Source organism: Miscanthus floridulus, chromosome 7 (assembly GCF_019320115.1).
Source record: "Miscanthus floridulus cultivar M001 chromosome 7, ASM1932011v1, whole genome shotgun sequence".
NCBI classification, from domain to species: Eukaryota; Viridiplantae; Streptophyta; class Magnoliopsida; order Poales; family Poaceae; genus Miscanthus; species Miscanthus floridulus.
In genome coordinates, this window is record NC_089586.1 from 133,412,767 (window position 1) to 133,482,483 (window position 69,717).

Consider the following 69,717-nt stretch of genomic DNA (forward strand, 5'->3'; position numbering starts at 1 on the left):
TCGTTGTGCAGCTGAGGCATTTTTAGGCGTGAAGATTGGATTGAAACAGAACTTACTGATCTCGGATGCGCGCCATGGATTGGGCGAGGAAGTTTGTTTGGTAGTCAGATAGCTCACTGATCCTGTTGTCGGTGTGCGCCGTGGTTTTTGAAATGGTTAGTTCAGGGGACGAACGAGACCGAGTCCGTGGGTCCTAGTGTCATGGATTCTTTGGCCTTGGCACAGCCTAGGCAGCCGAGGTAGTTAGTTTAGTTAGTTTTCACGCGAGTTCGGAGTCGCGGTCCCTGGATTTTTGGAGCGCAGTCGGAAGCCAAGCCATTATGCGAGTTCAGAGTCACGATCCCTAGATTTTTGGAGTGCAGTGGGAAGTGAAGCCGTTACACGAGTTTGGAGTCACGGTCCCAAGCCGTAGCTGAATATCGTAGATTCTGTCGATGTGAGTTCGGAGTCACAGTCCCAAGCTGTAGCCGGATATCGTAGATCCTGTCAACGCAAGTTTAGAGTCATGGTCCCAAGCCATAGCCGGATATCGTAGATCCTGTCAACGTGAGTTTGGAGTCGCGGTCCCAAGCCATAGCCGGATATCGTAGTTCCTATCGACACGAGTTCGAAGTTGCGGTCCCAAGGTTTTTGGCGTTTAAGCCCCCAAGCCTTGTCGAGCCTTCGTGGGGTTAATGTGAGTTGTTTTGCGTTACCCCATCCGGTTCCTCACAACCGGAGGGGCTGAGTTTCATCGCTTGTCCCGATCGCTCGGGCTCGAAGACTAGCTCGGTGAGTTCGCTAACAGGTGTGATCGAGCAGAATCTGGGTCCATCGTTTGTGACGGGGTCGACATAGCCCTCTTGTGACATTACACTACTCCTTTACCTACAACCCGGCAGTTGACTAGGTCATTCTGGAGAGCGACCCGGGTGGCCAAATGGCCTCCCCTCGATGGAGATTCTATGGGTCTAGCGAGAGGTTCAGGATCGAACGAGAAGGTTGAGATGACTCGGTTTGCCGGACCAGGCAAAGGCCGCATGGTGCTCATCTATGGTTTTCTCCCCTGGCTCTGTTGTTTGCTCATGTTGAATGAGGCAACCGCCGCTTCATGATGCAACACGGAGCGTTCTGGTGCATTTCGCTGCACGTGCGATGCTTAGTTCATGAGCCCCCGGTAGATTCAGGGCCCGAATCGTCCGGGAGGCGCGGGCGTATGGAATGAGATGCGCATACGGATATATGAAATGATTTATAAGGAAATAGAGGGGTTCGGTACTGCTCACCTTGATGGCTAAAGCGACGGGGTTCAGAGGGCTTTAGTCGGAAATGTCCGATCGGGACCTACGTTCGTCAATCGTGGGTGAGTCCTTGTATGAACAGTTTTTGTATTAATGAGCACATGCTCACCTTGATGGCCTGGGTGACGGGGTTTTGGAAAGCTTTGATCAGAAATGTCCGACCGGAACCTTGACGACCTGAGTGATGGGGTTTGGAGAGCTTCAGTCAGAAATGTTCGACCGGGACCTGTGTTCGTCGCTCATGACGGAGTCGACATGGCCTACAGGGGGTGCCCCTTCGCTTCCTTTTCTATCATTCGGTGTCTATCGCTACCTATCATTTGGGTTCTTCTAGGTCTGGCCTAGGGAAGGGAGCTGCCTATGTGTGGTGGTGCTTCGGTTCCTGTGCCCGTCATGTGGTAGTGGTTGATCGTGTGGTAGTAGTGGGCCATGGCCAGGCCACGTCCCTTCTGATCAGGAGCCGTTCCGTCGGGCAGAGCACATCTCATCGGTCAGGGCACGTCTTATCTGCATTAAATGGAAAAGAGAGAAATTCTCGCTCCGTCATTCCAGCTTCCCTGATCGGTGCATCCTTCCCTAACCGCTGTTCCCTTTTCCTTAAGTAGGAGGGGGGAGAGGGTTTTTGTTCCGTTCTTTTGCCTGTTCTTCATCTACCGCCGCCTTCTCTCTTCCTTTTTGCCATGAGCGTTTCTGAGAGCCACGGAGGTTTCTAGGGAAGGAAGGGGAGAGAGCGAGGGAGAAGAGAGGAAGTCACTGAAATGTCAGACTAGAGGTCGTCCACCGTGAAGGCGTCGATGCTGGAGGCTTTCGTCACGAAGGGGTTTCTGCTGCCGTGGGAGGTGGCGCACTGGAGGGTCCCCGGGAGGGATGAGTTCCCGCAACCTCATCCCGATGAGGTGGTTTCTTTTCTTACCTTCCATGAGCATGGATTAGGATACCCCGCGCACTGGTTCCTGCGCGGGCTCCTCAACGAGTGGGGTCTGGAGCTGCAGCACCTCAATCCGACAGGGGTGCTACACATTGCTGGTTTCATCACCGTCTATGAGGCTTTCCTTGGGATGGAGCCGCATGTGGATCTCTTCCGCCTCTTCTTCTCCGGGAGAGCTATGACGGTGGGGAATTTGACCGAGACCACACCGGTGGGAGGGTTCGCCCTGCAGAAGAAGCCGAGCATGGGAGGTGACGAGGTGTGTGTCCCACGTACTCCCCATGCGACTCCAACCGGGGATGGCATGGGGAGTGGTTTTACATCCAGAATCCGGCGAAGGCGCCGTTTCTGGCGTTCACCGGTGGGAGGTCGGTGAAGCAGAAAAGTTGGTCATGGGGTTGCACTCGCACAGAGAGGCACAAGGTGGAGGTCATCGAGGAGGAGCTATGGAAGCTCATAAGGCTCGGCCTCGACAAGGTGCGGGTGTTCCACACCCTCTTCCGCCACCGGGTTGCGCCGTTGGAGGAGAGGATGCGGCCGATGTGGAGTACGGTGGCTGGTCGGACTCGAACCGTGTGTCATCAGAGGACGTGCCGGACGATGAGGTCTAGAGTCACCTTGGCCAGGTGCTACAGCTGAGGCCCAGGGATACGGTTGCAGGGAAACCCATACCGTTTAATGCCTCTGTCGTGTCTAACCTGGTATGATCCTTTATTTTGTTCGTGTTTCTTCCTCTGCTTTTGCTGTTTCTTGATCCCGAGGCATCCATTCCGTAGGGGCTTGAAAGATACAAGTCCCGGCCGTGCCTTCCTAAGGGACCAGAGGGAAGGGCCCAGCAAGCCGCCTAGAAGGAGGCGATAGACGCCCAGAAGAAGAAGAGAACCAGGGAGGTTCGACAGAAGGAAGAGAAGAAGAAGGAGGTCACCCAGCGCATGAGGGCTGGGGAACATAGGAGCGATGTCAAGTCAGAACTCACATCGGATGATCCTACGGACTTGGATGACATGGTCTTCTCCGATGAGGAGGAGAGTCAGGAGGTCGTCGTGACCTCGGTGGAGCATCGCGACCCTGCGACGGCGTCCGCTGGTGAGGAGCAGGAGGCCGCACGGTGTACGGAGGTTCCTACGTCGAGGAAACATCCTGCGAGTGCGTATGTCATCGGCGAATGGGTGGTGAAGCGGATGCAGTCACCGTGGCCCTCGGTGGCGTTGCCAGTTCCGTCGTCGCCTATGGCGGACGCAGCCGAGCGAGCCGGGCGGTCCGAGGAGCAGACTGGCACTCGTGTGCCAATGGGACTGGTGCCAACACCTGGCTCGTAGCCAGAGGAGGCCCTGCCTATCGTGGGTGCGGTCGAGCAGTCTGGGCGGTTTGAGGAGTAGACTAGCACCCGAGCGACGTGTGACTTATGGTTAGAGGATGCTCTGTCCACTGCTCCGGTCAGAGAGTCCCGAGCCGGCAGTCGTAGTGACCCGTAGGCCAGGCAGGAGCCAAAAGGGATGACTCCGCCCCCATCTAAAGTGAGGGGCATGGGTCATAGTCTGGGAGCAGCCCTTATCTCGTAGGTCCGTTGTCGTTGGGGCCTGCCTTCAGGGTTGTGCCGCTCACCTCCTGGTATGTTTCCCTTTGCTGCCCTTCGATCTTTTGCCGGTTGAGTCTTTTTGGAGTGTGACCCACCTGTAATTTCTGTCAATGGCCGGGGGATGCCGGGGTTGAGCACCGCACCGACCCCTGTGCAGGAGACTTGGAGGCCTACCCTGCAGCGTTCCCTCCTAGGGGTGGTGCCCCCCAGGGCAGCTGCTGATAAGGCAATGGCTGTGGCGACGGTGTTGGCGGCGATCCCGATGCCGATGGCGGGGGTTGTGTCTGAGGTAACCCTCATGGCCCCTCCTCTGCTAGTCATGGTGGAAGAGATGAGGGAGGGCGAGCTCCCTATCTCGTTGGGTGGAGGGCCGCACGGCTTATCCTTGCCGTCAGAGCCGAAGGCGCCAGAGGGAAGGGCGACCGGGACGGAGTTGGGACGCACGGCGGTGTTCCACGTGGGTGAGGTGGTGGAGATCCCGTCTGATGATGAGGTGGACATCACGGTGGAGCCACTGGTGTTGCCGCGGGAGCTGGCGGTGTCATTGTGGGAGCTGGCGGTGGTCTAGTTGGAGGCTGGGCCCTCCGGCGGTTCTCTAGAGGGTGACCTAGAGTGGCCCAGCCCTAAGGACCCTATCGAAGGCGAGGTTCATCCTTCGGGATTCCCGGGAGTGTTAGCTCTAGGACATTTTTGGGGGGCAAGGGCATGCCGCGGTGTCCGAGCTCACCAAGCTATCTGTGAAGCTTGAAAGCACCCAGAAAATAGGGTCAGTTCACTGGGCAGTTGGTTGAGGGTGACCTGCAGCTCGCCATGGAGGTGAGTTTCTGGTACTTGTCCTCAGCCTTGGAATCTTTCGTTAGTCGTCTTTAGCATGCTTGTTTTTTGTAGGATATAAGGAAGATGTCGTCCCGCAAATCTTCCTTCCTCCAGGCGGAACATGCCCGGATGGCTGAGCTCGAGCGCCAGGTAGAGTCTGCTCGCCGTGAGTCCCAGGACTGGGTGGCCAAGGCGGCCATGGCACGGGCGAAGGGACAGCGTGCAGCGAAGCAAGCGACTGCCGCCGAGCAAGGGCTCGAGGCGATGAAAGCCCGCTAGGCGGAGACTGAGGCAGAGTTGTGGGCATCCCTAGGGAGCACCGAGACGGTGCTTCAAGAGGCCTTGGCGGCCCTTGAGCCAGAGCGGAGTGCTCTGGTGTCGGAGCGGGTCTCCTTGGAGTCAGCAAAGAAGGCCCTGGAGGCGGAGCGGAGGGCCCGGTCAGAGGCAGACTGGGAGGTGCTCGTGCTCTGAGGCCGGGTGATGGAGATGGAGGAGGTGAACACCCGGCTGTGCATGTAGGCGACTCGACAGGCGAAGGAGTTCTCTGCCCTTGAGAACTCTCGTGCCAGTACGTTCCCTTTCTTTTTTTTTGTTGCGTTGGTTTCTTTCTTCAGCCTGTTCCTGAGCTTGTCGCCCCTCTTTTCAGAGCTGGATGGAAAGGTGAAGACGCTGGAGTAGGACCTAGAGACGACCAAGGCGACCCTCAGCCAGAATGTGGAGGAGCTGGCCAAGTCCCATGAAGAGCGACGTGCTCTTGAGGGAGACCTTGACCAGATCTACAACGTTGCCCAGCTCATCGTCTCGGAAGTCTTCGGGTCGATGCCAAGCACTAGCGCGCTTGCTGTCCAGCTGGCGGAGGTTCTAGACGCGATCAAGTAGCTTGTCAGGAGCGGGCTGTTTTACGGGGCGTCGAGGGTGCTGACCTTGGTGGCGACGTACCACCCGAATCTAGACTTCGCCACTATCTACGGCGGGTATGCTGAAGGCCTGGGCATAGAGGACATCAAGTCAATCGGGGAGAGCCTGCTGCCGCACACGCGGTTGGTGTCGGAGCAAGTCTCCGCCGAGTGGATGATGGATGTTCGCCGTGAAGACATGGCCCGAAGCATGCGTGGGAAGGATGCCTCTGAACCAACAGATAGCACGGAGCCTGGTTTAGGGGGGGGGGACGTTGCCTCGGCCCCGATTGAGCCAAACGTCGTGCTGCCGGGGAGTGAGCAGCCTACGCCTTCATCGGTTGCGCCATCAGCAGATGCCGCCGAGCTAGTTTAATACCTTGATGAATATAAGTAGTTAGTAAACGTAAGAAGTTTAAGTTCATGGGGGGAACCCCTATGTAAAACGTTCATGTGTGTTTTAATGACTGCAATCGGTTTTTGTTTTTGTGATGGAGTTGCTCCGTTTGGGGAAGCTTGTTTCCTTTCATTCCTTAGTTTTCCCTTAGCATAATTTTGTTTTAAATTTCTTTCTTTCTCGTACCTGCCCGTTTGTTCCATAGGCTGCAATTTTGTGAGCCCAGGGCGTGGCCCATGAGGCTCGGCTGGTCGTAACCGTAGGAAAAGGCGGGGTGCGATCAGTCGGAATGTTCTAAAGCAAAGTTACGTAAGGTAAATTAAAGGAATGAACTGCCCTTTTGTTTGGGTAGGAAGGAGTTTCTCCATATGAAAGTAAAAGAGTACTTAAAGTAAAAACAAAAACAGAGGGGTAGTAGAGCCCCATAGTGGAGCCCCTGAGCGCCTCGAGTCGAAAGGTGTTTGGGTCGGGGTGCATTTATAGGAGCGTTCGCTAAGTAAAGGTAAGACTGAAACTTAAGAAAAGACGAAATGACATAGCTGTTCCAAGGTGCTCAGAGAGAGTGTCGTCGTTGTTGTCCTTCAGTCTGTAGGTGTTCGGTCGGATCACTTCATCCTTCAGTCGTCTGGATCCTTGCCCGCTGTGCCCCTTTCTTCGGTTGCTGCTTCCTCTCCTTTTTCTTCCTTTGGCCTGCCAGCTTACCTCAGCAGGCGCTTGAGGAGCTGGTAGTCCTTGTAGAGATGTTTGACGGGATAGTCGTGGTTGGTGCACGGGCTCTCCATAAGCTTGTGAAAGTGACCCTAAGGGTCTTGCTAGGCTACATGCCCGCATGATCGGCCGCGGCGACCAACGTGAAGTTAGCCGGTTGGCGGCAATCCTTTCTGTTCTTTTTTCCCTTCTGTGTGGAGGGGCCCTCGTCTTGATCCTGGCGCTTGGCCTTACCCTTGCCATGGCCTCCGTTGAAGCACGGTGGGAATGACGCTTGCTGGAGGTGTTGAATAAAGGTTCACGGTACCAGGCCATCAGGGCTAGGACTCCGGTCGCTGCTGCGTGTGTCTCGGTTTGGCCCGAGCCACGCATGGACAGGCGATCGGCACAGAGCGATCGTCAAGTCGAGGTGAGGTGCCATTGTGACTTCCTGTGCCGCACTCTATGGTTGTTGCGGTGATAGGGTGTAGTGCCCCATCTGCTATGTCCCTGTTCCCCAGACGGGGAGCGAGGTCACGAGTCGGCGTTGCAATACGGAGCACTCCGCTTGTTGAATGGCGGTGGTCTCCAGTAGTGCCCGGAGGTTCTAGTGGATCGCCCATTCATGAGGGTCGTTCGGCTCGGACAGGTCACGCAGGAGCATTACCGCGGCGACAATGTTCTGACTGGCCTGGGCAAACTACGGGGGATTGGTCCCCCTAACTGGGATGTTGCACTGGGGTTGACGGGCGTGACCCCAAGCGTCATTCGCCGGTCTATGCGCACGAGGCGTAGTGTGGTGCGCCGAGCGCACTGGTGCAGTCGGTGGCTGATACAGCCACTGTCGTCGTAGACCCTCCCCGTGCTCACGTGTGAGCTCGGGGGTCTCCGCATGAGGGCTCGGAGGGACATGAGTCCGTGAGAACTCCGCTTCCGTCGGTGGGTGTCCCAGAGGGTCCATCATGGCGCACTCCCAGGACGGACGGTGGCTAGGTGCCATGTCGCCGATGCTGGAGCCATCACTCTCGCCATCATCATCCATGAGGTCAAAGAAATAGGTGGGAGCATAGCTCGCCATTCCCATGAATTTGGATGCGAGAGGGGGCGGCGCGAGCATCCTTCGACGCCCCCAGGCGTATGCGTCCGTGGAAGATGCGAGGCCATAGGGGAACTGGTCGTACGGTGGTTGTGTTAGGGACAATGGGGTTCCACCAAGTAATCGGCGGAAGATAGAGGATAGTGAGTAAATAACAGCGTGTATATTACTCACAGCGGGGTTTGGGCAGAGAGTTTGCTCGGAATAAAGCACAGATGTCGCGTAGTCGAAGTCGCGCGTCTCGGAGTCGATGGAGGACGTCCCTCCGATGGGTGCTGGGTCGCGAGCCTCCTCGCGGAGGTGTAGTACACCGAGCTGGTCGGTGACGAAGTCTAGGCTTCCAAAGAGGAAGGCCTGGGATGGCTCGAAGATGGGTGGAACCGACATTCCAGCGGGTGAGAGCGCGGGAAACTCCAGCGAGCCGAAGCGAATTGTATCGCCCGAGCCCACCGCGACGAGGGTGGTGGAAAAGTGGGCCATCCGATGACCAAAAAGTGTTGAACGTACAATGTCTTCTCCACGCACGGCACCAACTGTCGGTGCAGAAAGTGACCAACTAGTGAATATTTATAGTTTTGCTGTACGTTATGATCGGAGGTGGCCTAGCACTCAATGACACAGGATTTATACTGGTTCAGGCAACGTGCCCTATGTCTAGTCGGGGTTGGTCGGTGACTTTATTCCTGAGCCTAGGTGCTCAAAGTTTGCAGTGGGGTTACAAACAAGAAGGAGAAAGATGAGGTGTACAAGAGGTCCGGTCGGCTCCGACCAGAAGGGCCAAGAGTGACAGGAACTTCGCTATGAGCTAGGTGTTCAAGCGTGTGCTTGCGGTCAAAACTTGATGATTCTGTGGTTGTGAGCTATCAATCTAAGGAACTCTGGCCTACTAGAATCGGTCTTCGATCATTCGGTCCCCTCTGTTGGAGGGAGTGCATCCCCTTTTATAGATGAAGGGGATGGCTTTACAGGTAAGAGGGAGAGGGTATGGATGTTTTTAAGCATTGTTGCCCACGTTGATGAGGATTAGATAATGGTAGGCGTCCACAACACTGTTGATGTCACTGTAAATGTCAGGTGCATATGGGAGGTTGCGCTATCTTCTTCAGGAAGGGTTGACGTCGGTACCTGCAAAAACTGTTTGATGCCTAGAGGCATGTGATGAGTCACGCTATGTACACCCGGTACGGTAAATCCTGGTGCCCATACCGCTATCGATGTCCAGAGACACGCGGGGGGTCTTACCGTATGGGAGTTTTAGCGGCCCCTACAATACTGTAGAGGGAGATGTCGGCGCCTACAACACTGTTTATGTCAGGTGGCTGCAGAGTACTATTCTGTGCAGGGTATGGTCCCTGGTATAGTGGTTTTGACTTGTGGGACTTGCATTGCCTTTCTCCGCACGTCTTCTGGTTCCTACCGAACGGACGTCCCCGGTCGGATGGCTCTAGTCGGCACTGAGTGTGCCGGTCAGAGAAGAGCGGTGAGCAGGGTTCTTACGAGCCCCGATCGGAGGGACGCGGGGTCGAAGTCGGAGGTAGGGCTTGGGGCAGGCCTTCCGATCGGAGAGGCCGTCCGGAGGCGGTTGAAGCCCGAATTAAGCGCTTCGGTCGGAGAGGTGGGGCGAAGTAGCTGACGAGCGGGCGTTGCTCTTCTTGGGCCTGGCCTTCCGATCGGTTACTGGACTGTTCTTTTGCCCTGTTGTTTTTAGACTCTTAGACCGAGCCCTAGCGCGGAAGCCGGTCCTCGAGGGACCCTGGGTTTATGAACCCGACACTTTCTTTCTTCTTTTGCTTTGCTTTTGAAGTTTCTTCGGGCCATTTGTTCTTAGGACCATACAACCACTCCTTGAAACGACACTTCGCCATTGAATACACCTAAATAATGTGATATTAGTACATGACACATATAGCTTAACATTTTAACACATACACTTTGCACTTACTTCATGCTTGTTTGGATACATAAACTCCAACGTATTGTTAGGGTTTATTATGGCTCGGTCTTCGCAATGGCACAGAGGAGGTTCCTCGAGTCGTATAACTGTGGCTAAGTGCTTCTCCTTAGCTGTCATTGGAGGGGGGTTAGGAGGAGGTGGAACCCACCGCTCGAAGTGCTCTCGTGGATGTCGCCCTCTCCACTAATCGTCGAAAAAGAGGTACCTGAAGTCAAACTTGTCTGCACCGTCGATCCACTGAAAGAAAAGGCACCTCTCATGGTCCTACACAACAAAAATTCAACAAAATATTAGTAACCTAGTAATACAAATGAAGAAAAAAATATACAGAAACAATTACTTATATTAAAACGACTGCACATGTAGAAGCAACGAGCCGCTGTGTCCGGATGTCTCGATTGAAACACGTCGGCCGGACGACCACAGTCACAGTTAGGGACAGGGAGTTCAGGAGGGACGGGGGGCATCTTTGCTAGATTCGTCGAGGTACAATTCTCTAGGACGACCCCGTTTTCGCCATAACTGCTTCCGAAACATGTCTTCCATCTAATAAAACAGTTCAAATTAAACATAATCAAAACAACGTAAATTAATATAAAATATAATCATTTGCAATGTAACTAAAATAATATAACCGATAATTATAGCAACAAAAATATACATGGTAAACATACTTCTAACTAAATAATTAACCTTAACATTGACAAAATCAAACTAATATATTTCTTCAAACCGTAGACCATAGTTTCCAAACATAATTTTTCTCCTAAACTTAGTTCCCATTCATAATATACTATCCACCATTCAAACAAAAATAAAATATGCGTCATTACCTTGCACGAGGACGAGGAGGGAGGGAGGCGGCCGGGGAATGCAAGGGAAGGGAGGGAGGCGGCAATAGAGGGTCGGGCGGCCGGCGTTCGTGGTGTGGCGACCGGCGTGCTTGGTGGTGGGCTGGCGCGGACGGACGTTGACGCGGCGGCCAGGCGGCCTTGCTGCTCGGGCAGTGAGACTGGCGGCGGGGGTTTTATTCGGTTCTGCCGCGCCACGGATCAGGGCGCGGCAGTGCCGCGCCAAGATCGGTGGCGCGGCAGGCCCTGCCCCGTTAGCGGTCAGCGATTCCAGTCATCGCCACGTCAGCCCTCTGCCGCGCCACCATGCATGACGCGGCACAGGCATTTGGCAGCGCCAGGGCAATGCAAAAAATGTTAGTAAAAAAAAACCGACCATATTAGATTTTAAATTAGTTTTCAAAAAATGTTAAAATTTAAAAAAAATCTCTGCTCTCGACTCTCGTACACGGCGGCACGCTAAAGAGAAGACAAGAAAAGAAAAGTAGAAAGGCAGGCAGTCCACGCCCCCCCACCCCCACCCCACCCCCACCCCACTTTTTCTTCTTTTTACAATCCGCTCCCCCGCTCGCCCAAAAACCTGACACCCAGGTCCCCCACGTCGCCGGCGCCCGGCGATGGCGCTGCTGCCCTTCCTGCTAGGTTTCCTCATCGGCGCCCTGGCGCTGGCCGCGCTCGAGGCGGCGGCACTCCTACTGCTGCTCCGCCGCCTCCGCCGCAGGAAGGCTGCGCCGGAGGACGCACCGCCGGCCGCCGACGAGCTGCCCGGGGAACGCCCCTTCCCCTACGAGAAGCAGGTGAGTGGGGGCGCCGCGTTCGTCCTTTTGCTGCGCCTAGCTCAGCTCTCCCTTCGGTTCGGTTCGCTCGCTCGTGTCCGCCCTTAGCTTAGGGCATCCACTGCCGTGGGGGTGAGAGGAGTAACTGCCTTTTGCTGGAGTGGAGCTTTGAGGAGATGCGGTTTCTAGGATCCATCGTCCCCTCCCCGCTTCGCTGATTTTCGAGCGAGCGGAAGCTCACTCCAGGAGCTTTTCCTCATGTGTTGTGATGGAGCCTGTATTATGTAGGCCGCACTGCTTGCAGCTGTACCTCACTAGCTTCCTTGCGTTGCTGCTTGATGTGTGCATCCATGTCGATTAATTCAACCCCCCCAATTGCTTGATGTTCTTTTCCAAAAATAGTTTGGGAGTCTGTGTCTCAATCGTAAAGCCAGTGCTGCTGCTTTCTTAATTCTTACTGCAAATTGATTCCAAAGCCCTCTTGTCTGTACCATTTGTTTGTTCTGCCACTGTAAGATGTAATACCAACTCCTGTGTATCACATTTATCGACTTATTATAGATGCCCTTTCTTAGCTGTATTTTGTTTTAAACTAGATTACCTTTGACACTGACAGGTAGCGATATATGTTTTCAGGGTTCTCTGTGGATACTGGAGCCAGAAAAAATGCCAAAAGTTAGTAATGAACGCTTGTCAGTTGGAGGTCCCAAAGAGACAAAAGAGAAGAAGAATATCTTGGAGGTTTTCCCTGCAAAGAAGATGGCTAAAATCAAGGGACACTCCCTTTGTTTGTCTGCTCCTGATGGCTCCCAAACAACCATTGAGCTTTTGAACTGCACGGTCCTTGCAGTTTCTGCGTCAAGTATGCCCTCACATAAATGGTTAGTGCTAGCAAACTAAATACCATTTGTCAGTTACTCATCAACCACTGCTTGTCGTGTAAACATGACAAGTTTGTTGAATTTGACTGTGCGTTCTTAGTTATCAGATATAATCCTTAAGTATATTATTAAATAATATGGACATTGGAAGCTTTGCCTTAGGGTTATGTATATGTTGCAATCGGATAAATTTAAGTCCATTTTATTTCTTGAAAGAACTTCTGTACAAATGAAATTCATCTTACAATGTAGTTAAGTGTGCTTGTCAATCAAATTTCTTTGCCTATAAGGTTCTTTAGGATTGATTCTGATCATTGACTTATCTTACTTCACTCTTGATGTAACTTTACTTCTGTTGCTAACTGTCAGGGCTAAGAGGTACCCAATAAAATTAGAAAGCAAGGACAGTGAGATTTATAATGGAAGCAAGGTATGCTATCTTTATGCAGACACTTCCTGGGAGAAGGAATCATGGTGTAAAGCACTCCGTATTGCAGCTACTGCTGACAAGGAAAAATTAAATTGGCATGCCAAGCTGAGCGAAAAGTTCCTCAATTATATATCATCATTGAATTCTGAATACCCATGTTTCCTAAAGCCTCCAATACTCTCTGGTGAGGACCATGAGGTTATGGACAGGACATCAAAGACTGATGGATCTTCAAAAGTCCGTCTTTTCCTCAAGAAGTTGGCAAAGAAGGCATCTACGAAGGCACCCTTAGATGGCAAAACAAGTTCGGGGTCATCAGTGCAAGGTGAAAAAAAGATACTTGATAAATTGCGCAGCTATCAGGGTGCACCATTTATTGAAGCATTAATAGGTCCACAAGAGGACAAGCTCGGTAGCAGTTCATCGCAAGATACTGTAAAAGCCACTGCCCCACCTGCTGCATTGAATCAAACTGGACAGCTTTCAACTTCGTCTGAGGTGAATGCAGATGATTGTGTTGCTGATGAAGGTACACTCTGTTGGAACCTCCTGTCATCACGGTTGTTTTTCGATGCTAAAATGAGTGATGAGATAAACAAGGCCATCAAAGCACGCATTCAGGTTTGATATACTGCTCACTTTAAATACACTTGTATCAATATCTTTTATTAATTATTCTTTTGTTTGGTCAGAGGACTCTGTCAAATATGAGGACTCCATCTTATGTGGGTGAAATTACACTTACAAACTTTAGCCTTGGAGAACTTCCACCTTATGTGCATGCGATGAGAGTCCTTCCGCTGGATCTTAATGAATTATGGGCCTTTGAAGTTGACTTTGAGTATTCGAGTGGGATACTGCTGCACATTGAAACAAGGCTTGAGGTTCAGGAACCGGAGTTGCAAAAGGACATCATGAAAAGTAATTTTGGAGCAGATGCTAATGGAGAGGTTGATTCTGATCTTCTTGAGAGTATTGAACAGTATGGTAACCAATTTAAAGGCTCGCATAAATCAGCTTCTTCAACTGGGGAGAACGATGAAGCAGGTCTCTTTTAGTTTCTTATGTCTTTCCTTGTTTAATATATCTACTGGAACCATTATTTGTTCTTATGTAGTGCAGTGATTCAATGGTTGTTTGAACAATAAAGACAAATTCATACAATTGTGTACTCCCTCCGGTTCTCTAAAGCAAGTCGTTTTGAGGTTGTCTTAAGTCAAACGTTTTAAACTTTGACTACAAATAACTTCTTTTGGGTTGAGTTTGAAAATATGAAGGTGATGTAAGTAGATTCATCTCAAAATGTAGTTTCATAAAAGTATATATTGACTATATTTTATAAATATTTTATAGCAAAAAGTTGCAGTCAAAGTCGTTTCTTAAAGACCGTGTCGATGTCCAAAACGACTTGCTTTAGAGAACCAGAGGGAGTACTTGTGTAGTGTGTACCTTAAGGAGTATGTTGTCCTGTTTTTTCTTATTTATGATTGTTCAGACTTAAGGTATTACATTGCTAGAATGTACGGTCCAACAGCTTTTTCATTCCTTTGGTTGACTGTTTAATATTGTTAGGATTTATTTATCCATGTAGAGGACATTAGGTACACATTACTAGAATTCACAGTTCCTTTCTTTAGTTTGCTAATATATCTTTGTGACAAAGTACTGAGCTGAGAGAAACATAAAGGAAAAGGGTAAAAACTCGTATACATCAAACTTCGATTTGGATCATGAATGTGATAGTTCAATGCTTGTGTAACAGATGCATCAAGTCAGTCAAAGAGCACTGGATGGACTTCAGCATATATATCAAGATGGAAAACTATCCTGCACTCAATAGCCGATCATGTCTCGCAGGTTTGCTCCTTCCTCTGTCTCCATGTGTTTTGCTGCAATTTTCTGCGTCATGTCACCTTTGTCCTGATAGGTGCTGACTCAAAGTGTTTAAAACTGTTTAAGTAGGACTTCTATACATTCTATGCCTGATGAAAGCATAACAAGATAATGGAAATGGCAATACACTGTGATATTTGTTTATGAGGAGAGTCAGTCTTGAACCCTGACCTTATTAACCCCCACAACCCTGGGCTCTACCAGTGCGCCATAGGAGTCCCCCCATAAATAGGACATTTAATTTCAAAACCTTAGCTATTATTAGTGTTACTAGAAATACTTTTACATGTATGATGCATTTCCTTCCGCTGCAGGTTCCTCTTTCTCTGGCAATAAGGATTTCATCTGTTCGAGGTGTCTTGCGGGTGCATATGAAGCCCCCTCCTTCTGATCAAATTTGGTATGGATTTACGTCAATGCCTGATCTAGAATGGGATTTGGAATCTTCTGTTGGGGATAGGAAAATCACCAACAGTCATATCGCTGCACTCATTGGTAACAGATTCAAGGTATTGAATGCACGTTTTGCTCTGAGCATATTCTTGCTTTGGTAAAGTTGTTTTGATTGTAAAACATGGTTCACTGTTCAGGCTTCGCTTCGAGATAGCTTAGTGCTTCCAAATTGTGAAAGCATCTCCATGCCATGGATGTTGGCAGAAAAGGATGACTGGTTACCTCGCAAGGATGCTCCTTTTATTTGGCTAAATCACGAACCCACTGAGATGAGAAGCCATGCTACAGTTACACCACCAGCTCACCCTGAGGAAGGTGGCGCAAATGATGATGCTAGTAGCAAAAGGCCGATGACAAGTTTACCCAACTCATCAAGTGGGAGCGAGGAATCATTGAGAGCAGTGGCATCCATTGACGAGGCAAAACAAGAGCCTATGGCAGAAGCATCATTACACAGCCAGTCTTCATCTACTCCAGTTAGTGAATGTGTCCATAGCGATGGAAATGAGGAACTGAGGAAGCCGTTGTTGATCACAGAGAAACTCCAGGAAGATGCTTCAGAAAGTAGAGTTATGTCTCCCATGTCCACATCTCTGAGGGCAGTGATACCAGCAGGGGAGCAGCCGCAGGTGTCAGCATCACCCATTGGAGAGGACGTGAAGCGAAAAGGCGGGAGGCGAGCTCGGATGATGGATTTCGGGAAGAGGATGGGAGACAAGCTGGAGGAGAAGAGGCGGACTATCGAAGAGAAAGGGAGGCATATCGTGGAGAAGATGCGAGAGAATGCCAGGACCAACAGCATGGAGAGGACTAGTAGCTAGCGAGGATGTAGGATCGGCATCTTGTTTCATTGATTTGGGAAATGGTGTATAGGCTGAACTTGTATGCTTTATTTGTAGAGCGGTTGTGACATTTAGGGTTCCACGAGAGCTGATCTATGTAACGGCGGCAAAAATGCCTGGATGGATGAGCGATGTACTTGTAACTTCATGTTAATATCAGCTTGTGGAATACTATGAAAAGGGTTGGGAAAATGCAGGTACCAATGGATCCGTTTTGATAAGACTTGGAGTATCAGCCGGTCTGGCTACCAGCTTCATCTCGTGCAGCCTGCTTTCCACCATGGCTGTATAAACTCGACCTGCGGGGGGGATGACGGCCCCCGGGTTATGCCCTTAAGAAGATCTTCTCACACAGATCGAGAAAATTTCCGAACCCCCGTCCTCATCCTGACGCAGAAGGTACCGTAACCCTGTGAGAACCGGGCCGGAGCCTAACACTGCACTTTGGCACCTAGGGACGGACGAGGGGATTTTTTTAACCTCAGCCTGAAAATCCGCTCCCACGAGGAGTCGAACCCAGGACCTGAGGAGTGCCGCCGAAGTACTCTGACCAACTGGACTAGAGGCCCTTTGGCACCATGGCTGTATAAACGACGCGCCAAGACACTACTAGTTTGTCCGCAACTTTTCCCAAGTTCAAAAATGATGTAGCAAAAGCATGTGATCAACTGTGACACCTTGTTCACTTTACTTCCCTTTATAAAAGTTCCAGATCAGTATGTAAAAATCACCTGATTGACTCATCAGGTTTTCCTGACATTGCAAGAAGAATACAGGTAATGCTTGGTCTTGAATCATCATAAAGAAACAGACGTGTCTGAAACAAAAAATACATCCGTACTTTTCTATTTTCCTAGCCTTACTGTTTCAATAAAACCCATGACAATTTATTTATTTATTTACATACAAGAGCACATCGAGATACAGGCAGTCTTCAGTCAGTCCTTACTCAAATTTCTCGGTCAGCCTTGCATCACCACATCATGTCACCTGTCAATATCATATCTTGAAATGCTTGTATCCATAATCTGAGCTCGTCATGCCCTCTTCCCAGTCACCCATTTTCTTGCCTCCAAAAACCACTTGTTTGATACCCAAGTGCCTGCAGGTTCAGTCAAGGCAACAAAGCTGAGTTATAAGGTGCAATGTTTTCAAATCTCAAAAATAATATACAGCATTTCATTATGCATGTGGCCTGCTTTGAAGTGATGTTGTGTGGTCATGTACAAAGCTAGCGCTCAAGAGTGTAAAAATGGCTAGTTTAGTTAACACTTAGGAGTATATACCCTCCTGGAGGGGTTAAAGATCTCTCTACCCTCCTGGAGGGGTTAAAGGTCTCTCTGATTCTTTCTAGGTTAATCTTCACAGATCGAGTTTGGCTACATACGTATATCAGGTTTCCAGAGCCATGATCTCCATATTTGGGGTGATAATGAGGCGACCAGTAATAAAGCCACCTCCAAGCAAAAATTGCAACTATATTTTACATGATCAGTGAAAGATGTCTCACTCTGAGCTCAACTGTGTTAAGCAGTTTAGTAATACATCCAAGCCAAGGTAATCCGAGGTTCCAATGTCCACCCTGAAAGGGGAAAAAAAGTGAGGGGAGTTTCAGAATTTGCACACATCCTTTTTTAAGTGCCCAAACTGTCAAATGATTCCAATGCTCACCAAACCCTGGCCCAATTGTCTTGGAACTCAACATCGCTGATATCATGGAAAGATGATGGCATTACTGAGGAAGCTTCTTCAGAATCATATGAAGGGTCATAGTCCATCATTGAGTTGGCCAGCTGACATATTTGACAACATTACATGTTTTCGAAAGAGCTGACAAGTTAAGCAGACAACAAAGGAAATAAAAAGAAACATTTGAATGAACCCAACCTGCAAATTTGAAGAATTATAAGCTCCTAGCCTTCCCATGACGTACCAAGCCTGAATTACCTGTGAAAATCACTTCATGTCAAGACGTATGTTGTTTTCTGAATAAGGAGAATCCAATGGAAGTGTACAATGCCACTTTACACCGCCAAGCAGGTCAACATCTCGATCTGTTGGTTCTCCAAAGAGCTCAAACCAAATGAATGAATTCAACGGGTTGAAGCTGCAATAATAAAAGAACAAATGTCAATAAAGGTTAACTTGCTAAAGATCTTTTTTTACGAAAACAAGGATTACATCAACCCCCAGCTTTTACGGAAGGCAGGATCTAAGGTCTATTACATCTGAAAGTGGAATAAACAAGAAACAAACATGAATATTCAGATATTGGCACAACTCATTTGGACTCGGAGAATCAGACATACAGAGAGCAAGGGAAGGAATGGTGTGACGACATGGATCAAATCTACTGCCTGTGAAATGTGAGTGCCATTAACCCAGACACCTAGTTATTCAGTGTTGATTCATCTTCATATGCTAGAGTAGCCCATTTCAGATTTATAATCTTTCAATGAGGAAGAAAACCAATTATAACAAAAGTTTTAGCATGTAAACACAAGTTGATTGAAGATGTAAATTGAAGAGATGATCATCTATTTATCTTAGGCCGTTAAAATTATACAGGATAAAAAAAATATGAGATCAAAGGAGTGCAAATACCAAATATATCTTTTTGCAGAAACATGGAGCCATTTCATTAGAAACATATGTGTTTAGCAGCTCAGGTAGTGCAATTAAGTTGAAACTATCACAGTATCATGTGTGCTGTAGGAACTATTAGCACACTCCACTACTGATCCTTTGACATGGCAAACAGAGAAATACAAACGTGACTACAGCGGGTGAGAGAATCTCACTCTCGGAAGCTGACTTTAAAAGCAACAATGGAGCCTGTCTTGGACTTGTTGAATTGAGCCCTGCCTTTCTTGCGCACCCTTTCTTGGATCTGTGAATCACGTACACAAGGCGTGGCATAAGTACTGTCTATCAGGGTAGCAACAAATCCTCTCAGTAAAACAGCGAAACGGGGAAGAGCAAAAGAGCAGTGAACGCAGCAGCAGCGCTCACCCTTTGCTTCATGAGCTCCGGGTTGCCGATGCTATCACCGAGAATGGCGCGGAGCTCCTCATCATCTCTGCAGGCGTTCTCCAGAACCCTGCATTGCCATACCACAGCATTAAGAAACAGCAGGCCGCCATCTGGATTTCGACAGGATGGGAAGGCCACGATGAAACAAACAAGAAACTGAACAAACGAAGACATCCAGATTCCAGCCAGTAAATAGTGAGTGTGTGTGTGTGAGAGAGAGAGGGGACAAGGAGGACAAGCTGCGTACTTGGCCCATCCGGGGTAGGTGTGCTCCCGGTCGTACTCGCGGCGGCGGCGCTCCTCCCGCACCTTGACCAGCCGCCGCTCCCTCGCCGTCGTCCCGGACGCTGCCGCGTTCTCCGCCGCAGCGCCTCTCCCCGCGGATGTACGGACGTGGATGCGAGGAAGAGGAAAAGGATGAGGAGGCGGTGGCGGCGAGAACGCCGGGAAGGGAGAGAGCAGGAGGGTTTTAGCAGGCGGGAGTAGCCGTGACATCGCCGTGAAATTTCACAGCTTGATGAGAGTGTCGTTCCCTCGAGAAGGACGAGACGAAGAAAAGCAAAACATGCGACAGAGGAGCTTATCTTCTTCCTCATAGGCCTTGGGCCTGGCAGTGGGGCCGGCCCAGTAGTCTTGGGCCAAAACACATACAATTGGACAGGTCACACAGCACAGGTCGGGTCTAGGCTCTTAGGTTAGCGGGGGCTTCTTTTGAAATTTTGATTCTCAAGAAAGAAAGAAAGAAAGAAAGAAAGAAAGAAAGAAAGAAAGAAAGAAAAAACTGGGGCTTCTTTTCAACTGAAGATTTCTGCCAATCAAGCACAATTAGCAAAACATGGAGGAACAGTTCACAACGCAACTGAAGATATTTTTTTTTGAGAGGAACCGGAGTGATTCCATTAAATAACCAAGCCAGCTAAATCGCTGGACACCGCAACCGATGCACACGCAGGCACACCTGCCACTGCCATTACAAAGTCTGAATCAAAAGGGCAGCTATTCCCTAGTACTGCTAGAGCATGAGCTAATTGATTGATGATTACATTCTCTTGGAATATGAGCTACTACACCAGCATCAGCAAAGACATCGTGTAATAGATGAGGCCTCCCAAAATGGCCAGGCGGTAGTCAATTTCACCTGCAAGGCGTCAGTCTCCAGACAAATACGTGCAATTCCCAATTGTACAGCTGCTCTTACACCTTTGATACAGCCAATCACTTCTGCGTGCATCGGATCAAAGATATGCTCCAGGCTCCCTGCACCCGTTTGAATCACACTGCCTTCCTCATCGCAAATAACATAACCCCAGCTTCCCTTGCTGCATCTTCGATCAAAACCTCCATCTACATTAATCTTTAGAGTTCCTGGTACTGGCGCTGCCACTTCTGCTTCCTCCGCCCCTAGATGTTCCATGTGTTCTTTGTGTTGCAAGTTCCTGATTTCATCAGCTTGTCTAGATGTTATGGCAGCAACTTCCCATCCTTCTCTTTTCCTTTCCCCTTCTCTGATTCTATTTCTTTCACACCACCAATTATTCAGGAGACACAAGACATTTAATTGCTGTTCGCTGTCAAGTCTTAGTATATGTTCAGCTACTTCCTTTGCTGACCCATATGAAGCCAAACGCTCCCTGGTCTCATTTAAGTTCATCTCACACCATACCTGTTTTACATACTTGCACTTCAAAAAGAGATGGCCTCCATCTTCATCTAGCCTTCTGCACACAAAATAGCGTGTATCCACATCCATTCTCCTTCTCTTGAGGTTACAGCATAAGGCCAAAGAATTATGAGCCATTCTCCATAGGAAGTGCTTAATTCTGTTTGGACAATTTAACTTCCATATTTTCCCCCACATATGGTCAGTGCTGATTTCATTGGAGCTTTAGATGCAGCCTCTCACCGACTCGTCCTCAGGCTATCATCGCAGTGCACTTTGTAGGCAGATTTCACTGAAAAACCACCTTTTGCATCATAGTGCCAAGCCATGATATCATCCATACCTCATGTACCGGCAGAGCTAAAATGGCGGCTGCATCTTCTTCCCAGAAGATATCTGTCTCTGTCACCAAGTCCTTTGTCCCACTCCCCAATACTATCCAGATAACAGGGGAGTGGGAAACATGGACTTGGTGACAGATATCTGGCCCCGGGGCCCCGGGGCCCCGGGGGCCTTGAGGTCCCCAATACTATCCAAATACCATCTGGCCCCGGGGCCTTGGGGTCCCCAATACTATCCAAAGCCGATTCATCTCCTCCCATGTGAATCCCTTCATCAGATTTTCATTCATTCTGGGTGTGACACATGGAACAACAGCATCAAAGTTGCACCCTGAATGTCCTGGATCCAGTTGTATTCAAGTACCAAGTGCAGCCTCTAGATAGTCTGGCCTTGAAACAGGAGCACATCCCCCAGTCTCAACTGCAAGCTTCGTTGATTCCAGCCTTGCTTGGTGCATCAGTTTGTACACACTCTTCCTGATTAGGCCTCCCTCAATAGCACGAACCCACAGCATATTGAGGGTTTCCTTCTCATCAGCATAAGAGGTACACAGGCAGTTGTAAATCTGGGGCGTTATGTACAATTGATTCTTTGCCATATCATCCAAGGTATTCGAAGCGGCAACTGGCTTTCCTTCTGTCAGATACGTGTATGCAAGTGTGGTGTATACAAGGCTGTCACCAACTAAGCCTCTGCCTTGCATCTGGTCGAATACTTTTTGTGCCTGATCAACCATCCCTTTTCTGCAAAGCCTTCGAATCAGAGATCTATATACTGCTTTATCTGGTGGAAGACCTCTTTTCATAAGTTCATAGGGGATGACTAGCACTGCATCTGCATTGTTCTTCTTGCAGAAACCATCGACAAGCCATGAAAATACACTATAATTGGGTGAAAACCCTGCATACAACAAAAGCAACCACATCATCAGAAGATACAGTTTATGATATGATCGAAAGATAATCAGTGAGATTGCAAACTGGTTGCCTATGATCGCAACATAATGATCTTAGTGCCATTTAAACTGCCAAATGCAGTCCTTATAGTTAGCTAGTGGTACTAACTGGAACCATAAGATAAGATGCAATTAAAGCACCTGCATCGACCATCTGAAAGAAGGCTTCCTTGGCTTCATCGAGCTCCTTGGCCTTGCAGAATCCATGGATGAGAGCCTTGTAAGTGAACTGATTGAGCTGCAGCCCAGACTCCATCGTCTTTTTCTTGACCTTGCATGCCGAGGTCATGTCCCCTCTCTTGCAGTACGCGTTGATCAGCGTGTTGCAGGTCACATGATCAGCCTGCACCTTCCTCTCGTCCATCTCGTTAAGCAACTGATTAACTTCCTTCATCTTGCCATCCTCACAGAGCTTCCTGAGAATGGCATTGTAAGTCGTGACACCTGGGAGCATGCCCGTCGCCTCCATCTCGCTTCGGAGCTTGACCGCCTCCTCAATATTGCCCGCACGACAGTACCCATCAATCAGTGTGGTGTAGGTCACATTGTCCGGCGTCGCCTGTGCCGCTACCATCTCTGCAAAGAGCTGAGCCGCCTCCTTCACCCATGGATCAAGGAGTTCCATGTGACGGTGTCCGCCCGTATCCCCTCCTTGTCCATGCGGTCCCGCACGCACATGGCCTCGTACCTCATCCCCTTCCTGCAGTAGAGCGCTATGACGGTGTTATAGGAGAATCGGTCCAAGGGCACGCCAGCCGCGTCCATCCTGGTGACGAGCGCCTCGGCGCGCGCGGCGTCCCCGGCCTTGAGGCACACGTGCAGCATGGCGTTGTAGACGTGCGTGCTGACGGCGAGCCCGGCCCTGGCCATTTCGTCGAACACCCTGCGCGCGGTGGCCGTCATCCGGGCCCTGGCGAGCGCGGTGAGGAGCGCGGTGCAGGCGTGGGCGTCGGGGGCGAGGCCGCGCGCGCGCATCTGGTCGAACACCCGTACGGCGTCGTGGGCGCGCGCGGACTGGGCGAGGACGACGACGAGCCAGCTGGGAACGCGGGGGTCGGCGGCGGCGGCGAGGAGGGAGGGGAGGACGAGCGGGGAGGAGAGCGGGTGGCGGAGGGAGAGGTCCCGGAGGAGGGCCCGCGCGGCGGGGTGGTGGCGCGGGTGCGGCGCCAGGAGGCGGAGGAGGGCGAGCGAGGCGTCCAGCGGGTGCGGCGGCGGCAGCGCGCGGAAGAAGGCGAGCGCGGCGGAGGGGAGCGGGGAGAGGCGGTGGAGGACGGCGGTGAGAAGGGACGGCACGGCGGCGTGGAGCGCGAGGTGGAGGTTGGGCCGGAAGGTGGATTTGATGACGGCGGCGCAGAGCTCTTTGGAGAGGTCGACGGCGGCGCGGGATGCTGCCATGGGTGGCAGCTCTGGCGGGAAAGCTGTTGATGTGTATTGTCATTTTAATAAGAAAATTCCCACAGCACCAGAAAAATCTAGCTCGTTGATCATACTTTTATTATACAATAATAATAATAATGTATATGAGAGATTAATACTCCGACATTGTATATAGCTTGATATATATATGGAATACAGTTTTTCTTTTTGGTTCCAATTGTTCTCTTAGTTCAGTTTTGTTAAACGTAATGGGTAGCGGTGTTGCTATACAGCATTTCTTCTCTCCGCATAGGCGCATACTCTTCTTACTGCTCAATCAATCCTCCTATCTTCAGCTTTACTCCTTGGATGCTACCACCAGCAGCCCGAGTGCACCAATTAGCAGATACTGCACCCACAAACGACAACAGTCAACCAAAAACGTATACCAGTACAACAGACCCCTATTACTTCTAACAAACTCACGGTCCAACACAAAAGCACTTCTCTGATGAGCTTGCTATTTTGCCTCGAGACGCTTTGGGCCTGTTTGGTACAGCTTATAAGCTGCTTATGGACAAAATAAGCTGAAATCAACAGTCAAACGCCCATTTGTACTAAAAAGCAGAAGCTGGATTGGATCAAACTAGCTTATTTTGATCGTCGCTTTTACTCTATTTGTGCAGCTTATCTGGGAAGCGCTTCCCAAATAAGCTGTACTGACAGAAGCGTACCTCATAAGCAATGTAATGCTACGATGGACAAAAGACGACAATAAAAGTAGAGTTACATTTCCTTTTTTGTAATTTAGCAACATATCTCGATAATTGGAATTTTCTTACTACAACACTCCATTTGTTTAACCACTATGTGCCCAATAAACCAGAATGCTCATACCTTGAGGACTGGTTTCTCCGTCATGGCGATTGTAAGCCACCCAGCATAAGGCAGATAGCTGCTCAAGTGTTAACATTAGATAACAGGGAACAGCAGTCAGATGGAACAAACAATCATTAAGCATCAGTCATGACGATGAATGTAACGTATTCCCTCAAGAGTCGAGACAAAGATAAAACTCACCCAACAGCCCGTCCAATAATGTGCTGTCGCTGAAGCCAAAGCTGCCCATTTGCATACAGCATTCCCATTCGGTCATCCTCACGGTTATTGTCACCTGATGAGACAACTTATCAGTGCACTAGCAGTAGTAAAACACTGCAATTCGCAGTATAGCGTGTCTTTACTCTTTAGTCTAATCTATCAAATACAAACACCATATTTCTGTCCTTGATAATACTCATGGAGCAAAATAAAGCAGCTGAAAAGAATGTGGCTACCTTTTGTGAGAATATCAAATTCGGTTGTATCATGGCGTTCATGAACCTATGAAGGGACACAAGCAACCTCAAGCCACAATCCAAGTATAGTATATAAACATAATCTACAGAAGGGTTGAATTAAATAGCTTACTACCTTGATCACACGATGGACAATTGGAATATCACGGCCCTGCAATATAACAGATAAAGTGGTAAATTGGTTACTGGCAGATCATGTACAAGCACACATCACAATTAAATATATAAAAAGAAAAATGATTCCATCAAGCTTCAGAATTTCAGATACTACTAGTCTATGGACAACGGCAAGAAGCAAAAAGGAATTCGGTAGGACTTACCTCAACATTGAAAACAATTATTTCTCCTGTGCGGATAGGTTCCTTATTCATGTGTAAAAATAGGATATCGCCCTACAAAACAGTTAACTACTGGTCATTCAGGGACAGCAGCAAGACAGATGACAGCACTTGGAACTTAGTAGTGTGTAAGAGCTATGGAGTAAAAAATGCCCAAATATAATGTGTTGTCCTAGAATTAAGTCCATCAGCAAATGGCACAAATATGGCAATGGAAATTTTATAAGTTTCTGATGAAACTAGTATATTGCTGAAAAACAAACAACCAAATTTTTGTATTGTGCATAAGTTGCTGAAGTTCAGGTTATTAGTCACACTCTTCCCTATGCTGTGGCATGCCATACACCAAAAGAGAGAGAAAAAATAACAGACACAATTGGACATAAAAATCACCAGCATCCATGGGGATTCTGTAAGATGTAAAATGTAAAACAAGGCAAAGGAATGCTGATTATTGTATTCTGGGAAGGAGGAATGAACCCTTCGAAACCCAGGCTCCATGCTTTCAGATAGAACCACCACAACCGGCGACTCGCTCCCTGTTACGACAATCAATCCTTTCCACATGATCAATGCCGAAGTGAGGATCATCCCTGCAAAGCCCAAAATAGGGGGTATTTGAGAGTCCCAGTAAAATTACTACAGGCAAGAACTGAGGCCATGACTATTCACTTGTCTACACTACTAAGAGGGTCTGCAATGTATGCACTGTACAGTGATAGAAACACGATGGCAATCACTGAAATGTATCAGTAGAGCTTTACTTCCTATAGCAAATCAAGACTCCATCACCTGTAAATAAACTATGCGCTGCCGCCTGTTCTTCCTCTAGGAAAAGAAGAAATCTTTCATGTCATCTTTTTGCGTGGAAATTGTCCCTCAATAACCACCAGAGGATGTGCGAAACATCCAAAAGAAAAGAAAAGTGCTAACAGAAAGGAAACCGCATCTATCGCGCGGAAATCGATTCCTATGGGAACAGAGCGGGGGAGATTAGAGCGCAGCGGAGTGAGTAGAGTATGCCTAGTCCTCAGGCTCACCTAGGGTGATGATTTGGGCGAGCACGGGGCGGATCTGCATCGTCCGAATCGGCTCCACCATGTTGCGCAGGGAATCCATCTGCCAAGTTCTTCTCTGGCGCCGCGCCGGCGTCTCTCCAACTGACCAACTGCAGCGGGGAGACCGGGAGAGGAGCAAGGTGTTGACTAAGTCAATACACACGGCTCGCCTCGGATGTCGTGTCATGTGTGGGCCGCTGGGCTAGTGTGAGTAGACCAGTCAGCCGACGACTATGGATAGCTCTTGCAATAGATTTTTTTTTTTTTGAGATGTACTCCTTCCGTCCATAGAAAAAAAAATGTAACTATAGGAATTTGATCAGATTTGTAATAAATATTGTTATCATTTGTGTCTCTAATAAAATCTACTACAAAAATATATTTCAGAATTAGTCTAATTGTTTTATTCTGTATCATGAATGTTAGTCCTTTTTTATTTAACTTTAGTCAAGTTTAAATTGTTTGACTTTTAAAAAGTGAGAATTGCTCTTCTTTTTTTTTGTGGAAAAAGGGAGTAACCACCACGGAGACGTCGTTGCGAATTCGCGACACATCCATATATTCAATGCTACACAAACATTCAAAACATGTAATATTAATTTTAAAAGATGAGTGTAAAAAAAATCTATTTCATAAATTCAGGAGCATATTGTGAATATGTGACCATGGAAAAAGTTTATTTTTCCCTTCAAATAAACTATGTTGTTATTGTTGTTTCTCTAATTACCTTTTCTCAAGCGAATAACTTATTAAAAGCTAGTACCTTGGGGTTATTCATATCTTTCGCTTGGGACCTACTCTAAAACCGTGTGTGGTGCCTGATACTGTTTACGCCCACCAACTCGTAGTGATGCTTTGTTGAGTTTCAGATTACAGCGCATAGCTTTCTTTTCATTTTAGCAGACCACACAGGCGGTAAACAAACGGCATAATTTAACTGGCCCGGTTTTGCCACCAGGCGAAAAGCAACTTATAGTGAATAAAATATTTGTCGTCGCAGAGCAGGCATCGGTTCCTCGAATTCCTATTTTTGGCACCGGTGGTTGCAGTGTGGAAAGTAGCGCTTATACTCTCTCCCTCCATTTGAAGCATCACTATAAGACTGTGTAGTGGAAGACCTAAGGATCCAACCTTTTTTATTATTCTTATTTCTTCCTTTTATTGTAATGCAAAGCTCCTACTACTTTTTTTTTAGAAAAAAGGGGAGGCATTCCGTTGTGCTATAGTTATCGACTGTGGCTGCACCGCTGCACCTGCGGGTAAAGTGATCTCGCAAAAATATTGTGCCAAGAGCGCAGCAGCCTCCATCTGTAGGGCCTGTTTGGATCCACTGGCACTAAAAATTAGTTAGCTAATAGCTGCTAATTTTTAGCTAGCTAATTTTTAGTAGAAGACTGTTTAGATCCACCTACTAATAGGTGATTGGGTAGTGAGTTGAAGGTGTAAATGAACTATTAGCACCTATTAGCAACTCTAAACCTGCTAAAGGAACTAATAGTTAGCCGCTCTTCAGCTAATAAATTAGCATGTTTTAGCTGCTAATGGATCCAAAAGGGCTCTAGTAGAAGCGATCTCAGGAAAATATTGTGCCAGCAACTCAACAGGCTCCACCATTTGCAGAAGCGAACACCGCCAGGAACCATCCGCCATCCTTAGCCATTCAAACATTTTTTTTTAAATTAAGCCTACCAATGTATGAATATTTACATAGGTTCATAACACATGGTTAATGCTAATGATTCATTATGGAAAATATTTTCATAATATGTGACTTTTTTCTATTTATGGAGTAGTACACTTTTGTAACCTTTCTATTTTAACTTGAAGACTGTTCTTTCCTTGCGTAGTAAATGGTAATTAATCACATACTCCTACAGTCCTACACTACAGGCACGGCGGCCATGTTTGTTACACCACGTACACATCACAGCAGCTCTGCAGGGACAAGTGTTTCAGATTCAACGTCGTTGCAGAGCAGAGCAGCTTGGAATGGGAACATGTTCAGTTCTCCTGATGCCTCCTGGCTCTAGTCATTTGACGCGCCTACCATCACAGCAGGGAGCCGGTACTCCTCGGGCTTCAGAGCCACCGCGAAATCTGGCAGCGCCGGCACGGCCTCACGGATGCTGCTACAACACACGACACAGGTTCAGCCTTGTAGGCAGACCAACATTGCAAGTAAACTGTCTGGGAGCAAAATCAGTGTAACAGCAAGCACCTGTCGTTGCTGTAGAGGTCCTTGTTGATGCGAACTTTGCAGGACGAGTCCTTCTGGATCTTCTCATGGAGATACTTCATCGATCCACAAGCAGGCGGGCTTCTGCGCAACCAACAGTTTTTATTTTAGAACGCCACAGCTCAATCAACCAAAGACGAAAGACATGCAGAGGTAACTAGTACAGGGATATGGATGCATTGCCATTGCCTTGAAACAGGAGGTGCTGCGTGGAAGGCTTCCGCCGCATCTTTGCTCTCCTTGAGAAACTCCTCTGCAGATTGCAATGCTGCCACGGCCATCCTGTGGGATTTCTCCGTGTTGCCTTCGTCAAGGATAAGGCCATGATAATAGTATGCTGCAGCCTGTACCATTTTAGTTGAGATATACAAAAGTTATCTCCTTTTGCTGTCTGCCTCGTTTTTACACATACTTACTGAAACTGAAGGCGCTAACTGCAAAGCATTTTTAGTTCTACCACCTTATATGGTTAATTTTTTTATGGGTGTATGATTAACACTCTACACCAAACAGTAAAGGCCAGATACAGGCTTTGCTTACATACAAAAAAAAAAGTTTATAAGAAACATACTTGGGATGAGAAATTACAAAAAGTATGATGTTTAAGAAATGCGAAAAGACCGACATACTTTTGCTTCAATATACTTCCACGTCACAAAGAGCCTGTGCTTCTCGCCCCAGCTATCAATCAGAGGTAAATCCGCCATACTTTCATGTGCCTGCGGATAAATTCAGGATGATTCTAAGGATACAAACAGATATATTGATTGATTCCTAATTTCTCAAACTACATGACAATATTAGGAAGGCAGGAGTGGATAACTGTTTGAAACTCTTGTTCTGCTGCTAATTAGTTTCAGGGCTCTAGGTGAACATGAGAATCTTCATTGTATTACATAGATTGGCGTGATGAACTTTAGGAGCACAACAGTTTTAGACTAAAACAGCGTTACAAGGGAGGTTCGACTTAGAACTTGCGTAAATTCAGAGCATTGCCTCCGGGTGACACTAAATATCACATCCCATTTTGCCATGCATATCTTTATTGCCGATAGTATCAGTATGCAGAACCAGCGAGGGCAGAACATCACTAAGATGTTTCAAATGCCATGCAAATCCTTGTTACTGTCAGTATTAGTAGTATTAGTATACAGAACTGAACTGAGCCAACTGCAAGTGCAAACATCTGAGCAATTCTGATATGTTCGGAACATCAAACACAGGAAAACAAAAACGATGAAACGATCAATCGTACCTGTTGCCAGCACTTGACCATCTCACATGCTAACCTCCTTTTCACTGCTAGGGTAGCCTTTGGACTGTCAATTGCCAACCCAAGTTGGACATCAATTGCCTGGCAACATGACATTTTTTTTATGTAGACATAATTGGTTAGCTTGTGTTTTCAGATGGCAAAACAGGTAAAAGGAGCCACAAAACTGACATCTATGTGAGGTTATGCATGGCATGAATGAATGGCATGATGAACTATGAAGTGGACAGTTGAGCTGATCGTCACATGAATCGTGTGATTTCAAGCAGCTATTGTCAAGAAAGATGAACTGAGAAGAAAAGGATGGCAAACAGACAGAGGGGAACACATACTTGACCCAGAGCTTGCATGCAGATCGCTTTCAGGACTCCTTCAGATAAGTCTACAGGAAGACCTTTCCTACACGAAATGGCAGTTAAGAACAATAACTCCTGCACTAACTACAAAATCATGAGCCTTCTGCAAGTGGTAAGGAACTCCACCCACCTATTTTCTGGGGATATCCTAGGAAGAACATGTTGGATAGCACACTCCAAGAACCCAGATGCCTTGAGAAATATTTCAACGGAAGCACGTTTGTTATCTGAAAAGTGGATGGAATCACAGAGTTTAATTACCATAATGCAATTGACAAGAACTACAGTTGCTGAAATCTGTAAATGCACCTCTGTAACATTAAAAAGATAATTATATATTTCTGCAGCAGCGATGAATGTATTGTGTATTGCAGACCTTCAGATACTTTAGCATGGTAACCCTCAAGTGATGTCTTTGGAAGAAGCAGGGAATTTGCTTGAGATAAACGCAGCATAGCCATCATGTGCAAAACTGACAACACCTCATACCAAGAACTGGGCAATGCCGTCTCCTACCAGCAGAAGTCAGCTAATCAGTACTCTTCAATAGAACCGTAAAACATACACTGACAGGGTCAGGGTAAGCAGACCTCTGCATCATCCTCTTGGTTCATCCAGGAAAACTGTATCTTATCTTCCAAGTTGCTCCCTGTTAAGCATTGAACCAAAATGAAGGCAACAACAATCGGCACAGATTTGTTTGGTCTGATTCAGAGCAAGATGGAAGAGAAAAGTATACAATACTTACCCTCTTTTACCAGTCCAAGAAGAACTGGCAAGTAATCTTCCAAAGCCTGCAGAAGATCAGCTGATGTAGATCCTCCTGCAGGTCAACATACTCGGAGAGTTAATTATCTCTCTTTTCTCTGGCTCACATTAGTAAGAAGCTATCATGCAAACTATGGGCAAACCATGCTGTGTGAAGGTGCGCTTCCTGGGCCTAGTCACCGACAATGCCTCATGAGCAGCCATGACCACTATTCGGTTCCTCAACGCAGCCAAACGTTCAGTCAGCCTCCTCAGGTGGCCATCGCCTAGCGGCTGAGATAGCTCCAAACTCTCAGGAACCCGCAATCCAGGTATAAACACAGCAACCTCACCTATGTTCCCAGGTCTTCTTCTGATTGCACCAGCATCATTTGGCTTAGAATTGAAGCACCCCATCTCCTGCAAGTTTGCAGATTTTTCTGTAAGAATTTTTGGAAAGAAACAACAGCATCAAGTCGTGGACCAGAAGATGAATAGTTGCTCTGCTGAAAACTGAATCAGTTAATAAAAAAGAGAAGGTTTAAGGTAACACATGTGCATGCGTTTAGGTTCAAGCATTGAATAGGTGATTCAAAAATAATTGTGTGCCTTTCAGTAGAACAAAATAAAATGAAGGCTATCAATCATTGAAATATTAGCACAATGAAAGAACTTCAATCTGGCATACCCAATTACCCATAGAACACCCTAGCACATGGAATCAAAGGGTTTTTTTTCTGAACGAAGATGAAATCAAAGTGCCAGTGAAGAATGGAGAAGCAGCCATAACAAAGGCATGGCACTAACAAGAAACGGAAGCAGCTTGTTCAAGAAAAAAAGAAACGGGAGCAGCAACAAATTCAAGGATGGATGAAAGGGCATACACGGTGGCACCTCTTGGAGAATCCACTTCAGCACGTACGCTCAAGATCAGCAGTTCAATAGAAATGGGGAAAGGTAAAAGGAAAAGAAACTGAAGAGACAAATGTGCAGTGATTTAGTCAAATAAATGCCAACCAACAGAGGGAACCAATTAAGTCTGTCACGAGCATCACATAGACATCAAACAACCAAAGTGGCTGAGAGCTCACATGCCCCAGGAAGACACGTCAACAATCTCACAACCAGATTTTTTGCTTTATTCACCCCTCCTCCTTTGTATGACTGAAAACTTGTGGCGTCTCCACCTCCCAAGTACTAATCCTGAAGAAATTACTAATTCCAACTGTAACTTTTTGTCTGTATAAGTTACCTCTCCACCTTCAGTTAGAGCAGTTTGGTTCCAGGCCACATATGCACTTCGTTCTGTTTCTCCAAAACAAAGTTAACATAACATAAGAAAAGGATAAAACTGCTTTTTTTAAGAAGGTAATGACGCGGTTCAACTGAGAAGTAAACTGAAAATTAGAGTGTCTGGATAGGCAAAATAAAAATGGAAACAGCACACAAACTCGTCAATCATCCTAAGACACCAGAATTGCTTATTCCAACTTTCAAACAGACGAGAAACACCCCCAAGGCATCATACCGCTACCGAATTCAAATTCCAACTGAGTTACCCAGCAGCAAGGGAAACCGCGAGAAGATCGGCATTAAGATCTGAAATCCTTTATTATTACAAAAAAAAACCGTGAAATCAATCTTGGGTCAGATTAATCAGAATTTAACAAACATAACTCATTCGTTCTGCAGGAGAATTTGAACCGCAAACAAAAGCAGGGACTAACAATAATGGTTATAATAACTGTATCTTTGTTTGTTCGAATGAATCTGAGATCATTCCACCTAGATTATTTGTAGTTTTTTTCGTTTACATGTGGTAGTTTATAATAGAATCCACAACGAAACCCTAGATGAGCTACTCTCCTCTCGTCTCCTAGGGTTTGCGCTTGCGGGGAAGAAACAAGAAGGTTTGGGAAGTGGCGCCAGAGGAAAACTAAAAATTGCATCCCACGTTTTTTTAACCTATAATAACCAATAGAAGATAGAAACCTTGTGGCATAGTAATTTCTTCACAACTCAACAAAAGGCATGCAAAAATAAGCAGCAGCCTTACAGAGATTCATTTGCCTGCGTAAAAAAATCAACACTTTTGACTTAACAGTCTACCAGGCAATCACCAAACTACTTTAAAATGTGTGCTAGAACATAAAGGCTCGGTACCAACATGGTACCACTACAAGATCCCAGAAGAACCAAAAACATCTGGACTGAACTTCCCGATGCCACCTCATTCACAAGCTTCTTCCCAGTCGTCCACGTCCACATCTGGCTGCAGCTTGGTCACTGATGGCCCAGCATTTCCAGCGTTTGGTATTGCGCTGTATGAAGCATCGGTGCGTGGAGCAGCCCTCCTCCACTCGTTGCCTGGAACAGAGCTTGCAGCAGCATCTGATTCCAGAACATTCCATCGGTTTGGAGTCCCCATGACTCGAGAGGTAGTGTTGGCGCCTCTCCATCCTGGTGCTGGGGCATGCCCAGCAACACCAGTCCTGTCTCCAGAGGACATGTCAGGTTCAGCAGAAGCAGGCTTCTTCCAAGGATTGCTCCTAGCAGCGAGCCCTCCATCCTTCTGCCCTCCAATCCAAACATTGCCTGAAGAAGATGCCTGAGCACTGCTTGGCATAAACATCACAGCACCCTGGTAAGCAGACCCATAATCCAGCCGCCTCAGCGCTGTTGCTGCTCTAGTTGGATCATTGAAGACAGCTATGGCATTCTTGTCATTCAGCCAGATCAATTCACATTCCCCACCAAACCTTAGGACTAGAGCGTTGACATCAGCATCCCGTGGCAGGTCCAGCATCGCGACAACCACCCTCGGATCCATGTCAACCAGTGGATCAAAGTAAGGATGGGCAGCTGTAACAGGTGCACCTGGTTTGGACCCCAGGATGCGAGCAGGCGGTTTCGACTTGGGTGTGACATGGATGATAACAAAATGCTTAGGCTCCCAACCAGCCACCTGAACAGAAAGCTTCCATCGGTTTGCAATTAGACTGATAGCATCTCTCTTGTCCTTCAACATGTGACAAAAGACATGCAGTTTCAGACTGCTTGAAGAACTGCCTCTCACCTTCCCAAGTACAAGGAACTTGCACCTCTCTTCTATGGCCAGTACCCACTTCGGCTCACGCCGGAACAAGTCAGCAACCAAATCCGATGAACTTGAATTCTCACCAAAATGCAATGCATCCAAATTGGGTGGAGTGATGTCAAATGCTTCAGCAAGGACCCTCTTCTTCTCCATCTTTGCACACTCCTCATCACAAGAAAGCTTCCTCTGCCCAAGAGGCACCCTTCTCCCATTTGATTCCACTGGCTGGAGAGGCATTGGCAGCTTCTGGATGATGGAGACTTCAAACATATTATCACCCATGGAGGCTCCACCACCACCGCAGGGAACAGTTGCAGTGATTCGTCCGCAAGAACAGGTAATAGTCACAGCGAATTCACATCTCAAATCTGGGCATTGGGACGATGGGTGGCATGGGGCAGTGCATCTATGCTTGCATTCTCTCCTTGCAGCACCACATACCTGTCCACAAGAAGCTTTGCCACCAGAGCTTGAGCTAGCATCTCCATTTGCAGGTGGCTGATCACAGGGGGGAGGATGACAGGGCCTGTTGCAAGCATGGACTCCACATTGGCGATTCTTCCCACATGGTTGGTTGCACCTGATATCCTTCGATCCGCAAGGGATGTTCCTCAGCATCACATGTCCCCCGATGCATTCTCTCATTACTGGCACCACACAAGGCGGACAGTCCCCAAAATGGCATGAATGCGAGGCTGGATGTCCGCAAGGCTGGGGAACTGAGCACTGATGCGAACAAGATGGTGTTGGTGTTCCACAAGGCAGAGGTGGTGGGAGAGAAGTTCTGCCACAGGCACAAGTGAGATCAGTGAATATAGTCTCCAAGCAGGGCAGGCAATGACCACTGTGGCAGAGTAGCTGGCACGAATGCTGCCCACATCGGAGCTTCTTGCCACATGATATCTGGCAGAGATGGGGATCCCAGTCGCCACCTTCAAGCTGTGCAAATTTTCTGGACAGTGGACAACAGAGCTCACTGCACCGATGCCTCCCACAGTTCTTCTTGCGGCCACAAGGCTTGTTGCAGCGGAACTCTTCCATTGAGACCTTATAGCACTCCACCATCTGACCTGATGAGCCACAACGGCACTTCTGCTCAACGCGCACCAAGCAAGGCGGGCATTCTCCATCATGGCAGTTGACCTTGCACCTGTGCACTCCACATGGCAGCTTCTTATCGCATATCTTGTCGCAGGTGGGGATTGCGTCCAAGCAGGTTTCCCTCCTCTCCTGCAGCCTTGTCTTGCTGCAATGGCATGTACTGACCTTCCCCGGCATAAGCTCGCACTCCCCACAAGACCCTGGGTGGCACATATCCTTGCAGGCATGATTGCCACAGGCAAGTGTGCGGCCACACACCTCACTGCAAGAAAACAGGCCGTCCTCAGATAGATTCCCCTTTACCACCATGTCTCCACATAGCAATGCCTCGTTCTTCTTGCCGCAGAAGCACCGCGCAGAGATGAGAACGGCACAATCCCCGCAAGAACCAGTGTGGCAAACCTTGTCGCAGCGATGCCTTCTGCAGGTCAGCATCTGTTCGCAACGGCGGCCGCAGGTGACAGGCGTGCTCCGGTCCGCACACCGCCGCACGATGATCTGCTTCCCGCAGGGGCAGGGCCGATCCGGAGCGAATGCTTTGCAGGGCGGGCACGGGCCCGGGTGGCACTGAAGGACGCAGACATGCGGGCACCTGGTGGCATCAGCGTCCTCCCCCTTGGCGCCCGGCGGTTCCGCCCTCTCGAGAGGCCTGGAGCAGGGCTCGCCGCAGGAGTGGGGCGTGAGGAAGTGGTCGTTGGGGGGATCTCTCCGGCGCCCGCAGAAGCAGGTGTAGGCGAGGTCGCGGGCGGGGGTGGCGTAGACGAACTGGCACCCCGGGCAGCGCCAGGAGGGGGAAGCGGAGGCGGGGTCTGCTGCTGCCGGGGACGCGTCGGCGGCGGAAGCCGGAGAGCGCACCCACTTGCGGATGCAGGGGAGGTGGAATATGGAGAAGCAGCTGCCGCAGGACCAGATGGGCGCCGACCGCCGCACCATGTCGTAGCAGATCATGCACTCCACCGCGCCGCGGGCGAGCTTGTCCTGGATCTCCTGCACCAGCTGCGGCACCGCCCCATCGCCCCGAGTCTCACGGGCAGGGGCCGGGGCAGGCGGCGGCGGGCCGTGGCGATGGTGTCCTGCGTCTCCGTTCTGCTCCTGAGGCGGGTCGGGGCGGCGATTGTCCCCGCTGTTGCCGTGATTGGGGCGGCGCGGGCGGCGGTGGCGCGGGCGGGCCTCCGGGGCGGGCGTAGGCAGGGGCAGGATCGGGGCGGCGCCGTCGGGGCCAGGGGCAGGGGCGGCGTAGCGGGGGCGCCACATGCGAGAGGCGGTGGCCACGGGTCCACCCCCGCGGCGGCGATCCGTGGAGGGCGGCATACGGTTACGGCGGCGGGTAGTGGTGGAAGACGTGGGCCATGTTTAGTTACTCCAAAACTCCCAACTTTGACCACTATGCAAAAAGAAGATTCTCCATTACATCAAACTTGTGGTACATGCATGAAGTACTAAATGTAGATGCAATCAAAAACTAATTGCACAGTTTAGTTGAACTTTACGAGACGAATCTTTTGAGCCTAATTAGTCAATGTTTGGATAATAATTCACAAATACAAACGAAAGTGCTACATTGTTCGCCGTCACATCAAATACGGTACAAACGCCAACTTTGCCACGAACTAAACGAGGCCGTGGTGTGGAAGAGGAGGCGGCCGGGACGCCGGGTATTTGAGGGATCCTTGGTTCGAGAAGCACACGTGGCTGACAAGTGGGCCCTCCGTTCTACTCCGTCGGTTCATCCTCATGTGTTGGAAAAAATCCTCGTGTTTTTTTTTGAGAAAACAGAAAAGAATATGCAAAAAGATTTGATAGGAAATACGCACGAGATTTTTTTAAAGCTGGAAATACAACACTTATTTCCCAGACAATACTAACAAAAACGCATGCTCGCATATTTATATATAACAAAAACGTATTGGCCAAAGTTTTTTTTAGTTGCTCTATTAATCTTTTAATGGAAATGATGTGCTAAGCGCGTCCGATTGTGAAGACACTCCCATTCACGGGCCGCAACACCAACCCAACGGCCTAATCCTATCATCTTCAATACTCGGACGCTTCCTATCGGGGATCAATATTAGGGTATCCTAAGAGGAGGAGCTAATGACCATCAACATTGAGTCATCCGTGCGATCAAGAGCGCGACTACACCTCTTGTTGGGCTTCGCCTCGTCCGGCCACCGAGGCCAGGGACTCTGCCTTGTCTGACCCCCGAAGGTTGGCTCTGCCTCGGTGGATGTCCGACCTCGAGGCCGCGGGCTCCGTCTCGCCCGACCCCTTGAGTGCAGGCTCCGTCTCGCCCGACCTCGAGGCCGCGGGCTCCGTCTCGCCCGACCCTAAGGCCGCGGGCTCCGTCTCGCTCGACCCCTTGGGTGTAGGCTCTATCTCGCCCGACCTCGAGGCCGCGGGCTCCGTCTCGTCCGACCCCAAGGCCACGGGCTCCGTCTCGCCCGACCTCGAGGCCGCCGGCTCCGTCTCACTCGACCTCGAGGCCGCGGGCTCCGTCTCGCCCGACCCCAAGGCCGCCGGCTCCGTCTCGCTCGACCCCTTAGGTGCAGGCTCCGTCTCGCCCGGCCCCTTGGGTGCGGGCTCCGTCTCGCCCGACCTCAAGGACGCGGTTTCCGTCTCGCCCGACCTCAAGGACGTGGTTTTCGTCTCGCCCGACCCTTTGAGTGCGGGCTCCGTCTCGCCCGACCTCAAGGACGCGGTTTCCATCTCGCCCGACGGGGACCCATACCGCCGCCCACCATTCCAGGTCCAAGAGTATGGGTCCGGGTCAAAACTCTGACGCCAGGGGAGAGGCTGGCACGCCTCGATGTAACCCGTGGCCATAACGGGCCATACCTGGGGATTCACATCAAGAACAGTATAGGACGTGCCGGTGTTGTTCTGCCTAATCCTCGTACGGACGCTGACAGACGCCTCAGTTCTCCACGACGTTCGCCGGTGAAAGAATCAGAAGAGGGGGGTGAATTGGGCTAATTCTAAATTTTCTTGCAATAATTAAATCCTACGGCTAGCCCAATTAACCTCTTGTGCCTAGAAAAGTGTTTCTATTAATCTAACGCACAATGAACTTGCAACCTATGTTCCAAACTTACTCTAGCATAACAATTTTATGAATGTAAAGACAAGTATTGAATTGCTCAAAGTAAATGCTTAAAGTAATTGCTCAAAGTAAATAGAGAGAGAGGAACACGGCGATGTTTTGCCGAGGTATCGGAGAGTCGCCACTCCCCACTAGTCCTCGTTGGAGCACCCGCGCAAGGGTGTAGCTCCCCCTTGATCCGCGCAAGGATCAAGTGCTCTCTATGGGTTGATTCTTCGACACTCCGTCGTGGTGAATCACCCAAAACCGCTCACAACTTGAGTTGGGTCACCCACAAACTCCACCGGGTGATCACCAAGCTCCCAATCACCACCAAGCCGTCTAGGTGATGGCGATCACCAAGAGTAATAAGCACGAACTCTCACTTGACCACGCGAAGCCTAATGAGAACGGTGGATGCACACTTTGCTACTCTTGATTCACTAATGAGGCTACTCTCTTGGATTCCCAAATCTCAATCACCTCACTAGGACCTTGCTCTTCTTGGCACTCACAAACATGTTTCTCAGCTGTTGGAATAAGCAAAAGTGACTCCACACACGAGTGGAGCTTCTATTTATAAGGCAGCTTGAAAAATAAACCGTTATATGCCTCTACGGGGTGACCGGACACTCCGGTCATGTTGATCGGACGCTCCGGTCAGTTCAACCCACACACCAGTGTTTAAGTGTTGATCGGACGCTGGCAGGGTCCGATCACCACTGACCGGACGTCTCCGATCGCATTAAACCCTCACTGGATGCTTCCTGTACTCGACCGGACGCTGAACCCCTAGGGTCCGATCAGTACTGACCGGACGCGTCCGGTCGCAGATGTTCACTTCTGGAACCGTACTGGAGTCGACCAGATGCTGCCTCTCAGCGTCCGGTCACTTGACCACTCCAGCGTCCGATCGTGCCAGACGCAATCTCCTTGGTCAAATGAACTGACCGGACCCTGCGGCCAGCGTCTGATCAGCATTTGACCCTCCATTCACTTCCAACTCTTGATCATATGTGAATGAAGTTTGCTCCATTGGATCTTAGGCATATGTAGGAGCTACCTAGTGCTAGTTTTAACAAGTGTGCACCACACCTAACTCACTAGACTCATCTAGGTCAAGCTACCCGTCCATACCCCCCTTAATAGTACGGCCAAAGGAAAAACAAAGTTCTAAACTACTCTAAGTGTCTCTCCAACTCCAATCGACACTTAGAACTAGTCATCCTTAACCTTGTCGTCCATCCTTTCAAAACCAAAATGATTTCCATCGTAGGGGCATGACCACCTTGATTGCCCAATCGATCCCCATTACCATGACCTAACTTAATCGCCTCTACAAAACACACGTTAGTCATAGTAATCTTGTATTATCATTAATCACCAAAACCCAACTAGGGGCCTAGATGCTTTCAATCTCCTCCTTTTTAGTGATTGATGACAATACCACCTCGAGTATGTGAAAGAGTGAGGTTTTTTGACATGCTTGGTTCATATAAGCTTTTGTCAATAAGAACCAAAGAGTTAAGCAAGCTTATATGACCCAAGCCAACATGATATACTCAAAGGATATGAAATAAGCATGAGTACAAGTAATAAAGCTCATTTGCATCGGAGTATAAATGCGGAAGCAAGGCAAATGAGCATAACACAAGTGATATGATATATCAATGAATTCAAAGTAGAGAGCACACATGTCATATAACATAATCACGTAGATATCACTATCACATAGATATAATAGTATGCATGAAAGTAAAACACACGAATGCATAATAGTAATAGTGTATCACACAAATAAAACTCCAAATGTATATAATAGACTAATAGTTAACTAGACTCCCCCTAAAAGACGCTCCCCCTAAGTCTACATACTCAAACCCTCTCTCCCTTTGGCGTCAAACACCAAAACCTAAGGGTCGGTCGGTGGGGCTACAACAGACGAGCCGGGCGCTGAGGTACGCGGAGCAAGCTGAAACTGGGCACCATCATCATCTGACCCTGAGCTCTGGACTGACTGAGCCTCTGTGGCTGAAAGCGTCGCTGAAGCGATCTGGGTCTGAGCTGGGGTAGGTGCTGCCTATGATGCTGCTAATATATCTGTTGTAGGATCTGAAGATGCGACAGACGAAGAGAGCCTCTGAGTAGTCATGGCGACGAGAGCTGTTGTAGAAGGACCGGCAGCATGCATATGTGGTGGTGTAGGCATCCCTATCAACTCGCTGAAAGATGCTCCAAGACTCCTAGAGACTGACGTGTCAGGTACAAATAGCGAGGGTGACTGATCTAGTGAGAAGCCCGTATGATATGGTGTGAACTACGGGGCTACCACTAGCGAGGATAACCACTGGGACACCTAACTGTGGGAGAAGCAAACAGAGCTGAAGGCTATCCTTGACTCTAAAGCCCACTGGGCTGTACTGTTGGAGTCGTCGTAGTGGTGGCAGGCTGAGCAAGCTGGGGTGAAGGCAGTGACTATGGAGCCCCAAGTGCTGTTACTACATGTTGCATAAATCCCATAAGCTGATGCTACATGAATAACTGCTGCTGATGCATCTGCTGCTGCTATCGTTGGAACTCGTCCTGACGAGCCTAAAACTGTGCAAAGTTGGCAGCGGTCTCCTAAGCCTGTCGTGCCTGATCCTGCTGCATCCGCTTAAGAATAGCAATCAAAGCAGGGTCCGTCTACGGTGCAGGTGGAGCTAAGCTAGAACTATCAGCCTCTACATCATGTCTATGTGGAGGCATCTGAGGAATAGGCCGGTAGTCGTCATCCAAACTATCACTAGACTCGCTCCTCTCCTGCTGAGCCTCAAGCTACTCCTCCTTAGTAGCTGCTATGCCTCTGATAATCTCGTCCTGCTGAGCTATGGACTCTGGTACATCTGGACAATGGCGAGGCTAAGTGGGTGCCTATGGTGTGCTATGCCTGATCCTTTGTGCCATGTTATAAGCTAGAAACTCTGTGGTGGCACCTCTGTACTCTGCAACCTTCTCTGGTGTCCTAACTTGCATAGCCTTGAGCATAAGGAATGTGATCCAATGTGCATATGGAAGTTGCCTATGACCCTTGAAGCCCTCAGCTATCATGTCCTCCATCTTAGACAGAAGAAGATCCCAAATATCACACACTGTCTACTGCATCAGGGCATTGAGGAGCCAAAGCTGGAGGCGAGTCAAGCCCTCTTTGTATTCCAACCAGGGAAGTAGTGTCCTCCTTATGATAGCCTCTAGCACTCTAGCTGTAGGAGTAAGGTCACTGGGGTTCCTCCTCGACCCCTCACCAAAGGGCTCCTTGAAGCAATGGCGCACAAGATCTGTAGGGGGCACCAAACCTCCATGAGGATGCCTGGCAGGCTCTTGCTGTCCATAACATACCTCATGTAACCTGACAGGCTGCTCCTGTAGCCTCAGTATCTCCCTGGCCCTATAACTCATCATCCTGTAGTCTCTGCCTCTGAATGCAAAGTGTATAAAGTTATGATGCGGGTCAACGTAGAGCGAAGCATAGAACTGCCAAACCTAAGATGGTACATACAATCATGTCCAGCTAATCAGATCTGTTAGCCTCGGCAGATATGCAAGGTAGGGGCGAATGTGCTCTTCAGCTGCTACGACTATAGCCTCTATGCTGTAGACTCTCTGAGATCTAAAGACTACCCCACTGTTTAGATATGCATTGTAGAAATCTTCCTGCAGTGGCGTGTATAAACCCTCTGCTGCTCTCTCATCTCTCCTGGGTGGAAACCACACCTCAAACTCTACAAACCTCAGCTATCGGACCTGCTTGGCCATGGTGGCCCTCAAGTCAAGATGGGTCACTGGAGGCAGACCCTGTGGTCTAGGCGGTGGATGTGATCCCCTCCGCTGAGTCGACGACCTCGGTGAGACTAGAACACGGGAACGACCAGAGCGGCGTAGCTATGCCTAGGGTGCCTGCTCGGTCTCCTCGACCTCCTCAACCTGCTGGCCCTCCTCACCCTCCTGAGGCTGCTGTGACTGCTATCCCTCCTATGTCTCCTGAGCCGGCTGAGGCTCTACTGGTGGGGGCTGCTGTTGTGACTCCCTCTGAGGCTGAGGATCCACAATGGGAAGACGTCGTCCTACCATCATGACAGTCCTAGATGAACTACCATGAAGACTCTCAATCTGCTTAAGTCTACCCTGTGCGTCTGGTGCTAGATGATCTGCAATGACAACTCCACTGCGGTCACCTCCTCTCTCGGCACGCACTGTGGCCTCTGCAACTACTGCTGCTCTCGTTGTCTCTGCATCAGGGTACTTGCGCTTCTTTGATACAACTTGCTTCATCGCCTTGCCTTTAGGTCCTGTAGGCTGGTGAGGCGGGGGCCTCCGATCGTCATCTCCTGGACCACCACCAACGTTTTTGGTGCGAGCCATCTGATCTGACTAGAGCCACTGCCACTAACAAGATCAACTGTCCACTGACACTTTCGAGGCTTGGCCTTAATCTGTACTCGCAAGCTTGGCTCTGAGTTGACTATCAACTACCACTAACACCTCAATGACATCGACTCGCTGCACGATAGAATAGATAGATATACAAATAAATACGATATATCTAATAGATGTGAAATCCTATGAGAGCAAGCAATTGAGGTATGAAATTGAGATGACTGGCTTGCTACCTGACGAAACGGCGATCCGATGAAAAGAGAAGTGACACGTGGGGAACCACCGAATCTAGGGTTAGGGTTGGCAGTGAGCGGTGAATCGACGGCCCTGTGAAATTGGCGCAATGATGAATAGCTAGGTCACGAGCGAGTTGTAATGAGGATGCACAGGCACAAGCAGGGCCTTACCAGTGCGGGACGATAGAGGGTCGGCTTTGGACCATGGCGGCGCAGGCCACGGCTCAAGAGAAGCACAGCGCAGGTTAGGGCTGGTGCTGGAATGGAGGCGCGTGGGTGGAATTTGCGCTGGCGGCGCGGGAGCAGGCGACGATGTGCGCGCGGGCTGGCAGTGGCGCTGGCGCGGCGAGCTGGTGGCTGGAGACGGTGGCTACGGCGACTCACAACAGCTAGGGCACGGCGGATGTGGGGCTAGATAGACGACGCGTGGTTCAATAGGGTGGCTCCCCAAGTCAGAAAAGGAAACGAAGATAAGAGTCCTGATGCCGCATGAGATCTACTGACCGGATGCTCCGGTGGTAGCGACTAGACGCTACCACCCAGCGTCCAGTCAATTCCAGAGAGGTCCAATTTCTCTAGAATCGCGACCGGACGTGTCCAGTGGACACCGACCAGACGCAGCCAGAGTCCGGTCAACTTAGCCTTCGTCTTCTTCACACGACCGGACGCTGAGACGTCTTCTGACCGGACGCTGAAAGATAGAGTCCGGTCACTCCTTCGCAGTGAGTTCACCTCCTGTGAACTGACCGGACGCTGGACTGTAGAGTCTGGTGCAGCGTCCAGTCACTCTTTTCCAGCAAATCTTCAATGTTCCTTCACGCTGCCTGTTCCCAATCAAGTTCCAACTTGAATAAGATCCAACTAAACACCATTTGGGACTGATGTGAGTGACCTCTCTCAAACCCTCATATTTTTCAAAATATTTTGCCTTAGGCTATAATTCTTTTTTAAGAAAATAGGCAATAAGAGGGCAAATAGAACAAAACGACAAAACAACATTCATGCATATGCAATACTTGTAAGTAAATCTAGTTGCTTGTCAAGTTTGATCCAAGGTTAAGCATCTTCACACGCTTTTCGGCGGTTATCTTAACCATGTTAGACAAGCCCTATATGCATTATAAAGCGTTAAACATGTTGTATATTATAATGCAATGCAAGGGACAACACAAGCTCAATTTTTAGTGAAGTTGCTAAAATCAAGCACATTGAGCTCATTCTGCAATCTACAAAATGTAGCCTCATCTAGCGGTTTAGTGAAGATATCCGCTAATTGATCTTCAGTTCTTACACCTTCTAGTGATATATCATTTTTAGCAACATGATCTCTTAGAAAGTGATGGCGGATATCTATGTGCTTGGTGCGAGAGTGTTGAACTGGATTATTTGCAAGTTTTACCGTACTTTCATTGTCACACAAAAGAGGTACCTTTTTCTAGAACTACAACATAGTCTAGCAAAGCTTGTTTCATGTATAATATTTGTGCACAACAAACATCCACGGCAATGTATTCCGCTTCGGCGGTGGACAAAGCCACACTATTTTGCTTTTTAGAGGACCAAGACACAAGTGATCTACCAAGCAAATGGCACTCTCTGGATGTGATTTTTCTATCAACTTTGCAACCAGCATAATCCGAATCGGAATAGCCAACTAATTCAAATATAGCTCCTTTGGGATACCAAAGGCCAATGCTTGGTGTGTGCTTAAGATACCTAATGATTTTTTTTACGGCAATTAAATATGTTTCCTTAGGATTAGCTTAAAATCTAGCACACATACACACACTAAACATGATGTCGGGCCTAGATGCGGTTAAATATAACAAGCTACCAATCATGGAACGGTAGAGAGTTTGATCAACTAGGTTATCTCCCTCATCTAGGTCGAGATGTCCATTGGTAGGCATTAGTGTCTTGATTGGCTTACATTCATCCATTTTGAATCTCTTGAGAAGATCTTTGGTGTATTTCTCTTGAGAGATGAAGATGCCTTCTTTCATTTGTTTGACTTGAAAACCAAAAAAGAATGTAAGCTCACCAATCATTGATATCTCGAACTCCTTTGACATCAATTCACCAAATTCTTTGCATGAGTCTTCATTTGATGATCCAAAGATGATATCATCAACATATACTTGACAAATGAAGATATGCCCATCAAGCTTCTTGGTGAATAGTGTAGTGTCGACCTTCCTAATGATGAAGCCCTTTTCAATGAGGAAGTCCCGACGGCGCTCATACCAAGCTCTTGGGGCTTGCTTAAGCCCATATAGTGCCTTGAACAACCTATAAACATGATTAGGATATCTAGGGTCTTCAAACCCGGGAGGTTGATCGACATAGACTAGTTCATTAATAAAGCCATTTAAAAATGCACTTTTCACATCCATTTGATATAGTTTTATTTCATGATGTGATGCATATGCAAGTAGGATACGGATGGCTTATAATCTTGCAACCGGTGCAAAGGTCTCTCCAAAATCCAAACCTTTAACTTGGGAGAACCCCTTTACAACTAGTCTTGCCTTGTTCCTCACAACGACACCTTGATTATCTTGCTTATTACGGAACACCCACTTTGTTTCAATGACTCTTGCACCTTTTGGTCGCTCTTAAAGAGTCCAAACTTCAATGCGAGTGAAGTTGTTCAACTCTTCATGCATGGCATTTATCCAATCCGGATCTTTAAGAGCTTCTTCTACCTTGGTAGGCTCATAGCAAGAGACAAAAGAGTGATGAGCAATAAATAAAGCAAGTTTTTTAGATCGAGTCATTACACCCTTTGATGGACTCCCTATGATAAGATCTTGTGGATGATCTTGTAGGAGAGGTGTATTTCTTCTATTGACTACTTGAGGAGGAGGTTGTGGAGCATTAACATCTTGTGCTTGTACCACCATTTACTCATGGAAGACATGAGTATCTTCATTTTCTACTCTCCTATCTTTTTCACCATCTTGTGGCACACTTGATGAAGAAGGTTGATCAATGACTTGTACATCATCTTCATCATTTTTTGGCTTGATGTCTCCCACCGGAATATTCTTCATAGCCTCCCTCAATGGTTCATCACCTACATCATTAAAATTCTCATGTGCTCCTTGGGAGCCGTTAGATTTATCAAATTCCATATCATATATTTCTTCAACCAAGCCGGTGGCATAATTAAATACTCTATATGCTTTAGACTTTGATGAGTAACCAATAAGAAAACCAATATCACAACGTCTTTAGAACTTCCCTAGGTGTTACCGCTTCTTGTAGATGTAGCATTTGCAACCAAACACCCTAAAGAAAGAGACGTCCGGCTTCTTCCTGTTGAGCAACTCATAAGGTGTCTTACCAATGAACTTTTGAATGAATAGACGGTTTGATGCATAGCATGCGGTGTTGATTGCTTTTGCCCATAGAGCTTCAGAGGTGTTGTACTCATCTAGCATTGTCCTTGCAAGAGTGATCAAAGTTCGGTTCTTCCTCTCTATTATACCATTTTGTTGAGGAGTATAAGTTGCGGAGACTTCATGCTTGATCCCAACTTCATTACAATAAGCTTCAATATTTGTGTTGTCAAATTCTTTTCCATTGTCACTTCTTATCTTCTTGAGCTTCACTTCAAATTCATTTTGAGCTCTCTTGGCAAACTTCTTAAAGCAAGATGCAACTTTGGATTTGTCATGAAGAAAGAATACCCATGTATACATTGAATAGTCATCAACAATCACAAGACAATAAAGATTTCCTCCTAGACTCTTGTATGTTGTTGGTCCAAATAAATCCATGTGAAGGAGTTCTAGCACTTTTGTGGTTGACATGAAAGCTTTTGTTGGATGGGTATTTGCAACTTGCTTGCCGGCTTGACATGCACTACAAAGCTTATCCTTTTCAAACTTCACATCCTTCAACCCTCTCATCAAGTCATTCTTCATAAGCTTCTTGAGTGAGCTCATCCCAACATGAGCAAGTCTTCTATGCCATAGCCACCCAAGTGTTGTTTTGGTGAATAGGCAAGTCTTCAAGTTTGCATCTTCGGAGGTGAAGTCCACTAGATATAAGTTGTTGTATCTAAATCCATTGAATATCACTTGATTATCATCTACCTTGGATACAACAACCTCCTTCTCGGTGAACAAGCATTGGAAGCCAAGATCACACAATTATCCAACGGATAGCAAGTTGAAGCTCAATGAAGCAACATATAGCATATTTGAGATGGAATAATCATTTGATATTGCCACTTTGCCCAATCCTTTAACCTTGCCCTTTGAGTTATCTCCAAATATTATTTTCTCTTGTCCATCTATCTCTTCATCTAGTGAGGTGAACATACGAGGATCACCGGTCATATGTTGAGTGCAACCACTATCAATAACCCAATGACTTATATCGGTCTTGTAGTTCACCTATACATAAGAGATTCAAGCTTTAGGAATCCAAACTTATTTAGGGCCCTTCACCTTCTCAACAAGTGACTTAGCCACCCAAATCTTTTTAGGCCTATTCTTGTTAGGGGGCTCTAAGAACATGACTTTCATCTTTCTACTAGAATCCTTTCTAAGCATATAGTGAGCATTGAAGGCAAAGGGTCTAGCATGCTTAGACAAGGGTTATGGCGGTGGAGTTTGGCACTCATGAGTAAAGTGGCCTTCTTGTCCACACTCAAAACATCTCTTTGGCTTTAGCTTTGGCTTTGATTGTTGTTGTTGAACTTGAGCCTTCTACTTCACTACACTTATCATATATCCAATGCCACTTCTATCCATCTTTATGACGGTGTTCATGAGTAGCTCACTTTGGAGATGCTTGCCTCTTGTAAACTTGCTCAATCCCATCTTGAGATGCTCTTTCTCTATCTTGAGCTTTTTGTGGCTTTTTATTTCTTCAAGATCTTTCATGAGCTTTTCATTTACATCCTTGAGCTTGATATATTCATCATAGTCATTGCACTCAACCACTTTCTTGCCTTTGCCACTAGATTCCTACTCAATGCTCTCATCAATTAAATCATCACATGATGTAGCTATATCAATCTTAACAACATGGTTAGTAGCATCATGTGGCTCATTTGGTAAAAATTCTTGAGCAATAATAAGAGTATCATGATTGATCTTAAGAGTAGTGTATTCATCTTTTAGCTTATTATGGCTAGTGATGAGCTCATTGTGCACCCACTCAAGTTTATCATGTTTATCTTTAAGCTCTTTCTTAGAAGATTTGAGCTCCTTAAGTTTGGATGATATAGCATCATTTGTTTCTTTAAGCTCAACATTAGCCTTTTCTAATGTATCGCATTTAGCTAAGAGTGAATCATTTTTAGCATCAAGATTTTCATTTTTAGCTCTACTCTTTCTAATGATCTTAGTGTATTTTCTTAGTATTTTGACAAGATCATCATATGAAGGTGAATCATCATCATCGCTATCACTATCATCATCACTAGCTTGCTCATCATCACTACTATCATCATTATTAGTTACCTTGTGTTCACCCTTGGCCATAAGGCATAGGTGTGTAGAGGATGATGGCGATGGTGGCGGTGAAGATAAAAGATCAATAGCAATGGCGGCCACCTTCTCATTGTCACTATCATCATCGGATGATCCACTAGATGAATCAATATTCGTGAGCCAATCACCGACAATGTAGGCCTTTCCACTCTTCTTCTTCTTGTGGAAGTCTCTCTTCTTGCCATCTCTCTTCTTGTAAGGCTTGTTCTTCTTCTTCTCATCTTCATCTTCATTACTTAAGTCATCTTTCTTGCCCTTGTTCTTGTTCTTGAACTTGTCTTTCTTGGGCTTGGTGCATTGATGTGCTAGATGACCAAGTTCACCATAATTGAAGCAATCCATTTCGGAGATTGGCTTTCTTCTAGAGCTTGTGAAGAACTTCTTCTTGCCGTCAAACTTGATGCCACTCTTGTTTAGCTTCTGTAGCATCTTGGCGGCTTTCTTCACCATGAGAGCAAGATTTTCATCTTCATCTTCTTCATCACTTGAGCTCTCATACTCAAGTCTTGCTTTGCCCTTATCTTGGCTAGCTTTGAATGCTAAGTCCTTCTCTTTCTTCTTGGTAGAGGGTGAGCCATCTTGTGGCGTGATGTGCATGTACATCTCATGAGCATTGATCTTTCCCAAGATTTATGTCGGTGTAGCGGCAGAAAGATCACCTTGATGTAGCACGGTCACAATATGCCCATATTTGTCAATGGGGAGGACACTCAAGATCTTTCTCACAACGTCGGATGTTGACATTTGAGTAAGTCTAAGCCCATTGACTTCCTCTACAAGAACATTTAAACATGAATACATCTCATTAGCACATTCTTTGGGAAGCATCTCAAAAGAATTTAGCTTTTTAATTACAAGATGATAGTATTCCTCACGCTCACTCTTGGTTTTCTCATGGAGCGCACAAATGTCCGACCATAGTGCATGGGTGTCTTTGTGGTTCCTTACGCAGTTGAACACATCTTTACAAAGGCCTCTAAAGATGGTGTTTTGAGCCTTTGCATTCCACTTTTCATAATTAATCTCATCGCCTTATAAGTTAGTAGCATCCTGAGGTTTTGGGAAGCCTTGTGAGGTGGCTCTAAGTATACCAACGTCTAGAGCTTCTAAGTACGCCTCCATGCAGATTTTCCAATATGGAAAGTCATCTCCCTCAAAGATAGGAGGAGGTTCATCCCCGTGAGACATCTTGCTCAAAGTGATTAAGCTTAAAAATGTGAGCAAGAGGCTCTAATACCAATTGAAAGGATCAAGATGCCCAAGAGGTGGGGTGAATTGGGCTAATTCTAAATTTTCTTGCAATAATTAAATCCTATGGTTAGCCCAATTAACCCCTTGTGCCTAGAAAAATGTTTCTATTAATCTAACGCACAAAGGACTTGCAACCTATGTTCTAAACTTATTCTAGCATGACAATTCTATGAATGTAAAGACAAATATTGAATTGCTCAAAGTAAATGCTCAAAGTAATTGCTCAAAGTAAATAGAAAGAGAGGAACGCGGCGATATTTTGCCATGGTATCAGAGAGTCGCCACTCTCCACTAGTCCTCGTTGGAGCACCCATGTAAGGGTGTAGCTCCCCCTTGATCCGTGCAAGGATCAAGTGCTCTCTACGGGTTGATTCTTCGACACCTCGTCACGGTGAATCACCCAAAACCGCTCACAACTTGAGTTGGGTCACCCACAAGCTCCGCTGGGTGATCACCAAGCTCCCAATCACTACCAAGCCGTCTAGGTGATGGCGATCACCAAGAGTAACAAGCACGAACTCTCACTTGACCACGTGAAGCCTAATGAGAACGGTGGATGCACACTTTGCTACTCTTGATTCACTAATGGGGCTACTCTCTTGGATTCTCAAATCTCAATCACCTCACTAGGACCTTGCTCTTCTTGACACTCACAAACGTGTTTCTCAGGTGTTGGAATAAGCAAAAGTGACTCCACACATGAGTGGAGCTTCTATTTATAAGGCAGCCTGAAAAACGAACCGTTATGTGCCTCTACGGGGTGATCAGACGCTCTGGTCATGTTGACCGGATGCTCCGGTCAGTTCAACTTGCACACCAGTGTTTAAGTGTTGACCGGACGCTAGCAGGGTCTGATCACCACTGACCGGACATGTCTGGCCGCATTAAACCCTCACTGAATGCTTACTGTACTCGACCGGACGCTGAACCCCCAGGGTCCGGTCAGTACTGACCTGACGCGTCTGGTCGCAGATGTTCACTTCTAGAACCTTACTGGAGTCGACCGGACGCTGCCTCTTAGCGTTCGGTCACTTGACCACTCCAGCGTCTGGTCGCGCCAGACGCAATCTCCTTGGTCAAATGAACTGGCCGGACCCTGCGGCCAGCGTCCGGTCAGCATTTGACCCTCCATTCATTTCCAACTCTCGATCATATGTGAATGAACTTTGCTCCATTGGATCTTAGGCATATGTAGGAGCTACCTAGTGCTAGTTTTAACAAGTGTGCACCACACCTAACTCACTAGACTCATCGAGGTCAAGCTACCCGTCCATACCCCCTTAATAGTATGGCCAAAGGAAAAATAAAGTTCTAAACTACTCTAAGTGTCTCTCCAACTCCAATCGACACTTAGAACTAGTCATCCTTAACCTTGTCGTCCATCCTTTAAAAACCAAAACGATTTCCATTGTAGGGGCATGACCACCTTGATTGCCCAATCGATCCCCATTACCATGACCTAACTTAATTGCCTCTGCAAAACACACGTTAGTTATAGTAATCTTGTATTGTCATTAATCACCGAAACCCAACTAGGGGCCTAGATGCTTTCAGCCAGGATGGAGTGGAACGCCATGACCGGCAGATGACGCCTGCACATGATGCTAGTGACGAACAGGGCCACGACATGGAGTCGTCCCTGTTGACATCTGCAGAATCGCGCGGGACCTACATGAAGGAGAAGAAGGACCGGTAGCCCTAGAAGCCCTCTTCTCTCTCGTTCTTCTCCTTTTCCTCCTCTGTAACCCGCGCTTTCCCTTCGCCTATAAAAGGGGAAGCAGGGCGCCTTGTGAAAGGGGGATCGAGATCTCAACACGAGGCATCAAACACAAGAGCATGACACGAGCACACGGCTGAGCGGCAAGCAAGCTCTCAACACCCGTTTACTCCTTCCACTAGAGACTTAGGATCCTCTCCCTCTCTCGCCTGTTTGTAACTACTACTGCAAACCAAAGACCGGTAACATGAGCAGCAGCGAACTGGGCGTAGGGACGTTCCGCCCGAACTAGTATAAACCCTTGTGTCCTCCGAGCACACCATCTGAGCCAGACACGCAAATAAAAATTTACTCATCGGTGATCTGAAAACATCGACAGTTGGCGCTAATAATCGAATGTCGTATATTAATGATATGCATATTTACTAGCATGCATAGAATCGCTGGACGCGAGTTGTCCTAACTCATATAAACATGGACCATGAATCCGGACCATATACGGGTTATGGGACACGGAGAGCCTGAGTGCAGGTGGCGACATTCAAGGCAATCGGTATTTTTTTCTATCCCTATCTTAGGCCCTGTTCGCTTGAAATTATTAGCCGTACCGTTTCAGCGAAATAACAGTATTTTTCTCTCACAATAAAACAGCATCAACATCAGCATCAGCTGTTTTTCCAACCAGTCGAACAGAGCCTCAGTTCTTATCCCATTCCCTCCAAACGCCCATGGGTTTATATTCATCACTGAGCTCATATGTGACATTTGAGTATTATGTTTTGGATAGTGAAGAGGTCGCAAGGAAATGGCAGGGCGACATTGCGGATGGGTTTTTGTTGGGTGTGATGACGAAGGAGGCTAGCCCGTCCCATACCACGTGCTACTCGGAGATGACGCCGAACACAGTAGTGCTATTCCTGTTATGCGTCGATGCCGATGTTAGCATTAGAGACTTAATAAAATCTAGGGCCTGAAATTTGGCTTTCTTTCGCACAACGGTTATTACATATATTTTAGACTGAAATCATATGTTTAGTTTGTTGCAATTTATGTAAGCAGAACCTTCGATTTTGGGTTCTGAGAACAAAAACCGTTAGACAAAACTACAAACTCGATAAAATATAGTTTGTGTTGCCATAGAAACAATTAACAATTTTATAATTGTTTCTACAGTAAGGCAAGGACAAAAAATTGATATGTGTTAGCACAAAGATAATTAACAATGTATAATTATTTCTACGGTCACACAAGGATATGTTTTATGATATAAAGACAAATAATAAATCATAAAAATAACAATTTAATTGTCTTAGCCGTCTGTATCTAAAATCGTCTTAGAATCTGGGCGCGTAGTGCACAGGAGTGCTGGAAGCGGCACCTAAAATCATCTTAAAAATTTAATGGATGATTCTCATTCCGTTCGGCTTGCTGAAACTTGGCTGAAAGTGGCTGAAAAATATTATTCTGGCTGAAATATTGTGAGAGAAAAATATCGTTTCGGTTGAAAAAAGAAGTCAAACAAGCCGGATATAAAGCCAGATATAAGGTAAGCCGAACGGGCCTCCGTGCTTCTGTGCGTTGTGCAACTGCCATCGTCATGGGTCGTGATTTTGTGACGAACCGTCTCACGACTCCCTAGTGTTAGGTTTGATCTCCCACCAGTTAGGCCCAACGGCCTTTTTGGACCTTGTTCTCGCGCTCTGATCGGGGGCGCCCAACCCTACATGGTTGGTGGGCCCCCGTCGCACAGCGCTATAAAGGAAAGATGGGGGCCGGGGCTCACGCAACGAGGTTCATCGCGCCGCCAGTCACCCCACCGACATCCTAACCCTAACCCGATCTTGAGAAGGGGCGCTGCCAGCGACGAGAAGCACCACCGACGCTGGCAACGCCACCCTGACACACACACCGCCGCCGAGGATGCCACTGCACCGACTCTCCCTCTCCACCGAACATCGCTGCCGGCGTGCAGATGGCGTCCGCCAACGAGACCCCGGCTGGTGCTTCGACCACTACAGCCTTCGATGGTCTGCTACCTCTCACTCCCCTTCTCTCTGCCTCTCATGTAAATCTTGAACATGTATTCTATTCCTATGCAAAATATCCTGATCTGATGAATATGACCAAAAGAAAACCTACAATGGTACCGGAGCCAGGTTCCGAGAAGAAACCGGATCGAGAAAAGAAAATAGAAACAAGAACCCTAGACCTAAATCCTTTCGGATAAGAGAAAACCCTAGACCCAAATCCAAAAGAGGGAAGAAGGGGAAGAAGAAAGAAAGAAGGGTCGAAACCTGAACCCTAACCCTAATTTTTTCCTCATCCCCACCATGGGTTAATCCCAGAAGAGAGAAAGGATGGGGAAGAAGGTAAAAAAGGGGGCGGACTCATCGTCGCCGGCGCGGGAGAAGAAGAGTCGAACCGGCTCTTCGCCGGCGCGGGAAAAGAAGAGCCGATTCGGCTCGCTGCTCGCTGGGCTCGGCCAAGGGGCGCCGCGGCCAGGCCGCTCGACGGCGGTGTGCTCACCCGTTGGGGAGCACGCGCGCCAGCGAGGGGGCTGGCGACGGCGCCGAGGCTCGCTCCACCACCCGCTCTCTCATCGTCGCTCGCTCTCGGTTGCGGCTGCGCTGCGCTGAAGAGAGAAGAGAGAGTGCGGCGAAGAAGAAGAGAGAGAGAGCAGTGAGCGAATGGCTCTAGGGTTCGGGAGGACGTGGCCAGACGCCGTTTTTGTTCGACCGAAGACGGCGCGCGACCGTCCGATCAGAACCAACGGCCACGGATGCTCGGGCCGTCGCCGGCCCAGGCGGGCGCGAGCGCGCGTGGCGCTTTGCCGGCCCAGGCCCAGGTTGCGGCCTAGGTGCGGCCTGCTGCGCGCAAGGAGGACTGGGCCAAATTGGTTTTTGTCGTCTTGGGCCGCGCTAGGCTGAAATGAAAGAATGAAATTTTTTATTATTTTCCAGGAGTAATTTCAATGCTATTTTGATGAATTTGATACAATTTTTTCTGTGCAAATTTTATCCAATGATATTTTGCTCAGAAAACAGTGGATTTTTTAGTACTTCTGGAAAATAATAATATGAAAAGATTATTAATGTTTCCGCTGTGCATGATAATTTTCGTTCTCTTTTGATTAAATTTGAACCAACGGGATAATTTAATTTTAAGAGAAGTGATGAATTTCTGATAATTTTGATGAGATTATGATGTTGTTATTTTCTGACCAACGTTGTTAATAACAATATTATAATTTTGATTCATGAGAAATTATGCATTAATTTTACTTCTGCCCAACGGTGATGTAAAATGTTTGTATGGATGAATTATAAGTTTTAATTTGACCAACGTTGAGTTAAAGCATGAAATTTTATGCATAAATGTTTCTTACTTACTCTGGTGTGATTTCAGGAGGCAAATGCATTGTGAACATTGCCAACATCCCGACACTCAATGTGACCAATCACCGTGTGTGGCGGGAGAAGTATGAATTGGAACTTGCGTTGGGAGAGGTCGATTTTGCCATCACCTCACCATGTCCTACTGAGCCAGAGGACCCGGTAAGAGGTGAAAATGAATCTAACGCTGATTTCGCTGCTCGAAAGCGTGATCATGCTGAAATAAGAATAAAATATGACCTTGAACATAGGCAATGGACTCTCTCCAACCGCAAGTGCCTGTAGGTGGCCAAGGCCACCATAGAAGAACAAATAAGGGGCTCAATCCCTGAATATGCTACTGCTAAAGAATATCTTGAGAAAATCAAGAGTTAGTTTACTGGGTCTACCAAGGCCACAACAAGTTCATTGATTAAGAAGCTTGTGAATGAAAAATTCACTGGTGGTAGCATAAGAGAGCACATTTTGAAGATGAACACTACGGCATCTAAGCTGAAGGAAATGAATTTGAAGGAGGAGGATTTCCTGATTCATTTGATTTTTGCTTCTTTGCCAAAAGAATATGACACCTTCATTGTGAACTATAATATGCAGCCTGAAAGATGGGGCATAGAAAGACTCATCTCAATGTGTGCTCAAGAAGAGGAGAGGATAAAGTCCTCACAAGGTGAATTCGCTCATTTTGTGAAGGATAACAAAAGAAACAACTTTAATGGCAAGAATTCTAAACCACAAGGGAAACCTAAGTGGGATAAGGCCTCTTCCTCCAATTCACAGGGAAAGAAACCCCAGGATTCTGAGAATCAGCAGTATGGTGGAGCTGAAAAGGATCAGTGCAAGCACTGCTTCAAGAAGGGACACTACAAGAGGGATTGTCCAGACTTCCTGAAATCTTTGCTAAAGAAAGGTGATGAATTTATTACATTTGTAGATGAATCCCTGTATTTATGTTATGATAAATCCACTTGGTGGATTGATTCAGGTGCAACTACTCATGTTGCAAATTCCTTACAGGGGTTAAGTGGGACGAGAACTTTGCGAGAAAGAACGATTAAAGTTACAAATGGAGTGCAAGCCAATGTTGAAGCCATTGGAGTTTTTTCTTTAGAATTGAATAATGGTTTTGTACTTAGACTTAAAGAAGTACTTTATGTTCCCTCTTTGCGTAGAAATTTGATAAGTGTTTCGAAACTTGATGATGATGGAATTGATTGCCATTTTGGTGATGGCAAGTGTAAGATACTGGTTAATAATAAATGTGTTGATCTTGCCTTCCGACAAGACAAGCTTTATTTATTATCTCTTGCTGAGAATGCGAACAATGTATGCAATGAGAATGTGAATGATTCCCCATCTACGGATGTAACTAAGAAGCGGAAGAGAATTGATATTGTCTCTTCGAAATTATGGCATTGTCGTTTGGGCCATACTTCGAGGGGGAGAATGGAACGATTGGTTAAGGAATCAATTCTCCCGCACTTAGAATTTTCAGATTTAGAACAATGTATTGATTGCATCAAAGGAAAGTATGTCAAGAAAATTAAGAAAGATGGCAAACGAAGCACAAGAATTTTAGAAATAATCCACACAGACATATGTGGCCCTTTTCTTGTGAAAAGTGTGGATGGTTATGACTCGTTTATAACATTCACAGACGACTACTCTCGTTATGGCAATATTTATCCAATTAAAGAAAGATCGGAAGCATTGGATAAATTCAAAATATTTAAAGCTGAAGTTGAAAATCAGCACAATAAGAAAATCAAGATAGTACGATCAGACCGAGGTGGAGAGTACTATGGGCGACATACCCCATATGGCTAAATTCCTAGACCATTTGTAAGGTTCCTACAGAAAAATGGCATAGTTGCTCAGTACTCCACACCGGGGGAGCCTCAGCAGAATGGAGTGGCTGAAAGACGTAACCATACCTTAATGGATATGGTAAGAAGCATGATGAGTTACTCCACATTACCGATTAGTTTATGGATGGAGGCACTGAAAACCGCCATTCACATACTTAATCGAGTACCAAGTAAATCGGTGCCTAAAACACCGTATGAATTATGGACAGGAAGGGAACTCTCACTTAACCATTTACGTGTGTGGGGCTGTCCAGCTGAGGCAAAAGTGTTTAACCCAAACATAGGAAAGTTAGACTCCAAGACAGTCAGCTGCCATTTTATTGGCTATCCAGAAAGATCGAAAGGATATCGCTTCTATTGTCCTGACAGATATACGAAGATTGTAGAAACAAGACACGATGTGTTCTTAGAGGATAACATGATCAGGGGAAGCATGGTAGCACGAGAAATCAGCCTATAGGAGAAGCGGGTACATGTACCCACTCTGATGGTTGAAGAACCATTCTTCACGTTACCTGCTGCTATTGCACCGACAGTGCAGGACACTATAGTGCCAACACCTGTTGTAAGTTCTCCCGTGGCGACAATGAATGAACATGAGGAACCTGTCCTTGAGAAACCTATCCTTGAGGAACCTATAGAACCAAATGTTGCACATGAGGAAGAACAACAACAGCCAAATATGGAACAAGTGCCAGAGGCACCTAGAAGGTCTCAAAGAATAAGAAGATCAGCTATTACTGATGACTATGAAGTTTATGAAACAGAAGAATATCAGATGGGGGATGATCCCACCTCATTTGAAGAAGCCATGAGAAGCGACCACTCATCAAAGTGGCTTAAGGCCATGGAAGATGAATTGAAATCAATAAGTACCAATAAAGTTTGAGACTTAGAAAATATTCCTAAAGGAGCCAAAATAGTAGGCTGTAAATGGGTCTACAAAACGAAATATGACTCCCAAGGGAATATAGAAAGATTTAAAGCACGACTTGTGGCGAAAGGCTTCACGCAAAGAGAAGGGATTGATTACAATGAGACATTTTCTCCAGTCTCATGTAAAGATTCCTTTAGAATTATAATGGCACTTGTAGCCCACTATGATTTGGAGTTACATCAAATGGATGTAAAGACGGCTTTCCTAAATGGGGATTTGGAAGAAAATGTTTATATGGCACAACCAAAAGGTTTTGTCGTAAAAGGAAAGGAAAATATGGGATGCCGCCTGAAGAAAGCAATCTACGGATTGAAGCAAGCTTCAAGACAGTGGTATTTGAAGTTTGATAGAACGATAAAAGGTTTTGGGTTTGAAGAAAATGTTGAGGACAATTGCGTTTATGCAAAGTTCAAGAATGGAAAGTACATATTCCTAATTTTGTATGTAGATGATATCTTGCTTGCTAGTAGTGATATCAATCTACTAATGGAAACGAGGAAATTCTTGTCCTCAAACTTTGATATGAAAGATCTCGGTGAGGCTTCGTTCGTTTTGGGAATAGAGATTCACCGAGACAGGAGAAAAGGGGTTCTAGGATTATCGCAAAAGGCATACATAGAAAAGGTCCTGAAGAAATTTAGTATGCATGCATGTAGTCCTTCACCTGCTCCTATAGTCAAGGGCGATAGGTTTAGGGAACATCAGTGTCCCAAGAACCAATATGAAATTGATCGAATGAAAGCGGTACCGTATGCTTCAGCTGTTGGAAGTTTACAATATGCTCAAGTGTGTACACGTCCTGACTTAGCTTCTGTTACCGGATTACTTGGCAGATATCAAAAGAATCCAGGAATTGAACATTGAAAATTAGTGAAGAAAGTCCTGCGTTATTTGCAGGGTACGAAAGGCCTCACGCTTATGTATAGAAGATCTGATTCCCTGCAGATAGAGGGGTATTCAGATTCTGATTATGCGGGAGATGAAAGAAAATCCACGTCAGGATATGTATTTACTCTCGCAGGAGGGGCTATATCGTGGAAAAGCTCCAAACAAACCGTAACTACATCCTCGACAATGTATGCCGAGTTTGTAGCATGCTATGAGGCAACGGGGCAGGTGAATTGGCTGAAGAAATTCATATCCAGATTGAAAGTGATTGATGATATAAATGAACCACTGAGATTGTATTGTGATAACAATCCAGCGGTACAGTACGCTCACAACAATAGGTCAAGTGGTGCTACCAAACACATTGACATAAAGTACTATGTTGTGAAAAATAAAGTTCAGGATCATATAATAAATCTTGAGCATATAAGTACAGAGAAAATGCTCGCGGATCCGCTCACAAAGGGCTTACCACCCAACGTGTTTAGAGAACACGTAGCCGGCATAGGTTTAAGGGAAAGCCTATGATTCCCGAACATACGAAGAGCCCAAAGAAAGTTTACATTTCAAAACGGAGAAGTGTATTGTGGCTGTTAGTCTAACGGCACTAATTGCTGTGACGATGAGACAGTTCTATGCACTAATCTGTGATGAAATAGGATGAAAGCAAGAAAAATATGAATTGAAAGTTTTGAGTATGAAATTAAAGAACGAAGAATAGATGAGAGATCAAGGGGGAGAATGGTAGGTTTGATCTCCCACCAGTTAGGCCCAACGGCCTTTTTGGGCCTTGTTCTCGCGCTCTGATCGGGGGCGCCCAACCCTACATGGTTGGTGGGCCCCCGTCGCACAGCGCTATAAAGGAAAAGTAGGGGCCGGGGCTCGCGCAACGAGGTTCGCCGCGCCGCCAGTCACCCCACCGACATCCTAACCCTAACCCGATCTTGAGAAGGGGCGCTGCTAGCGACGGGAAGCAGCACCGACGCCGGCAACGTCACCCCGACGCACACGCTGCCGCCGAGGACGCCACTGCACCGACTCTCCCTCTCCACCGAACATCGCTGCCGGCGTGCAGATGGCGTCCGCCAACGAGACCCCGACCGGTGCTTCGGCCCCTACGGCCTTCGATGGTCTGCTACCTCTCGCTCCCCTTCTCTCTGCCTCTCATGTAAATCTTTAATATGTATTCTATTCCTATACAAAATATCCCGATCTGATGAATATGACAAAAAAAAAAAAAAAAAAAACTACACCTAGAGCATTTCGAAACCGGAGGTCTGCACTGGAGGCCGACTCTGCAAATCGTGCGCCATCTGGATGCTGGAGCTGGGAGCCATGGCGGCGGCCGACCGGCAGAAAAAGAGAGCACACCGGGGACACCTACCTCCTGGGCAGGCGCTCCTCTGGAAGGTGAGGTGACGTGACGACAGAGCGTGACACGCGCGCCCCCTACGTGGCCGCACTGTCCAGGGACGCACCGGCCACGTCGCCGTGCTGGTGGTGGCGCGGAACGACGCGCTCGTCCACCGCATGGCGGGTGGCCGTGCCCAACTGTTCAATTCCGTTGCGCTCTTGCTTTGCTTTCCTTACCGAGACCAGCCGGTTCGCTTGTTTGTTTTTGGACGATAAGTTCGGTCGGTGTCGATTTATATTGACTGACAAGCAGCGAACAGGCTAATTATCTTTGACGAGGCCGCAGCGGAGTGGGCCGGCCCAGGCCAGGCAAGGCCACAAGAACAATAACATGGGCCGCATAAATATGGTCCATGGCCCCGTATGGATGAGTAACACATAGTATAGTATATATTATATATTTATTTACTATTAAATTCACAAGCCATCCTTGTTTTTCTAAAAAAAAAAGGCATCCTTGTATGTATATAACACTTCTCATTCATTAGAGTGGGTCTGTTCGGCTGGTATTAAACCCGGCTGATAAATCGGCTGAAGCTGTTTTGTTGTGAGAGAAAAATACTGTATGATAAGCCGGCTGATAAGTTGAAGTGAACATACCTTCGTGCTAGGGGTCGTATTACGAAAGCAAACAAGCCTAACGATTCACTTTGTAATATGCTTATCCATGTCACAAAGGCAGAGAGAATGAGAATCTTGGGTGATGCGATGCGACGCGATTGCAATTTACAGGGCAGGATCATGTCAGTCACAGGCTTTATTATGTAGGAGTACGCACAGACGTACATACAGTATCTCTTTTTCTTTTTCCTTTTCCTTTTGCATTGACACATACCTAAACAAAAGGCTGCTCAATTACCAGTCAGATTACTTTCTATCACCCCTGAAGAGTTCAACTCGTGACTTGTACACATGATTCGCACGTTTGTTCATCAATGACTTACCTCTGGTCAAGAGTCAACATGGGACTAGAAAAATAGGCTAGGGTCTTGTTTAGATCGTAAATTTTTGTAATCTGGACACTGTAGCACGTTTCGTTTGTATTTGACAAACTTTGTTCGATCATGGACTAACTAGGCTCAAAGGATTCGTCTCGTGATTTACAACCAAACTGTACAATTAGTTTTTTTTTACCTACATTTAATGCTCCATACATGCGTCCAAAAATTGATGTGATGAAAAGAGAGTGAAAAAACTTGGAATTTAGAGGTGATCTAAACCAGGCGCAGGCAGAACAATGCAAGCTCACTTTTCCGAGACAGGAGCAGGACAACATGTTCCTCTGTCCCATTTTAAAAGTCGTTTTAGTTGCAATAAAGATTCTTTGAACCAAGATCGCGGCTATGTCCACATGCATGGATGGATATCTGAATCTGGACACTTCAATGCAGTGCTAGAACGTCATCCATACCGGGACAGAGGGAGTATGTTAGTATGAGTGCAGTCTGAACTGGATTAGAAAGCCGAAGCAGAAGTTTGCAATTGAAAAATGAGTGCCAAAGCAGCAGGAGCAGGAAGAGCACATGGCCTGGCGATCGTATACTCGTATGTACTATACGCCTAGGCTCTACTAGGGGGTAAAGACGACGACGACATGGAGGGAGGGAGAGCTGACCTTCGTCGACTGAGTTATCTTTTGTTTTCAGATCTTATCCAAAAGGCCAGGCAACCAGATTTGCTTCAGAAAGAGGAGGTGCAAAAGGCGAGCATGTTCGTTTTGGCTGAAACGATCGTGAATTATAAGCTAGAAGTACTACTTGCTGGTTTGGTATGAGAGAAAAATATTATTCTAGCTTATAATCCACGATCGTATACGATCGTATAAGCCAAAACGAATAGGCTGCAAAAGGGAAATAAGGAGACAAGACGGAGGCCAGTGACTAGTGAGAGAGATGATCCCCCACTCAAACACCACACCAGACAGCAACAGTGCAGAGAATCAACACAAGAATGATGATCATTATAGTTAACTAAAGGCGGGTGACACCAACCAAAGGCTCGTTTGTCTTACGAGCCGTACTATTTCAGCAAACGAACATTATTTTTCTCTCACAATAAATCAGCGAACGGTACTTTCAGCCGTGGGTTTCAGCAAAAGCCACACAAGGAAACAGCCGCGATTCCTTATCAAAAGCTGGTTTGCCACCACCACAGTGCACACACCCAGTCTCCCAGAGGAGACGGACGAGAAGGATGCATGATTACTATTGGAATATCCTACGCAAAAAGAGAATTCCAGCATTACTGCTACAGACACATCAGGATTTGCAGCTGCAATGCCCCAATGCAGCGCGCAAGTACCTGACAATTCCCATCCACCAGTGTCCAATTTTGCAGGCTACTACGTGCTCCAGTTTTGCAACCATGATTGTACGATTGACACTGCATACAAAGGGAAAATCTGCCTAGGAGTACACGATCCTGATGGTACATAAAGTAACGAGACAGAGACGCAGCAACCAACAGCAGGCACATAATATGCCATGGCAAGAAACTGGATGTTGAATTGAATGGAACAAACCTTATTTTTCCAATTCTTAGTTTTTGTCCATTAATTGATCAACAAACACATCATCAAACAATCCGTACGTGGATACATACATGGCGTACACACACACATACATACAGGACAGGGCCTGAACTGAGCTACTGCCAACAGCTGATGACTAACAAATAAGTACTTAGACTACCAGTGGTACTTATATTATTCTCAAGCACTAATCCAATCCAGATACGAGCTCAAAAAAGAAACCAACTTAACTGCTATGTAAATGACAGCAAGCAGACGCAGCACAACAGAGCAAGGGAGAGGAGGAACATATACATGTGGACAACTTAACAGCCAGGGCCAGCCTCAGTCTGTCTTCCCTCCGAGACTGACAGACACAACACAATCATAGGATGGGAGAGCTGATGCAGCTGTAGGGATGGACGACGATTCCACGCCATTTGCTTGGTACTCGCTCCTCTTTGTTTTGTGCAATAAGGAGAAGACTGGACTGGACCTGCTGCTTATTGTTCTTGTTCTGTTGAAAGAAACAGCTCACAAGGAAAGCAAGGATAAACCACATTCCTGTTCTGAGTTGTGACAGTCCCCAACAGCAAACCCGCCATGATCCTTCAGGAGCTTTGCTACTGTGGATGCTGCAATGCAAGCAGGGGTGGAGTGACACAAGAGACCCAGTAGTGACTAGTGACAAGCAAGCAAGCGGCTGGACCTCCAATGCCGCCGCCGGCCGACGCTGAATGGGAAGAACAGAGCAGAGCAGAGCAAGCCTTGCATTTCCTTTCTTTCCTTGTTGCAGTGAAATTGAGCAGGTGATGAGCGATGATAATCTGTTGCAGCTGCTTTGCTTGATTGCTTACTTGAAGGCCACCCAATTCGGGTGGCCAACACGACACTAGAAGAAAGGAAAAGGAAGCCCCAAAAAAAAATGGAAGGAAGGCGACATGGCTGCGACTGAGAGTGACACTATCAATCTATCCATCCCTCCCGAATTGAGCACGCACACTGCACAAGACTGACTGACTGACAGAGAGACAAGACACGCGGAATGGAGCTGAGCAGCCAAGCCAAGCAAACCGGAGAAGTCGGAATTGGAAACCCTAGTGAAAGGGGAAGAGTAGGCCAGGCCGCCCTAAAACCCTAGCGGCGGCGGACGGGACACAGGAAGCGGAGATGAGTGAGATGACGAGGACCCTCAGCCGCTCAGCGTGCGGTCTCCTCCTCGGCCCGGCCGGCGGTGGCGGCGGCCGCCGTGGGAGCGGGCCCGCCGGAGAAGGAGGCGAGCAGGTTGAGGTTGCCCTGCGCGACGGGGAGGTAGTTGCCGACCCTGGCGGCGGCGGCCGCGGCCACCATCATCTCCGGCGCGGTCGCGAAGCTCCAGAGCTGGCCGAAGTCGGCCCGCGCCGGCAGCGCCCAGAACCCCGGTGCCGGGGCGGCGACGGTGGGCTCGGCGTCGGCGCCGTCCCCGCGGACGCGCTTGCCGAGGATGAAGGGCGCGGCGGCGGCGTGCGGAAGGCCGCCGGTGGGGGAGGCGGCCAGCGGGTGCGGGCTGGTGGAGGACGGGGATGAGGTGGAGAAGGAGGCCGGCGTGGTGCCGGTGCCGGTGGCGGCGATGATGGAGGGCTCGGCCTGGCGGAGCAGCCACTCGATGGTCTGGCCGTCGGACTTGTGGCCGAGCTCCCGCGTGAGCTGGAACACGCGGGCGGCGCAGATGATGGGCATGCGGATGCGCCGGCCACGCCCGTCCACCTTGCTGTGGCGGTCCTTGGAGGGCGCCTTGCGGACGGCCAGCGCGCCGGAGTTGCCGTTGCCGTTGGAGGCCGGCACGAGCTGCTTGTCCGCGGGCGCGGCGCTGCCGCTGCCGTCTGGCCTCGTCGTCATGAGGAGGGTGGCACGGACGGACGGAGGCTGCCCCTGGCCCAATTCGCTGTGGGACTGGCTGAGCGAGCGAGCTTGAGCTTGGGTGCCTGGGTGGAGGAGGCGGTGGTGACTGGTGGCTGCCGACTGGCGGACTGGCGGAGCAGAGCAGGAAGAGAGGCGGAATGGAGCCGGTAGAGGGCGGGGCGGGGCCAATGATTGGGGCCCAAGCCGCCCGGTGGGTGGAGACAGCACATGGGGGAGCGGTGGGGACCACGAGCCCCACCCTCGCGTCCCCACTCCCAGGCTGACCGGTGGGCTCGGGAGGATGGTAGAACCCATATGTCAGTTACAGGGATTACCTGTGACTCGGGTAGCGTAGCTGAAGGTAATAGAGGCGAGGGGGGGCCTCGTCCCCTCTGGCCTGTGCCCCTGCTCCCTGGCCCCACCCAGCGTGTGAAAACAAGTGGTGCGTTCGCTGGTATGACCAGCCAGTTTCAGCCGGCTGCTCCTCCTCGTAAAGTTTCAGTCAAATTTTAACCAGCGAACGGAGCCAAGACCATCCGATCCAAATATGAGCCGAAGCGAAATGGATTTTCACCGGGACATGTATGTACATTTAAATATACAGTACATTATATTTTGGATGCAAAACAATTACATATGAAGCAACTACCTTTTTATCCATGAATCGATAAATACGATCCTATGTGCCATCTCTATAAAATTTAGATAAAAAGTAAATTTAAACAAGTTTATTGTTAGGGCATGCATCGTAAGTGTCATTGCGGCCGATTTGTCTGAAACCAAGGGCTTGTTTGGTTCATAGGAAAAACATAGGAAGATCAAAGGAATCAAGTTCCAATAGGATTTTTCACTGTAGCAGTGTTTGGAAAAAAGGAAGAGACCCAAACCGTTCCAGACGAAAGGCAATGGAACCTGCAATTTTGGAGGAAAGAAAACATGAGGTCTGACCCATGGGAATATTTCCTGCGGCTCATGCACTCTCACGCGCACTAATCTGCATACTCCCTCATGCATGCATGCACAGTAATTAGCTCCTGTTTAATCTAAACAATTATGTTTAGCACAAACCAATAAACTTTCATGCTATTAGTATTCTTGTGTTCCAAACACTTGTTTCTACAAAATTCCTGTGTTTTCCAATCCTCTGTTTTACACCTCTATTCCTTTCTCATTCATGTGTTTTCTCTCGTTCTTGTGTTTTGCATCCCTCCGTTCTAAACAGGCCCCAAACGGTTGTGCGAAACATCCTCATCGCCTCAAGAAAGGTGACTAGGCGAGAAAGGGGAATCAAGCCAGGCCAGCCATGTATGAAGGGAATGGATACGACAGAAGTCTACTCCGGTTGGTTTCCTGCCTTCACCCTTTGGTTAAGTATGTTCAACTCTCTCTGATTTTGGTTTAATTATCCCAAAAAATGAATCAATTTGCAAGTCTTCATATTTATTTTTCAGTTGTGTGACAAAGATCACTTTTTTGCCCCGTGCAACATTCCTCTCCATGACACCACCACTACTCATTCTATGACGAAGGGATTTTGCGCCACGAGATCCGCCACCACAAGGGATATCAACGGGGAATTTCATGCCAAGGGATACGGGTCACCTTTTTTGTGCTTGTTTGTGGTACAAAATTGAAACTAGTAGTATCTTAAGATGAGAATTAAATAAAGGAAAGGAAACCAAGCTTCCAAACCTTTGTTAGTTGTGTACTTGTGTAGTCCATCAGGAGAACCATTTCTTCTTCCTTGTCAACCGCTTCTCTTATGTTTCACTTCGTCCAGTCCAACTAACTTTTCGGTTCGGTTTGAACAACATGCAAGTCTTCTCCTCGGCCGCAATAGGGCAGCAGCCACCGTTTTAGACATGTGGCAAACCATAGGACAAAACTCAAAACACATTCCGTTTCAAGTTTTATGCAAAGTGGATGTATGTATCCATCAGCTTGTTTTTACACAAATTTTAAATTCTTGGACTTGCATTAGCCAGATAACCCGGTCTCTCCTCTTCTTCTTTTCGAGGAGCGTCGTCACAACCAAATTGGATCTTGTCCACCAGCCCGGGCGTTGCAGCAGTGTTGCTGTGCTTTGTGACTTGTGAGCTAGTTAGTCACCACGAAAAAATTGGAATGAAACAGCAGCCACAGGATGTGGATATTGTTGCTGCATGGTACAAGAAAGAGGAAGGACTAGGACTAGGACTGGCACTAGGTGAGGCAACGACGTTTCTTTGGATGGTTAGCAAGAGGCACACACTTGGCGGGTGCCACGTCAGCCAGAAATATTTGTTACTTGTTGGATATTTGGATTTGAAACTGAGAACGATTCAACTACATTTTAGGAAAGATATGGATATGGATGGCTCCATCATCAAATCGCTCGACAAGGAAATGTAAAAAGAAAATGAGAAATGGGAAAATACGTACACGATTGTGATTGCTGACACGACGGAGACCACAAGTAAAAAATACTCCCTCCTATCCAAATTACAGTTCGTTTGACTTTTTTTTATCCTAAATTTAACCACTCGTCTTATTAAAAAAATTTATGCAACATAGTCAAATTTAAATCATTCTTGAAGGACTTTTGTTAATAAAGCATGCCGCAACAAAAGAAGTGATATTTTGCATAATTTTTTTAAATAATACGAGTGGTCAAACTTGAAGTCAAAAAAGTCAAACGAACTATAATTTAGAACGGATTTAGCAAAATAAAAATGGATGTGCATGTCCGCCACTACCTTGCATATGTAGCTATATATAGCTGCTTCCTCGCCTACATAGACCAGACGTTAGTTCTCGTTTAACCCAAAAAAAAATCGCTCTATTGTTATAACAATTTGATCTGATTCAAAATTACGCGAAAAAAGAGGAGATAAAAAACATGTCGGCTCTTGCAAGGGCAGGAGTGAGCTAGGAGGTGGCTGAGGGCTGAGGCGGCAAAACTAAAAGCAGCAGCTTAGGCTTAGTGCCTGTTTAGTTTTCAATTTTTTTTTGTTCTAATAAATTAATTATATCATCATGATATGATATAGTATTTTTCTGTTCTAACAAATTAATCGTATAAATCATCGCAGATAAAGGCCGGCTCCGGAGTGATAGTGATGTGATGGAGGAGATGCATGCTCATCTGCGGGGTGGGTGTGGCATCGCTGTCGAGCCCGTACGACGGACGATCCGAAACGGATCGGGTCCCGTCCCTTCCAGTTTCCTTCACACAGGCAGGTAGGGCCCACGCTGTCCAGCTCCTCCTCCCTCCCTCGGTGGCTATCCGTTGGTGACGTCGGCGTGGACCCTCTACTCTGAAAGTCTGTCCCGTCCGGATCCGGTGCGGCTGCGGCTGTGCTGACTCCTCGCTCACCCAATCACTCACTGGTGCTCTGCTCCCAAGTCCCAAGTTTCCTGGAATTCTCACAGTGACAGTGCAGGAGATAGATCGAGTAAAAAAACAGTGTTTGTTACGGGTTACGGCGGTGGCCCACCCAATCTGTGTAAACACCACTCCTTCTGTTCACCAGTCACCGGACTCACCGCAAGCCTGCCTAAGACCAGTGTCAATGGAGTTTGATGAGAGTTTTATGGGCATTAAATATGTTGACATGGCATTGTATTGATGAAAAGAGAGATGATGAAAGTTTTATGGGAGTAGAGATAGTTTCATAGGGACGAAACTCTTCTGCACTGTTTTCAAAATATAAGTACTTTGATAACTGGGTTATGAAACCCCACTGAGACTAGCCTAACATTAGTAACGTGCAGGTGGACACCGGACTGGAGCTGCTGCAAGTGGAGGAGCTGCCTGGTCCAATCATCCCAGCTCTACCCAAATAAAATAATTACTTCCTCCACCCCAAAACAATACTACCATTCTAAGTAGGTCTGTTTGAATTAAGTCAAACTTTTATTAAGTATTCGGGCCGCCGTCTCCGCTGCCTGCTACGCGCCGCCACAGCTCGGGCCCGGTTGCTCACGCCGTCGCCACGCCAGCTTGCCTACATGCTTGTCCTACGCGGCTATGACGTGGCCGAGCACCAGCACGCGTGCCTGCACGCGCCCTGCCACGGACCCGGGGCGTCGACGTGACGACCGGGGCACAGCCAAGTGGGGCTGTCGGTGCGCACTCGAGCAGGCGGGGCCGTCGGGGCGCGGGTGAGCGCGGCAGCCAGGGCACGGGCCGCTGCGGCTGCCAGGGCGCGCTCGAGCAGGCGCGGCCGCGGGGGTGAGGACGAGCGTGGCCACCATGGTGCGGGCCACCGTGGCTGCCATGGTGCGCATGAGCACGACTGCCGGGGCGCGGGCAGCCGCGGCCGCCGTGGCTCCGGGAGGGGCGGGGCGGGGTGGGACGGGGACGGGGCCAGGGCTTGGCTTGACTTGGTGCAGGGAGGGGCGGCGTGCTGACGAGGCCGCCGGCAAGGGCGGGGCGGAGGAGCGGGCGAGGCCGCGGGGGCTCGGCTCGTGGCTGCATCAGGTCAGGGCGTGGGCGGCGTGGGGAAGAGAAGGAAAAACATGGAAAAGAGAAAGAGGCAAGGGTATTAAGGACATTTCACCGCTCTTCTCTCTCATCTAGACCCGGAAATGAATATTTTATTCGGTCTGGTGTCCACCAGCAAATTTGACAAAGAAGCTAGGTGTCTATCAGCAAAATGCTCTATTTTACATGTCCAGCAGCAAATAGAGGTCACTTTTCAGTATCCCGTAGCCAATTTTGCCATAAAAAACATACTTATTCTATTGATTCATCTAATGGCTTTCACTAAGCATCACATATATTACTATCTTTTATACATATTTGATCGAGCTTGAGATTCGTTGGCTCAACGAAAAAGCGAGGGCTACATTTTTTTGAGACAAAGAGAGCAATATACTACTACACCAGTAGTACAATGAGCCTGTTCGCTGGTTGGTTTCTGGACTGATAAGCCTAGCTGGTGCTGATTTGTTGTGAGAGAAAAATACTGTTGGCTGACTGATAAGCCCTGACTAAAACCAACAAACGAACGGGCTCAATAACTTTGATTGTTACCACTCATTTCAAGTCTCCTTCAGTTACACCGGCTGTGTTTCGCCAGTGCTCCTACTACCTTGCCTCCACTAGACATTATTATTGTATTTCACATTTGTAAGTAGGACATAGACAACCTGTTCGCTGGTTGGTTTCTGGGCTGATAAGTCTGGCTGGGGCTGGTTTGTTGTGAGAGAAAAACATTGTATCGTGACTGATAAGTCTTAGCTGAAACCAACAAGCGAACAGACTGAAAGAAGAAGAGAATCTAATCTAACACGGGAGGAGTACACAGTTAACCAACTAACACGACATGCCTCTCCTAATCTAACTCGCTGCTATACCTAACTGTACGCCTCGTCTGCAGGCAGCATCCCCATTTCCGGCTGCCAATCCTTAATAATCTGGGCTTGTATTCGCGAATACATACATATTGCTTGCCTTTAGGGATTGATGTGGACGAACAAGAATGTTTTCCTTATCTTGATTATCTATTATTATATTATAAAGTGCGGGTGTACTACATTATGAATGATTAGTTTATCATATGAAAGGAGAGTCCTGAGGATGGAGACGGCAGCTCTGCGGGACACAGGTTGACATGTCCACCAGGCCGGCCCAGCCTACCCTCCAACCCTCTCGGAACCCATACGTGGGCCCAGAGGGCCCTATTTTATGATCCTGAGGCCGGTTGACTGGGCCCTTAGGACTTAGCAGGAGGAGCAGGTCCACTGACCCCATAAGGGCCTGTGTTTCAAACCACTGTCTTTTCTCAGTCCCACAAGGTAATGGCGTCAAGGCATTGTTATTGTTTGGATAGGGAGGACCGACCCATTAACATCCTCCAGGAATTGGTTTAACTAGCCGGATGCTACTCGATCAGGCTAGGGAGCTTGTTATGAAAATCCATAGTCATGCTACATGGATCAGGATCTTTTCTGCGGAATTCTGGAGGTGAGTG

General features: G+C 47.6%; 6 protein-coding genes and 1 pseudogene across 10 annotated transcripts; 1 reads left to right on the forward strand and 6 right to left on the reverse strand.

Moving 5' to 3' along the window:
• Positions 1-11,021: 11,021 nt before the first annotated feature.
• On the forward strand, positions 11,022-16,014 carry LOC136464886 (uncharacterized). The gene is made up of 7 exons (XM_066463836.1): positions 11,022-11,281; positions 11,897-12,141; positions 12,511-13,192; positions 13,264-13,618; positions 14,334-14,428; positions 14,779-14,973; positions 15,055-16,014. Exons 1-7 carry the CDS (start codon positions 11,102-11,104, stop codon positions 15,736-15,738), a joined length of 2,436 nt encoding a protein of 811 aa, XP_066319933.1. The 5' UTR covers positions 11,022-11,101; the 3' UTR covers positions 15,739-16,014.
• Positions 16,015-16,530: 516 nt separating this feature from the next.
• Positions 16,531-19,357, reverse strand: LOC136468064 (uncharacterized). The gene is made up of 8 exons (XM_066466926.1): positions 19,040-19,357; positions 18,772-18,859; positions 18,561-18,649; positions 17,788-17,866; positions 17,647-17,706; positions 17,431-17,552; positions 17,270-17,341; positions 16,531-16,861 (listed from the first exon to the last, which is right to left on the reverse strand). The coding sequence occupies exons 1-8, from the start codon at positions 19,285-19,287 to the stop codon at positions 16,759-16,761; spliced, it is 861 nt and encodes a 286-aa protein (XP_066323023.1). The 5' UTR covers positions 19,288-19,357; the 3' UTR covers positions 16,531-16,758.
• An 86-nt stretch (positions 19,358-19,443) lies between these two features.
• Positions 19,444-23,146, reverse strand: LOC136468061 (pentatricopeptide repeat-containing protein At5g38730-like; annotated as a pseudogene).
• Positions 23,147-23,262: 116 nt separating this feature from the next.
• LOC136468065 (uncharacterized) lies at positions 23,263-26,027 on the reverse strand. The gene is made up of 8 exons (XM_066466927.1): positions 25,842-26,027; positions 25,282-25,394; positions 24,784-24,855; positions 24,579-24,614; positions 24,443-24,488; positions 24,186-24,279; positions 24,003-24,060; positions 23,263-23,514 (listed from the first exon to the last, which is right to left on the reverse strand). The coding sequence occupies exons 1-8, from the start codon at positions 25,918-25,920 to the stop codon at positions 23,464-23,466; spliced, it is 549 nt and encodes a 182-aa protein (XP_066323024.1). The 5' UTR covers positions 25,921-26,027; the 3' UTR covers positions 23,263-23,463.
• A 1,558-nt stretch (positions 26,028-27,585) lies between these two features.
• Positions 27,586-31,648, reverse strand: LOC136468062 (uncharacterized). Of its 5 annotated transcripts, none has more exons than XM_066466924.1 (12): positions 31,563-31,648; positions 30,636-30,891; positions 30,473-30,547; positions 30,315-30,373; positions 30,101-30,236; positions 29,855-29,951; positions 29,701-29,767; positions 29,351-29,449; positions 28,725-28,814; positions 28,285-28,439; positions 28,078-28,179; positions 27,586-27,988 (listed from the first exon to the last, which is right to left on the reverse strand). In XM_066466924.1, exons 2-12 carry the CDS (start codon positions 30,886-30,888, stop codon positions 27,886-27,888), a joined length of 1,236 nt encoding a protein of 411 aa, XP_066323021.1. In that variant the 5' UTR covers positions 30,889-30,891; positions 31,563-31,648; the 3' UTR covers positions 27,586-27,885. The 5 variants fall into 5 exon arrangements, with proteins under 5 accessions (XP_066323021.1, XP_066323022.1, XP_066323017.1 ...); XM_066466925.1 differs by lacking the exon at positions 31,563-31,648 and adding an exon at positions 31,356-31,501 and having other exon boundaries at positions 27,586-27,985; XM_066466920.1 differs by lacking the exon at positions 31,563-31,648 and adding an exon at positions 31,356-31,501.
• Positions 31,649-32,456: 808 nt separating this feature from the next.
• Positions 32,457-35,989, reverse strand: LOC136464888 (NF-X1-type zinc finger protein NFXL1-like). Its single transcript, XM_066463837.1, has one exon. The coding sequence runs from the start codon at positions 35,978-35,980 to the stop codon at positions 32,702-32,704; it is 3,279 nt and encodes a 1,092-aa protein (XP_066319934.1). The 5' UTR covers positions 35,981-35,989; the 3' UTR covers positions 32,457-32,701.
• A 25,955-nt stretch (positions 35,990-61,944) lies between these two features.
• On the reverse strand, positions 61,945-64,224 carry LOC136464889 (transcription factor TCP7-like). The gene has a single exon (XM_066463838.1). The coding sequence runs from the start codon at positions 64,073-64,075 to the stop codon at positions 63,080-63,082; it is 996 nt and encodes a 331-aa protein (XP_066319935.1). The 5' UTR covers positions 64,076-64,224; the 3' UTR covers positions 61,945-63,079.
• Between the last annotated feature and the right edge of the window lie 5,493 nt (positions 64,225-69,717).

Coding starts and splice junctions, on each gene's coding strand:
- LOC136468064 (XM_066466926.1), bottom strand. CDS start 19,287: ATGTCACGGCTACTCCCGCCTGCTAAAACCCTCCTGCTCTCTCCCTTC. Junction 18,650..18,771: donor CGGAGCTCATGAAGCAAAGG/GTGAGCGCTGCT, acceptor CGTGATTCACAG/ATCCAAGAAAGGGTGCGCAA. Junction 17,342..17,430: donor GACAATTGGGCCAGGGTTTG/GTGAGCATTGGA, acceptor TTCCCCTTTCAG/GGTGGACATTGGAACCTCGG.
- LOC136464889 (XM_066463838.1), bottom strand. CDS start 64,075: ATGGGTTCTACCATCCTCCCGAGCCCACCGGTCAGCCTGGGAGTGGGG.
- LOC136468065 (XM_066466927.1), bottom strand. CDS start 25,920: ATGGATTCCCTGCGCAACATGGTGGAGCCGATTCGGACGATGCAGATC. Junction 24,856..25,281: donor TGGAGCCTGGGTTTCGAAGG/GTTCATTCCTCC, acceptor ACTGTTTTGTAG/GGCGATATCCTATTTTTACA. Junction 24,489..24,578: donor TTGTCCATCGTGTGATCAAG/GTAGTAAGCTAT, acceptor GTCCCTTCATAG/GTTCATGAACGCCATGATAC.
- LOC136464888 (XM_066463837.1), bottom strand. CDS start 35,980: ATGCCGCCCTCCACGGATCGCCGCCGCGGGGGTGGACCCGTGGCCACC.
- LOC136468062 (XM_066466924.1), bottom strand. CDS start 30,888: ATGGGGTGCTTCAATTCTAAGCCAAATGATGCTGGTGCAATCAGAAGA. Junction 30,548..30,635: donor GCGCACCTTCACACAGCATG/GTTTGCCCATAG, acceptor GTTGACCTGCAG/GAGGATCTACATCAGCTGAT. Junction 28,440..28,724: donor GGAAGTATATTGAAGCAAAA/GTATGTCGGTCT, acceptor AAAATGGTACAG/GCTGCAGCATACTATTATCA.
- LOC136464886 (XM_066463836.1), top strand. CDS start 11,102: ATGGCGCTGCTGCCCTTCCTGCTAGGTTTCCTCATCGGCGCCCTGGCG. Junction 13,193..13,263: donor CCATCAAAGCACGCATTCAG/GTTTGATATACT, acceptor TTGTTTGGTCAG/AGGACTCTGTCAAATATGAG. Junction 14,429..14,778: donor TAGCCGATCATGTCTCGCAG/GTTTGCTCCTTC, acceptor CTTCCGCTGCAG/GTTCCTCTTTCTCTGGCAAT.